At 29.6% G+C, this 71500-nt stretch overlaps 4 protein-coding genes across 11 annotated transcripts; 2 read left to right on the forward strand and 2 right to left on the reverse strand.

Annotated features, from left to right (window-relative positions):
• Positions 1-1110: 1110 nt before the first annotated feature.
• Positions 1111-30470, reverse strand: LOC145182466 (uncharacterized). 4 transcript variants are annotated; one of them, XM_090074803.1, is made up of 28 exons: positions 30356-30470; positions 29505-29795; positions 27759-27949; positions 27452-27597; positions 27223-27283; positions 26959-27026; positions 26793-26864; positions 26236-26352; positions 26035-26148; positions 25363-25412; positions 19828-20044; positions 19504-19649; positions 17603-17999; positions 16979-17230; positions 16736-16894; positions 15094-15213; positions 14620-14739; positions 13490-13606; positions 12997-13110; positions 12513-12540; positions 12226-12311; positions 11861-11980; positions 11546-11665; positions 11307-11405; positions 10998-11024; positions 5593-5619; positions 5197-5322; positions 1111-1754 (listed from the first exon to the last, which is right to left on the reverse strand). In XM_090074803.1, the coding sequence occupies exons 3-28, from the start codon at positions 27767-27769 to the stop codon at positions 1645-1647; spliced, it is 3024 nt and encodes a 1007-aa protein (XP_089930929.1). In that variant the 5' UTR covers positions 27770-27949; positions 29505-29795; positions 30356-30470; the 3' UTR covers positions 1111-1644. The 4 variants fall into 4 exon arrangements, with proteins under 4 accessions (XP_089930929.1, XP_089930922.1, XP_089930937.1 ...); XM_090074796.1 differs by having other exon boundaries at positions 30097-30470; XM_090074811.1 differs by lacking the exons at positions 1111-1754; positions 5197-5322; positions 5593-5619; ... (6 more) ...; positions 12997-13110; positions 13490-13606 and adding an exon at positions 14313-14509.
• Positions 30471-34797: 4327 nt separating this feature from the next.
• Positions 34798-41763, reverse strand: LOC145183300 (V-type proton ATPase subunit D-like). The gene is made up of 10 exons (XM_090074819.1): positions 41594-41763; positions 40164-40281; positions 39746-39825; positions 38896-38963; positions 38313-38357; positions 37829-37932; positions 35793-35859; positions 35584-35662; positions 35389-35477; positions 34798-34986 (listed from the first exon to the last, which is right to left on the reverse strand). Exons 1-10 carry the CDS (start codon positions 41632-41634, stop codon positions 34898-34900), a joined length of 780 nt encoding a protein of 259 aa, XP_089930945.1. The 5' UTR covers positions 41635-41763; the 3' UTR covers positions 34798-34897.
• A 4585-nt stretch (positions 41764-46348) lies between these two features.
• LOC145183326 (radial spoke head protein 4 homolog A-like) lies at positions 46349-56984 on the forward strand. Of its 2 annotated transcripts, XM_090097764.1 has the most exons (14): positions 46349-46574; positions 47047-47108; positions 48261-48328; positions 48524-48583; positions 48748-48934; positions 49155-49258; positions 49359-49389; positions 49616-49723; positions 50024-50121; positions 52213-52351; positions 52637-52746; positions 52963-53110; positions 56319-56436; positions 56700-56984. In XM_090097764.1, exons 1-14 carry the CDS (start codon positions 46474-46476, stop codon positions 56914-56916), a joined length of 1551 nt encoding a protein of 516 aa, XP_089953890.1. In that variant the 5' UTR covers positions 46349-46473; the 3' UTR covers positions 56917-56984. The 2 variants fall into 2 exon arrangements, with proteins under 2 accessions (XP_089953890.1, XP_089953899.1); XM_090097773.1 differs by lacking the exons at positions 50024-50121; positions 52213-52351.
• A 1992-nt stretch (positions 56985-58976) lies between these two features.
• LOC149893687 (uncharacterized) lies at positions 58977-65722 on the forward strand. 4 transcript variants are annotated; one of them, XM_090071290.1, is made up of 3 exons: positions 58977-59050; positions 64538-64615; positions 65087-65716. In XM_090071290.1, exons 2-3 carry the CDS (start codon positions 64597-64599, stop codon positions 65449-65451), a joined length of 384 nt encoding a protein of 127 aa, XP_089927416.1. In that variant the 5' UTR covers positions 58977-59050; positions 64538-64596; the 3' UTR covers positions 65452-65716. The 4 variants fall into 4 exon arrangements, with proteins under 4 accessions (XP_089927416.1, XP_089927268.1, XP_089927331.1 ...); XM_090071142.1 differs by lacking the exon at positions 58977-59050 and adding an exon at positions 59329-59482 and having other exon boundaries at positions 65087-65717; XM_090071205.1 differs by lacking the exons at positions 58977-59050; positions 64538-64615 and adding an exon at positions 59329-59482 and having other exon boundaries at positions 65081-65722.
• Positions 65723-71500: the final 5778 nt, after the last annotated feature.

The raw sequence follows: 71500 nt of genomic DNA on the forward strand, positions 1-71500 counted from the left end.
AACTATTTAGGACTTTTATACTTAAAATATTTTTACAACTACTATAAATAATTTGTATAAATATCTTTTTAAATTTTGTTTGATTTATATGCAATATTTCACACCTTTTAAACCTTTTATTTTATTATCAATTTTTATAACTGTTGTAAGTGGTTTTTTAAATGTGCTTGTTGATTCCTTACGAGATAATCAGTGAAATCTTTCACCATTTTTCAATGATACAAAAATAAACAAAAACAAAACAACACTTAAGTTGTCTATTTATATAAAAAGTTGAATCAACTGCTGTATTTACTCATCGTTAAGTCATTCGTTGGATTTTGTTTTTCCATTTGCACAAGTATTAGTAGTAGTAATAATAATAATAGTAATAATAATAATAGTAATAATAATAATAATAATAATAATAATAATAATAATAATAATAATAATAATAATAATAATAACAATAATAATAATAATAATAATAATAATAATAATAATAATAATAATAATAATAATAATAATAATAATAACAATAATAATAATAGTATTAATATATTATTAAATAATATAATTTTATATAAGATAATATTATATAGTTAATATATTATTAGTATTAAAACTTGCTCATTTCCACAAGCTGTTTTTTTTTTAACCCTGTAATGAAAATCTTCTTCATCTTATTTGATAACTCTTGGAATCTAACAGCATGTTGCAACCTAATTGTGTAATGAAGTCTAACTGCATTTAGCAATCACAATATCTCGGAGTGACGTTCAGAAAACTTTAACCTGTCCAGACCGACTTCGCTTTGATGAACTCATGTCGAGTAATGTTCTTAACACATAAAGATCCTTTGTAAACCAAGAGTTAAAGTAGTGGACGCTTGTCTAAAAATTTAGAAGCTCTGCTTGGTCAAACTATTAAAATCTGAAAAATGTATTTAAGCGCAACCAAGTATTCGTAACAGAATAAACATAGGATTTACACTCGGCAGCTAACGAATTTACACTCGGCAGCTAACGAATTTACACTCGGCAGCTAACGAATTTACACTCGGCAGCTAACGAATTTACACTCGGCAGCTAAAGAATTTACACTCGGCAGCTAACGAATTAGTCAAATAGATAAAAAAATCCAAAAGTTTTTTCCTTGTTCAAATACAGTACATACAGTACAGAACTATAAATAAAGTTAGAAAAAAGTTTCATCAAAACTTTTAATTACAATAAATTTATCTTACTAAAACCAATTCAAAAACTTTGTCAAAATCAAAATTTTGTCAAAATAATGATTACTACCAGGAACAAGTTTTAAAAAATGGTATCAATTCTTTGTAAATAATCATTTTGTCGTTCAATGCGAAAATATTTATATTACAACGTGACTCTGTTGTGTTGACAACCACGCGTAACTGGTATATCGTGGTAAACAAAGATGTTTACCGAAATATACCAGTTGCGCGTGGTTGTCAACAGTTGAATCTGATAAAATCCTAAAAAGAAAATTAATTGCGAGATGTCATCAGTTGATCCGTCAAAACATTTCTGTGCTGAAACTTTTCTTTACAAAAAACAAGTGAATACGTGCACCAACATCAATCAGGAGCATATTGCGGCATTCATGTCGCACCTATTCACATCGTTAAAACGCATGCGTGGATTAGTCAGAATTAAAGACCATTTTGTCCAAGTCTGCACTAAATAATGGATTTCTGAACATCAGATCACCGTTTTTTATTTTGACCTCTTCTGAATGACGACGGTAGGGGACTGAAATAAATTAAAAAGCATTTAATGACGGGGACTGAAATAAACTATAAAGCATTTAATTTTGAATTTACATATGGATGGTGTTATGCAACAATGGTGTTAACCAAAATTTTTCTTTAAAAATGAGTTTAGGGTGCACTTTGTTAGGTAGACCGCTACTATGCAACGTACAAAAATATTTTGTGCAAAACTTCTATTACACTGCAATCTAACGCATGTAATGTTAACCGTCATTTAGTTCGCCGCACACAGTGGTCAATTAAAGCCAAAAAAAAAAAAAAAAAAAAAAATTTAAACTTCGCTATTAAATTTTCGTTTTTAAGAATATTTTTGATTGTTGTCAGATGATTTATAACTTAACTATTTCCCAAATCTGTGAAATAGTTTTAGCTGATTATTTTGGTCCTCACAGAATTTCATTTAAAAAATTTACTAATGAAACAGTTAAATTAGGGCTCCAATCGGTGATGCTTTTATTAGCAACCATTAACAACACAAATTTTAGACCAAAAACATATTCTATTATTTAAAAAGATTTTGAAAATTGGGTAAATTTTTATGAAAAAATACAAATTTGAACTTAAACAGTATCAGATGATAATTTCTTGTTTACGTTATACAGTGTTGATCATAGAAGCAACACACCCTACAATATTTTCTTTTAATTGCATTTTATAGTGTGTTACGTGAATACCATTAAAATTAAATACGTCTACGTATTTAATTTTAATGGTATCATGATAATTTATAAGCTGGAACTTGCATTATTTTTCGGACGTAATATGTGACAAAAACTTTAATTGTCAAGTTTCGTTATACGGGTGTGCTCAATGAAAAATTAAAAATTAAAGTTTTTCAATAAAATTTTTAAGTGTGAACTGGAACAAGTTGTTGTAAACATTTTGTTTGTGACGTGCATTCAATTTTCTCATAGTAACTGAACAGGGGGGGGGGGGGCGAAAACATCAAAGGCTGCTCATCAAAATGTTACTAATAGTTTTAATGTTTTGATGTCGAATTTTAAACAGCACTATTTTTTGTTTGATATGCTATTTCTATGATCTCAACTTTTGGTTGAATTTTGTAAACTTTTCGAAAATGATAGTTATACTTCCTTTTTTTTTTCCTTAAGATTTATAGCTAATAAATGGAAATTAATTAATATTATTGTCTCTTAATTCCCCAATAAAGAAAGAAATTATACTAATTCTAATAAAGAAAACGTTTGGTGTGCTCACCACTGTGATCAGCACTGTATATAAAGACTGTATTTTCATGTAACATAATTAAATTTTTGAAGAAAATTACAAAAACCTCAATGACCAAACTCTACGTCAAATTATGATTTTACTGTTAAGCAGTTTTTGCTGCGCATGACGTGCGAATTCGTTACGATGCGAATGAGAAAGACAGTAAACCCACAAAAAAAAAAAAGAAAAAAAAAAAAAAAAAAGAAAAAAAAATCAAGCATGCAAAAAAGGGGCAAGCTTGTTTTGAATAAGGGTCTGCGTATCGTTTCATTTCCATATTGCTATCATACCGATATATCGGAAAAAAAAAGTGTCATTGGCATGATTACGACGTAATATCGTTATAAATATTTTAACTGTTATTGTAGTTAGTTTAAATCTCGGTATATACCGGAACTCTTGTCATTCCGATGATTTTTTTTTTTCCGGTATCATATCGGAATGATAACGATATAGAAATGAAACGATACGCAGACGCTTAGTTTTGAATGTCAGAGAAACCTCGGTTCATAAATTCGGGTTGAATTATAGACGATAGTTCGTCTGACTTTTTTTTCCCGTGGACTTTTGGAAGTCAGACGAGAAAACTTTGGTTTTTGCGCTAATGCAATTTTTCATCTACCAAATCTGTTCCTGCGGCTTTTCTTTGATCTTAATGAAATATCGTAAAGTTTGGGGGGGGGGGGGGGTAATTAAAGGGTGCGCCAAAATTTAGTTAATTAATTTGTCAGTGCTATTCAGAAGCAATATGACAAACGAAAAGACAAAAAGCAAAGCAAAATGTTTGAATTTAATAAATTAAACTTGAATTTTATCTGACTGAACTTGGCCACTACTAACGAGTAAGAAAAGAAAGAGATGAAATAATTATTTTTATAAATCTGCAATCAGAAAAAACATTAATTTGAAATTACAAAATACGGGTTTACAAAATATATTCGACGTATATTTAAATTTGGCCAAAAGGTTGATAATTGGTTGAAAATAGTTGATTTTTAAAAAGTTTATTACCCCCGTCCTTAAACCTGCGAAACGTAATTACATTTCGCCATTATTCATTTTTTTAAATAACCAAAGTTTTCTCGTCTGACTTCCCAAAGTTCACGGGAAAAAAAAGTCAGACGAATTATCGTCTAGTTGAATCAGTGAAAGGCTCTCAAAACATTAAAATATTTTTTGAATTGAAGGTAAAATTTCTACGCAAAAATTATTTATTATAAGTTAAAAATTGCAGATCAAACTTTAAAAATTTAAAATACATTATTTTTCTGTAAATGTTATATGCAATGGTTACGAATAACCATGAATATACATTTTTTATATTTTCGTTTATAAACTTTATATAAAAAATATTGTAAATTTTATAAAAATTCTGATGTTGTGATTTGTATTTGTGTTTATCAGTGTTCTAAATTTAAAAAAATATTCTTTTTAGCCACAATTCCTGTTTTTGAAATAAGCACACTTTCAAAAAAAAAAATTATTGTCAGCTGTTTCTTTCTTTTTTGCATATTGAAAAAAAAAATTTTTGTCATCAAGGTTTTTGTATCTAGTAGAAATGGATTTTTAAGAAAAAAAGAAAAAAAGAAAGAAAAAAAGGAAGTAAAGAAAGAAAGAAAGAAAGAAAGAAAAGAAAGAGAGAAAGAAAGGAAATAAATAAATAAAGTATCTTTGCATTTTAATCTTCTATTAAAAAAACAACGAATTTTAAACATAAACTAATGTTTTTAAAGTAGAAAATGATTTTTAACTCAAAATATCAATTTAAAAATGATTTTTTTTTTTAATTTTGACACATTTTTATAAAAAATTGACCACTGTGCGCCGTTCTGCTATTTAACAAGAACGGGGTTTAACAAACAGTTTTCTGTTGCGTTTATTTTTTCTCTTTTTTCTTTCTTTTAGTGGGAAAATGCTAGGAGTTTATATAACAGAAAATTCTTTATGAAGTCACTGTTGCTATGGTGAATGCTTTAAAATATCAAAAAATACAGTTCATTACTTCCTATAAACAACTTCAACGCGAATTACCTTGAAATAATGCAGATGTGGGTTAACCGCGTTGTTGCATAACAGCATACATATACGGTACAAATGATATGCATATCACATATACAATAGAAAATAGGATACATATACGTTTTTTACACCATCTTAAGGATTTAATTCAATTTCATAACAACGTGACTTACTTGAATAGTTTTTTATTCCTTCTGCAAGTTTTCGATTTCTTTTCCTTTTCAAGACAACAACCAACGCAAAAGTAGCAACGATAAAAAACATCGAACCAGCAGTACTTCCAATTATGACAGGACTTACTAAAGCAAAATAAGATAACAATCCATAAACAATTATAAAGAACATAAGATAAACATAAAGTTAACATAAGATAAATAAGGTAAACAACACGACATAAGATAAACATAAGATAACATAAGATAAACATAAGACAAATAAGATAAACAACACGACATAAGATAAACATAAGATAACATAAGATAAACAATCAATATAACAGTAAAGATATAGATATAACAGTAAGCTGTTACAAATATAAATGCTCTTAAACTAGAAAATAAGCGTTTTACCCGGGGTAACAGTTTCTTTTTGAGCAGCTAAAACAAAGTAAAGAATTTCATTGAGTTGTTTTTATCTGCAGAGCGTTTTTAACATAAAAGCAACAAATGGTTTGTATCAATTTTATTTGCGAGAGGTCTCCTATTTGGTATGTTAATATAGGTAGTACCTCTAGGTTATTATTGGTCTTTAACCATTTGGTCGGTAACATGGTTCTTAGATGGTTATAGGTCTACTACAACTTAGACGCACGACGATGACAGATAATTTTTTGCAAAGGTTGTATTAACCGCAAAAGTTATAGATAAAATTTAATTTATAAAGAAATAAAATGGAAAAAACATCTTTTCTTTTTTTTTTTATCGACTTTTATTTTCAAGTTTAGATGTGTCTGCAGAGCTTCTTAGAAGTAATGCAGCTGATCTTGCTATTGTAATCTGACAAACAGTTAACTCAAATTCGGTTTCCGTTGCTAATTTACCAAGCACAGCATCATTAGGTACAAATCTTTATATAGTTTACCTGAGCTAAGCTATACTACATCCTATTATAATCCTAATTTGGTAAAAATGGACAATACCATATCTGTTTATTAGAATCTCATGTTATCAGCATCAAGAAAAATGCTCAAAGGTTGCAAATAAATAAATAAAAAGACTGCAAATGGAAGTTGTCTAACATTTTTTAGTAAAGAATGTTACAAAAAAAGAAAAGAGGTTCACGCAGTGCGTTACAAACCAGGTAAAAGATGAACAATCTACTGCATAAGCCTGATTAGCTTAGATCAAATGCAACAGAGTTTAGCCGCTTTAGACACAATAAATCGAAAGACAATATGCAAATGAAATGTGATAATAGCTGATCGTTATGAAACTTTATTATTACGTTTATAAAATTCTTGTCATTAAAGTTAATTGATGTAAGTTATGAGTCAAGTCATACGCTATTTTTGTAGTTGTCGTATTTACATTTTATGACTTGACTAATAACTTAGTCAAGTCGTACGCTATTTTTGTACATAATTACGCCCTCGAGAATTTTTTGTTTCTGTATAAAAGTTGTAAAAGAATTGAATAAAAAACAGTAGAAAATAAAAGTAAACAAAGTTGTTGTATTTACAGGCTATTTCGGCAGTATGGCATCCATGGCAAAAATGATTGGAAAATTTGATGGATCTGGAGATGTTGTAGTGTGGTTGAAAAAGATCAAGCTGGTGGGAGAGCTGCAAAAGTTGGGCGATCTTTCATTGATCATTCCGTTGTTTCTTGAAGGCAGTGCGTTCGCATTATATGAGCAACTTGGGGAGAACCAAAAAACTTCCGCTAAGAACATTGAAAAAGCCCTACTAGATGCATTTGCAGTTGATGGTTTCCAAGCTTACGAGCAGTTCAGAGATCGGAGATGGAATGACGGTGAATCTGTCGATGTGTATTTGGCCAGTTTGCGTCAACTTATGAATTTGGCCGATATTGAAAGCGAAGAATTATTGCTAAGAGCGTTCATAACTGGATTGCCGGGTGAAATTTCGAAGCAGCTACGAGCACAAGTGAAAATATTTGGGATCAGTTTACAGGATGCATTGAACCATGCAAGAGTACTCATGACGGAAAAAACAAAAGAAGAGTATGTTTCAACAACTATCTCTGAGTTCCATGTTATGTCCAAAAATGTTAAGAAACCATCCGCTACTGATGTTATCTGCTACAACTGTGGCAAATCTGGACATGTTGCTCGAATCTGTTTTTCGAAGAAACAAAATGTCAGTGATGGGATAAAATGTTTCAGGTGTGGAAAATCTGGACACATTGCAAGATTTTGTTTGTTGCATCAGGGAAACTCAAATGGGGAATCGCCAGCGCCAGCTGTTTCCCTAAACAACTAACGGCGCTTCCAATATGCACTGTGCAGGTGAACACCTTTGCTGGGAAAGCACTGGTCGACACTGGATGTACCCGAACTATTATCTCAAACAACATGGCTCGGAAAGCTGGTGTTCGTATTAGAAGACATGATATAATGGTGTTGGCTGTTAATGGAGAAGTTGTGAAAACGGAGGGAGAAGCTACAGTAACATTAATCATTGAAGGAAAAAAGCTCAAAGCATTAGTAATGATTCTAAAAAGTGTTGTCAACGGTATTGATGCTATTATTGGTATGGATGTCATTAATCGCTGTGGAGGAGTGCACTTGTACAATGGAAAAATTGAATTTGGTTTTGTTTCAATTTATACAGAGAAACAAATTGTTGGTATAAATGACAAGGATTTTGATGCTTACTTTGATGGTACAAAGTGGACTGCTAAATATAAATGGAAACAAGGTCAACCACAACTAAGAAATTCTGTCGCGCAGTACAAGGTAAAACCCCAGTTGATACCTCAATTTAATAATGAGATGGACTTATGGGTGAAAAATGGCTGGTTGAAACCATGCAACAAAGAAGAAAAAAGTACAGAAGGGATTGTCCCGTTAATGGCTGTTGAGCAGGAAAATAAAGGAAAGGTACGACCTGTTCTGGACTTTCGCGAATTGAATCAGTACGTTAATTCGCATAATGCCACAAGTGATGCATGTGATGAAAAAGTTAGAAAATGGAGAACTCTTGGTGACAAATTTGCAACACTCGATCTTAGATGCGCGTATATGCAAGTACACATCGATCCGAGTTTGTGGGAGCATCAGAGGGTAATCTACAAAGAAGAAAAATACTATCTTACACGTCTTGGTTTTGGGTTAAATTCTGCTCCAAAAATAATGTCTTCAATCTTAGGCAGCGTGTTGAATCTAGATGCAGATATTAGTGAAGCAACTGACCACTACATTGACGATATAATTGTTAATTTGGAAAAAACATCAGTTGAAAAGGTCGTAAATCATTTGGCGCGTTATGGATTGGTAACCAAAGAGCCAGAGCAATGTGATACTGCACGAGTATTGGGTTTGCAACTATTTAGAAATGAAAAAAAGGAGCTTTGTTGGAAACGAGGAAACACCATTCCAAAGTCACAAGATATCAAAACTGAAAAAGTAACACGACGGAAACTTTTTTCGATATGTGGACACTTGTTAGGTCACTATCCTGTTGGAGGTTGACTCAGAATTGCCTGCAGTTTTATAAAACGACATAGTCAAGGAGATGCTTGGGATGATCTAATCGGAGATCAAGCTCAGTCATGGTTGATTGAAATATTGCGCCGATTGGAAGTTAGCGATTCTGTGAGAGGAAAATGGAATGCTGAAGGAATTCAAAATGGAACGACATTGTGGTGTGATGCAAGCAGCATGGCAATGGGGGTTGCTATAGAATACAATGGCGTAATAATTGAGGATGCAGCCTGGCTTCGAAGTATAAATGATGTCATGCATATTAATATTGCTGAATTAGATACTGTGGTGCGTGGGATAAACCTAGCTGCTAAGTGGCATATAAAGAATTTGTCAGTATTCACTGATTCAGTAACAGTTCATGGATGGTTAAAAAGTATGCTGACTGAAAGTCATAGGGTTCGATCAAATGGATTATCAGAAATGCTTATTAAAAGAAGACTTTCTCTATTGCAAGACTTAATAAAAGAATATAGTATAAACATCACATTGAAATGGGTTCCGTCCTCCAAAAACAAAGCTGACGTGTTGACAAGAGTTCCAAAAACTTGGATAAATGAACTTTCAAAAAAAAATACTAAAGAACTAGCTGGGGTAAGTATTGCTGAGGAAATTCGTAATTGTCACTCAAAGCATCATTTTGGCGTTAATCGGACAATGTTTACAGTGCAACGAAGACTTCCGCACGTATTAAGAAAAGACGTTGAAGAATGTGTTCGCAATTGTTGCCAATGTAATTCAATTGATCCAGCACCAGTAAAATGGGAAAATGGAGTGCTAGATGTACCAGACACATGGTATAGAATTGCTTGTGATGTGACTCACTATAAAGAGTTGCCATATTTAACAATGATTGACTGTGGACCAAGTCGGTTTGCAGTTTGGAGAAAGTTGCTGTGCGAAGATACCAAAAGTGTAGTAAATCAATTGGAATCCGTATTTAGGGAGCATGGCCCACCGCAAGAACTGTTGATGGATAATGGAGCGGTGTTTAAATTCAAAGAATTTTCAAACATATGTGAAAAATGGTGTGTAAAAAGGAAGTATAGATGCGCATATAGACCTTCAGGGAATGGGATAGTGGAGCGTAACCACCGCACAGTAAAACGAACAGCTGCGAGGGCACAAATATGTCCGTTACTAGCGGTATTTTGGTACAATGCAACACCAACGTTGGGAACAAATGAGAAATCTGCACCTGCTTTTCAGAAAAATATGTACGTCTGGCGTCTACCAATTCAAGAGGAGAAAAACACTGAAACTCAGGAAAGATCACAACGAGTTATGGAAACTTATGGAATTGGAGAAAAAGTTTACGTTCGCCCTGCTGATGCAAAGTGCACTTCAGTTTGGAAAATTGGTACTGTAACTGACATACTCACAAACAAAAATATTGAAATTGATGGTGTACCAAGACATGTGCGAGATGTGAGAATAGCTCCTGCCTCAAATGTTTCAAACGCTTCAAGAGGAACTATTATCAGTGAAAAGATCGACAGCGATGAAAGTGATTTTGAAGATTTAGACATTTTTGCTGCACAAGAGGAAGAAACCGAAGAAACAGTTGTTGACGATGAGGAGGAAGCTGGTGGCAGAGAAATCGTCGAAAGTTTATTACCAGCGATCAGACGATCAACCAGAGAAAGGACAAAGCCGACATATTTAAATGACTATGTTACTTAAGAACTTTAGTTCTTGGGGTGATGTGATAATAGCTGATCGTTATGAAACTTTATTATTACGTTTATAAAATTCTTGTCATTAAAGTTAATTGATGTAAGTTATGAGTCAAGTCATACGCTATTTTTGTACATAATTACGCCCTCGAGAATTTTTTGTTTCTGTATAAAAGTTGTAAAAGAATTGAATAAAAAACAGTAGAAAATAAAAGTAAACTAAGTTGTTGTATTTACATGAAATATGCAAAAAAAAAAAAAATGCAAAAGACAAATGAAATGATATCTAGTAAGTGAATGGATAAAATTGTCTTAATAAATGGACAATTTATGGTCAAATAAAGAAGTTTGAATCATTTTTTGATTGAATTACAATTTGATTACAATGAGTCTTTGGCAAAACTTCACAATTTGTCATTTTGGAAATGTTAAAATGTGAATTTTTGGAAAATGATTATACATAGTGCATAGTAAAATGCTTATAGATAATAGCACACCATAAAATTTCCATCAAATAAATTTTGTATTACACATAATCTGTATTCTCGATACCAATTTCTCAGGAAAATTGCACACCATAAAAAATAAAATATCTTCCCTGTAAAATACGAACGAAAATTCCAGGAAAAACTTACAATATGTGGGTAAAGTGCACTTTGAACCTAAGTCAAAAATGAAAAAAAAGTTATAGAAAACTATAAAAAAAAAGTGTAAAAAGAATTTCTAATTAAAAAATACATTAACATTTTCTTTTTTATCGAAGGTTGTTGCAAACCTCCTAAACTTACTCTCAGAAGCCATCTTGTTTTTTTACATATTATATATATATATATATATATATATATATATATATATATATATATATATATATATATATATATATATATATACACATATGCATATATATAAAATACAGTTATATATAAACAAGAATCCCAAAATACCTTTAAATCCTTCATCACACTGACAAATTTTTAACTTATCTTTTGTTAATATACAGACGCCATTTACACACCCACAGCCATCCATCAATGAGATGTTTCCTGATGTAAAAAAAACTTTTCTTACACATACTAATTTATGTATTAAAAAGTATCTATGTAGTCAAATTTCTTTTGGCTTTTATTTAAACAAAAAGAAATTGTACTTTTTATACTTTTTATGCTTTTTAAACTTAACTTACTTTCGTTGCAGAAAGTTCCTTGCCACTGTCCAAAGCATTCACATTTATAAGAGTTGTGATAATCAACACAACGGGTGGTATGACTTTCAACGCATTCGTTCAAAATGCAATCATCAACACCTTAAAAGCATAAATGCTTTTGTAGCAAACATCATTCTTATTATCGTTTAAAAAAAAAAAATCAGGTATAGTTGTAGAAATAAAGTTCCATATGATTCCAGAAGATACCAAAATATCCCAAAAAGATAAAAAATACAGCAATATTTAATTATTTATCAACTTCTTAACGCCTTTTCAAATAATTAAACAACTAACTTGTCTGACAAGTGGGTCCAGTCCAACCATCAATACAATCACATCGAAATCCTCCAGCAGTATTTACACATTTGCGATCATCTGTGCAGTTATGAATTGACTGTGTACATTCATCTATATCTGTATATTTAACAAAAAGACTAATAAAAAAATAAGTTAATTACAAATTATTAATTAAATTAAATTACAAACAAACTTTAACGGTAACGTCACTTTTTAATGGCTTCTTTAAACTTCACTTTAATTGGGCTTCTTTAATATTACATAGGTATAAAAAATAAGTTTTTTGCTGATTGTTCGTTACAATGATTAAATCAACCATTACTTTTTATTTTACAAATATAAACAAACATTCAATACCATACCATTGCAAAATGGTTGTGTGAAGCCTTCTGAAGGACAGCTGCATCTGAATGATTCCAACTGATCAATACATTTAAAATTATTTAGACTAAATAAAAATAGTAATATTATAAATAGTAATATTATAAATAGTAGTATTATAAATAGTAATATTATAAATAGTAATATTATAAATAGTAATATTAAATAACATTAATATTAATAATATTAAAATAGCAAAAGAAAAGAAAAGCTTTAATACAACTTTTATTTCCTTTAAATTTGTAAAAAAAAAAAAAAACTACCATACCAAGTGATATTGAAACAATCATCAATTTCTAGACGTAAAAAAATTTTTCTTAAACATTTTTTTTGCAGTGATAGAAAATATTGTAAAAAAATATCAGAAAAAAGGAATCAATTTTTGTATTAAACGAAATAAATTTTTTAAGCATAAGTTAATGTTCTACTTATGCAGCTTATGCTTAAAAATGTAAATTATGAATATAATATTTTTTAAACTGCAGTTTTAAATATGAAATATAATTTTTAATTTTAATTTCTTTTTCTTTCGTTTATACTTATTTTTAATAAAAATTTAACATTAAAATTATAATTGAACATTTTGTTATACTTTGTCATACAAATTCCATTATATTTTCATTATATCTTCATTAAATTTTCATTATATTATACTTCATACTTAAAAATTGCATTTTAAAATTTTTACAAATAGCAAAAACTTAATTAAGTTTAATTTGGTAAAAAATAATAATAATAATAATTATATTAACCAGTTCTACAGTCAACACCAGTTTTTCCAGGAGGGCAAATGCAGGTATAGTTTCCATATAGATTCAAACAAGTTGAGCCCCCATAGCATTGGTTTGTGTCACATTCATTTATATCTACATGAATGAAAACAAAAACTTTTTTAAAAACACATTTGATTTTCAAAACATCATACAACACAATCAATTAAACACCCTTGTAAACAAACTGTCTTTATCAAATATTACTTACCATTTGTAAATAATATTTGATAAATACAGTTATAAATCTATTTACAAACATTATGAGCATTTGAAAAGCATTGATGGCATCAACATTAATTGTGGTTTAAAAGGATTAACTTTCTTTGCACAATCAAGAAATGACTACTTATAATTAATAATAATAATTACAACAACAACAGCAACAACAACAACAACAACAACAACAACAATAATAATAATAGTAATAATAACAATAATAAAGTAACTCAAACATAAACAACAAAAAAAGCACCTTCTTCACATCTCTTGCCAGTGAATCCAGGAAAGCAGTCACAAATGAAGGTACCATTACCTTCTCTACACACTCCATTTTTAGAGCATGTATTGTTATTGGCACACCACGATGTTTCTGGAAAGAAAAAATATAATATTAAAAAAAACGGAAAATTTTACCAAAAATTGAAAAAAGTAACATTAAAAAAAAAAAAAAAATTATAGAGACATTAAAAAGAAAAAAAAAAATTCTTTGATGTTAGAAGTCTTTTTTTTTTGAATTCATTAAAAAGAATTTGTTTGAATTGCACTCAATTCAGCAACAAAACCCAAAAATCTTAAATTTTTTTTAAAACTAATACCATTCTATCATTTTTTTAAAAAGTAGAAATTGTAGATGTTAAAATCAAACACAAAACCATTAAAAATTTATTCAAGATTATTTTCCTATTCTACAAGTATCAAACATTTTTCTTAATTTAAAACAACAAAATCAAGTGAAAATTAGGAAAAATAAACTTTGGATCAATCTGTTTATCAATATTCATCAAGAATCTCAAAGTAAGTATCAGGAAGCATCAGGGTTAGGTTTTAGTTTACCAATTTTCATAAAATAGAAATATTCCTCTTCATTTTTCTATTAATTATAGAAAAGTAAGCTCAAGGAAATAGTTTTATCAGTTCGAATTTCTTCGATCTTCGTATTACAAAAAAACTTTATAAAAAAAAAACTTTTTGTATCACTATCTTTAGCTTTACCCAGATAATTCATTAACCCCCCCCCCCCCATCTTTCCTTTTTGACTTGCTAAAATATTTTGATAAATTAAGTTTAAAAAATTCTTTATTTTTTTCAAAGGTTCAAAATTCAGATGAGTGTAAATTTATACCACAGTAAAGGTTTTTGCAATTTAAAATAAAAATGTAAATAATGAAAAAATAATAAAAGTTTCCCCAAACTCAGATAACACTTCCTCTTGCCCTTGCCCTTTTCCTTTTCAATCTCTTTTTGTTAGCTAAAAGCACTGTTTCACTCTTATCTGATGGGAAAAGAATAAGGCAATAAATGAAATTTTTAACAAACACACAAAAAAAAATTCTTAGCACAGTTAATCCAAAAACAAATCTCTAATATACTTTTTGTTCATACCTGAACAACAGTCAATGCCTTTCATATCATTTTTGCATTTGCACGTGTAGCCATTGACAAGATCAATGCAATCAGAGGAATTTGCACAGCAGTAGACATTTTGCAGACATTCATTTATATCTAAATTGAAAAAGTCATGTAATCAATAAACAAATGAATAAATAAACAAAGGTAAGTTAATAAGGAAGATAATAATTATCTTTAACATATAAAATTATGTATACATGAAATTTATATTCTCTACATAAAATGCAGACTTAATGGCATGTAAGTGAAAATATACAATTCTTTAAAAAATTCATTGGTAAATTAAATTATTTTCATACATTTAATTACTGCAAAGATTAGAAATGATAATAATTCTCAATCAATCCTACCTTTTGTAAAGTAACCAATATAACTGGTAGAACACATAGCAAAATTAAACTCAAGATTATAATGTAAAAACAGTAAATTATGAAACTGACTACTCACCAGTCTCACAGAGAGCCCCCGAAAAGCCTGGCTTACAAACGCAATAAAATCTTGGCTTTGATGTTTGTTGAAAACATAATCCATCATTTTTGCAAGGGTTAGGAAAACATTCATCTACATCTTTTGTAAAATTAAAAGAAGAATTGTAATAATTATATTGAAATCTATTTTACAAAAAACAAAAACAATCTTTAAAAAAATTGAAGTGAGTTTTCAGACATTTATAAAACATTTGTCATATAACATATTTAATCAGATAATAAGATAATAAAATATTTGTCTATAATGGAAAAAATTAAAAAAAAGAGTATTGAGTTTCCTCATTGCTTTTAAATCTACCTTAGGTGTAACTAGATTATACATACTTAACACCTTACATTCAAATTTAAATGTAGTTATAATTTTACATTTATTAAGTAATAAATTAACAATTAATTATTAGATTTCTATCAGCTAAAATTATTCAATTCATATTTACTATATCATCACCTTATTTACATATATCATCAATTTGGCGTTTGTGTTTAGAAACTGTTAATAACGTCAGTCATAATCATAATCTATTTTAACATAACCAATTATCTTTTTTTCTATTATTTTTTTTAATAGAAGTTTCTAAATTTTGAAAAAAGGTTTTTTTTACAAAAAACCTTTTTAAAAACAATAAATAAAGCAAATCATTTTTCAAAATACATTTTAAAATACTCTTCTTTAAACTCGAATTGGAAAAAGTATTTTAAAATGATCATAATTCTTAATTGTTTTTTTATATTAATGTTTTTTTTAAATACCACATTATTTAATATTTTCTGGATAATGAATATTTGGTTTATTTATTTTACCACTGCTCCAATTTTTGTCTTCGTGTTTAAATGTTAAATTTTTTGCAATTAAGAACATCACAATGATTAATGTAATAATGAAGGAAAAAGTTATTACAAAGATAATAGTTTTGTAATTGCCTTTTATTACAAAACAAACCCCCCAAAAAGCATGTTTATTGGCAGTTTTCTAATTGTAGAGTAGCTTATAAAGTTGGTAGCATTTTGTTATAGGGTACAGTCTTCAATTTTCTTATGGCAGTGCAGCAATTTTAGTAACTTTCCTTAAATATAACTGTTTTTTATATTCACCATATATTTACTGAACTCTGTTGCAAATATTTCTTCCAGAGGAACTCATAAGGTAAATAAATTCAAATAAATGTCTGAGAATTTCTTCAACTGTAGAAATACTTGTTGAAGGGGTAGATTTCCATCATAAAACTGAAAATTCCCATTTCTAAGTTGCAAAGTGTAGAATTTTTGTAAATTCATTTTAGCAGAAAACACATTTACTGTTTTTTACTGTGTTAACAGAAAACAATTAACTGCTTTTTTAGATTAATATTTTTTTTAAACATGCTTTATATAAAATTATATACAGCATCTTATGGTCTTGAGTTCAGCCAAAAATAAAGCAAGATTTCCTTTATATCAAAAGCTGTTGTCAGCAAACTATTAGCATGAAAATGTGCTTCAACACTTTTTAAGTAATTATGGTTTAGTTTGATGGTAACATTTCAGTTTAATAAGCTTTTTTAATGATAATAGTAATGTTACAATACCACCACTATAAATACTTACACACAGATAAAAAATACCTGTTTGGCAATAACTTCCAGTGAAACCCTCTGAACAATTACATATATATGCGTTTATTAAGTCCACACACACACCATTCGGTCCGCAAAATCCCCATGATGTTATGTCATGCCCTTCGATTATGTTGACATTTTTGCGTGGGTCGCATTCATCAATATCTTAAAAAGCAAATGGTAACTTTTTGGAAAAAACAAACCTAATTTGAGATGTTTGTAAACTTTAAAAAAAAAAATCAGTTTTACTTTCGTCGCACAGTGTTCCAGTAAATCCACGATGACATTCACATCTAAAAGAAGCCACTTCATCCACACACTTTATAGATCCAACATTTGAGCAAGGGTTAGGTGAGCACTCATCAATGTTGATACTGCAATTTTTACCAGTAAAGCCAATAGGACAAATACAAATGTAGTCTTCTAACTGGCTAACACAAGTTGCACCATTTAAACAGTTATTATATGTGCAGTAATTTATTTTTGATTCACAAAACTGACCTAAATGTTAAAGATGCTTAACACAATAAACATGAGTAGAATTTCACTCTTCAGTAGAATAATATCAAATAGCTTTCAAACACATGGGAATGTTTATTATAAATAGTTGGCAATATTTAATTTAAAGAAATAACGATAATGAACAATTATAAGGTTTTTCAGTGAAGTAATCAACTCAGTGAAAAATCAGTCAGTGAAAAAGTTCATTAGTGAAAAGAAAAGTCCTGGTAATGATAATGACAATTAAGTAAGAAAATTTATAACAAATAAGTTACAAATAATCCACATTAAGCATTAGTTAAAGTGAAAAAAAAAAAAAAAGTAAAGCAACTGAAATGAAACAGATATTCTGGAAAAAAAAAGTCAACAAACCTTCGAACCCAGGGAAACAACTGCATGTGAAATTATTGACGAGATCATTACAAAGACCATTTTTACATGGAGATTTTGTGCAAGCATCAGCTGAATCTTCAGCACATGTAACAACACAGTCATTTATGTTTTCTGAGCAAACTTTGCCGGACCATCCCGGCTTACAAAGGCATGTGTAATCTTTTAAACCATCAATGCAAGTTGCATTGTTTAAGCATGGTTGTTCAGCACAATCATCAATATTTATATTACATCTAACCCCTTCAAAACCATCTTTACATATGCACTTGTAAGAATTGATTTTATCAACACAAGTTCCATTGTTGCATGTAGCCAATACACAATCATCAATATCAATTTCACAATTTTTACCACTAAAACCTGGTTTACAACTGCACTAAAAAAAACAAATGTAACTATTCATTTAAGTGAACATTTTGAAATTAAAATCATTCTAAATTAAAATTTTTTAAAAAAGGTTTTGCTAATAGCAAAAAGAGCTCCTTAGGAGCTTCAAAAAAATAACCTCGACTGAGAGGCTCTCAAAATAAACAATTTTTCCTTTAGGAGCATTTTACACGTGAAATAAAAAAAATTTTTCTAATAAAAAAAAAGTGCTATGGTGTTTTATAGCGTTTATAACTGGCATAGTTTTTAAATAAAACTAACAACAGATTCACGATTTTTAGGAATTTATTAACATTTAAGGATTCTTATAGATTATAGAAGACCTTATACATTATATAACCTTATACATTATACAACCTTATATAATATATAACCTTATACATTGTAAGACCTTATATATTATAAGACCTTATATATTATATAACCTTATATATTATAAGACCTTATATATTATATAACCTTACATATTGTAAGACCTTATATAAGACCTTACAGATTATATAACCTTACATATTATATAACCTTATATATTATAAGATCTTATATATTATATAACCTAATATATTATGAGAGCTTATATATTATATAACCTTAAGATAACCTTAGTGATTTGAAATTGCTACACAATTTTTTCTTGACACAGAGCAATTTTTCTTCCCTCAAAGCAACAAAAAATTCTCTGGTTTCAGGATATATTCACGAATAAAAAAACCAAACCAGCTATCTTATCTGACAAATGCCAATTTTGAAGGCCATGTTACTTGCTAGCAGCAGCTGAAATAGCTGTATATGTGTACTTCAAAAGAATTACTATGACTTGATTGTAGCATTTTCAGCATAAAACTATTGCAATTTTTTTAATGATGATTTGATTTATGCCAGTATAGACCAAAATAAAACATTCAAGGGCAGTCCATAGACCAATATAAAACATTTGAGGACAGTTCTTAAACCTCAATCAAAAATAAAATTTTTACCCTGTTTTTTTCAAATTACTAGCAAAACTGGTTAAGAGGATGTTAATTGTTGATCTATAACTACTATTTTTGAGAACTATTCTACTATCACTTGATGATCCATTGCAAGTGTGACAACAGAGTAGTCCTCAAAATTAGAAGTTAGGGAACAACATACCCTCATAACCATTCATCAGTATAAATAACGTAAATCAGATTATTGATGGAAAGAAATTCATACTGAATTTTTACAAAAATTTATACAAAATGGCCAAAATGGCCAAAATGGCCATAAATAGTATGATTAGTGTAACACTAACTTGTCCTTTAGAGTTTCTTGCTTGTTTTATATTAAAAATTTAAAAAATTATACAAAGGTATTAAGGTAATTAGACAAAGGTGTTAATTATTATGAACTAACTTAAAGTTAAATTAAAATCAAATCAATGTGTAAGAAATAAAATGTAAATTTTGCTCCTTAAATCATATTAACGTGTAAAACCATCAAAAAGATAGCATTACTGAAGTAATTCTTACATTGTAATTGTTCAAATAATTAGTGCAGTTGCCATTTTCTCCACATGGTTTATCAATGCAGTTGTCGTTATTACTGGAGCAAGTTCTTCCTGTAAATCCTTCAGGACAGTTGCATTCAAATGAATTAATTTTATCAGTACAGTTTCCTATATTAAAAGAAACCTGTAAGTTAAAAAAATTTCTACAAATGTCAAAAAAACATGACTGAAATTTCATATTACTTTAAGTAATTAAGAGGATGAAAAAAATCTTATAATATATAGATAAAATTTTTGTTTTAAAATATTTTACAACTATAACAAAAAGATTTTGTCTTCAATTTACCTCCATTTAAGCAGGGATTTGATTTACAGTCATCAATATTTATCTCACAATTGCGACCTTCAAAACCACTCCGACACAAACAGCTATAGTTTGCAATGCCATCTATGCAAGTAGAATTACTTCTGCAATCGTTAACTAAGCAATCATCAATATTGTTTGTGCAAAACCGACCTTCCCACCCACGCAAACATTGACAATCATAAAAATTGACTTTATCCTTATGAAAAAAAAGCAAACTAAAAGTTCCTGAAAACTATGAAAAAACCAAAATACATTGCAAAATCTATTTTAAAATACTTATAAGATGTATATTAGGGCATCCAAAAAAAAAATGTGTACACATTCTCTTTATTTAGTTTTGTATACTAAGTTCATGCTAAAAAAATTTTCTGACCACAATTTTAGCAATATATAAAATCCTAATGTTTTCATTTTTGATAAAATTTGAGGTTTTTTACATTTCTTCGACCCACAATTTGATGACTTTTGCTGCTCTTTTCCCCTAGAAGATTTAAAAAGCTAATGTATTTAGGTTAGATGGCAATTATTTGATTGGGATGGTCTGGTACAGACTGTTCAGTGAACCTTGATATAAGGAGGGACACAATCCTAATCACTGATTGAACAATCTTTGTATTTACTGTCTATTATCTTAATTTAACTGCTTGTTGTAATTCAAAACTTTTTTAATTTAACTTTTTTAATATGATTTTTGTCATGCAAAATCACATAGTATCTTTCATAGTTCATTCTGAAAAGAACAAAAACAAATGAAGAATGAGAAGAGAAAACTGTATCAACTTATCCAAGGAGGAGAACAATGTTTCTCTTGAAGAGCCCATTCAATGAGCTATTTCTCCTGAAGTACCCAACCAATGAGCTTCCAAACCAGATGCCAACCATTGGAAATATTCAAAGATACATTCAGCTTCTAAAATCTTTTAGAAGCCTGCCCTTAGAAGCATAAAAAAAGGGATCTGATCTGCAGAGATTCTGTGAGAATCTTGTACAGAGATGCGTTGCCTTTGTTGTAATAGTTGTTTGGAAGAAAACAGGGTTTCAAGACTTTATCATTAGTGAATCCAGTATCAGGGATAAGATACTGAAGCTTGATAACACAAATCTGCATCATCTCAAATTATTGAAGTAGAATTCCAGAGCTGGCAACTTCTCTAAGATACAGAATGAGTTTTCTGAGAGTAACACACTCCATTGATATTTCTGTAGCAAAATTTGAACAGAAAGCATGTCAGGATCATTTTTGTTCTTAGAATGCCAAAGAAGAGGATATTCAGATCTATCTAGATCAGAAAAGAAAGGGAAACATATATATTATGGAAGAGCTGGACCAAGCATTCCAGAAGTCTGTGAAGAATAAGGTTCAAGAAGACAAAGGAGGTAAAAGAGGTGGAATGAAAAAAAAAAAAATTCAGTAAAATCCAATGAACATGAAGTTTCTTTTCATTCATCTGAACCTGATTCTGGATCTGAATTTAGTTTAGATTCTACAGATGATGAAGATTTTGCTTATAGATTCAGTCATTCTAATAAATCTAAGATAATGATAAGCATAAATGCTGAAGATCTGGTGGACTTTACTGCTTCAGCTTTTGCCCAATAAAGAGTAGGTATACACACAAAAACTTCATTAGTAGCTGTAATCTGCAGTAAAGCTGGTGTGAGGACATCCAATACTGGAGTATACTCTAGAGCTATTGCTACCCTTAGCTCCAATCTCAATATTGCACATATGCTAGAGGTACACATCTCCCACTCTATGGATGCTTTATCTGGAGAGAAGTCAATTGGCACATGGAAAGAGCTATATACCAACCTCCAAAACGTCTGGTGTTCAGTCAAGAAGAAGAGATACATCTGGTTAAGTTTGATTGGAATCAGCTTCAGGCTAGATCATCCCCTGCATCAAATTTCCAAAGAGGTTCTGAAGTTTGGAAAAGGGGCCCTTATTACAAAGACATTTGCCAGGGGTGACTACAGAAAACTGTGTGAACTTTTTGTTTTCTACTTAGGAGGAAAAGTTTCTGGATTTTGTTTCCAAATATTTTTTAAATTTATGGGAACTGACGGGACGACCACATGACTAAAGATAATCAACCTGGAAAATGCCATGAAACTAGGTACAATATAACTTGTTAACAAATAATAAAATTTGCATAAGTTGACACAATAAAGTTAAAAAGCAAATAACAAATAATAGATGCAATTTAAATAAATTTTGATGGTGATAAAATCATATTCTTCAGGTTAATGGCTGATGCTCTATACCTTTTTACCCTGAGAATAATGAACAAGATTACCAAGATTAAGAATTAGGAGCAAAAAAGATAATCAAGACAGCAGTCTTCTTCACATTTGTCTGCTATATGCCCAGGTTTCTTAAGTTATACTTAGCTGTAAACTCACCCTCAAATGATTGTGCTGCTTTCTAAAACGCTTTTCGCATCATGAATAAATATCCCAAGCTTGGGTCTGCAACCAAGCTTGCATCTGAAAGCTTGGTTGCCATTATGTAAAGTCATAACTGGTACTTGACTGAACAGTTGGTACTGCCATAACTGGCTGATAAAGATGTAAAACAGAAAGTGAAGAAAAACCTTGAGTATTGAAGGCAGTTCTTAGACCTCAATCAAAAACGAAATTTTTACAGCTTTTTTCAGATTACTAGCAAAACTGGTTAAGAGGATAATAAATGTTAATCTAGAGTTCCTGACAAGTTAAGGTTTGGGAAACCTATATTATAAGTAATTATCTGAGTCCACAGAACTTTGGGAGATGGTAGGCCCAAAGAGTTGGCTCCTGTTGAAAATGGCAGTACTTGATGGTGAAGTAGAGCAGTAGAGGAAGAAGAAAGCCCTAAATAAAACATAATGCGGGTGACCAGGGACAACAGGAAGAAACGTAAAAAGGATCTTTGCAGTTTAAAAATACATAATTTATTATCCCTGAAATATATCTTTTTTCACATATCTTTATAACTTTACTAAACAGATGTGTAAAATTTTCGTTTTTAACAAAAAATGAAATTTCACATAGAGCTGATATTGAGGTCACAAATTGTTTTTTTATTATATGCATTTGCAATCACAGGACACTAGAGAAGGGGAAAAAAAATGTGTGCACATTTAAATATGAAAATTTAATGTTGGGTCACCCTAGTGTATATCTTATACTTACACTGTAGGATAGCATTACAGTAAGTAAATGTCAGTTTATCAGCTTATCATTTATATTACCAGCTTATCATTTATATTACCAGGACAGTGAATATTCAAAGTAAATCCCCAATAAGATGACATTTCCACTGTTGGAAATTAATACAAAGAGAGAGTTGGGTCAGCTAGGTTGGCAGTATTGTGATCCATAATAACCGAGTAAGATTCTTACGTAAAGAAAGTTTTTTAACTTTTTAAAAATGTTTTTTTTTCTTTCAGAAAATCGATTTACAGCTTACAGTCTGCTCTATTAATGGAACAAAAAACTGAGGCAAACATTTGGATAATCAGATGTTCATTAAAATTTTTTAAAAATAGAAAAAATTGTCAAAATGTTAGAATTGTCAACTTAATTATGTCAATTTAAATAATTATGTTAATTTATATAATGTCAATTTAATAATCAATTGTTATTAGACTATTAGTGACTCAGTGATTGTAGGATTTTCTTACTTAATTTATAGAAGCATTCAGGAAATGTATTTTTGTACATGCTTAATACTTAAGAAGTAAAAGCTGTTCAAGCCAATTAGAATTTAAAAAGTTTTTTTTTCATCCTATTTTATTTTATTTACTTTTTGAAATTTAAAAATAGAAGCAAGAGGGAAAGTAGATTTTTATTCATTTGAAAATTTTTATGCACTTAAATAAACCTGAAATTCAAAAATCCCATCAAGTCAGCCATGAAACTTGGTGCATCTTCACAGTTTACAAACTGTCAGTTCATGATGTTTGTCAAAAAGCCATTGAAGGTTGAAATACTAATTCAATAAACAAGTAATCAACAAACCAGAACTAATATTTAAAAAATGGAAAGGTCTGCAGAAGCATAAAAATTGAACAATAGTCAGGGATAAGTTGATCTGTAGTGAGACTTAGATCTTTTTAATATAGTTAAGTACTCTCTGACATTGTAATATTGTGCTGTGCTGAACATTGCTGATTGACCAAAGTAAATGACCCAAAAAAATTCAAGAAAAGCAATATGTGTTCAATACCAAGTCAACTTTTGCTTATCGCCCACCAAATTTTATTTTTATTGCCTCTTTTCATCAAATTTAGAATTAAACACCATGCTCATAATTGACACTTTATTGATACATCTAAATCTAGGATAAAAACAGTTCTTTTTCACAATGGCAATTTACATCCATCTGTTCTTTTTCACAATGGCAATTTACATCCCCATTGGTTGTTTGGTCACAACAAAAGAAACAAATCAAAACTTAAGTTCTTTATTGTATCCTGCATGTTGATTACAAATGGGCAATCAAAGCTATTGACATTTTGATGGGACTAATGTTTTATTTGCCTGTGAGATCAAAATCATGCTGAGCACTACATGTAGAAAGACTGACGACTATGTCAAGTCATTATTTCAAGCACAAGCAACATAGTCAACTTTTCTTTAGTTGATAGGTAAAATATGCTATTGCCACCTCTACACATAAAACTAGGTTTGATTAAGCAGCTGCTAAAGGCTATTGAGAAGAAAGTGTGCCAACAAATACTTGATACAGAAATTTCCTGCATTGAGCTTAGCAACAATCAAAGAGGGAATTCTCATGGGATCCAACATTCAATAAGCTGCTTGGAGGTCATTCTCTTTAAGTTGCACAGATTTTCTTGGCAACCATCATTCTCCAAACCATCATGGATATTATTCGAGAAGTACTACTGTCATAAGAAGCTTTTGAATGCAACATTTAAAGTCCCATTAAAGTCCATTTTCTGATGTCACACAAGAAATTTTTCCCTGCTAATTTGGGTCAAATTTGGGTCAGTTATGAGCACAGTAAAAGATTTCACCAAGATATTTCTGTTATGGAAAAATGAGACAAAGGCAAATGGTCACCCAGAATGCTAAGCAACATTTGTTGGATGCTGCAGCATGATGTTCCTGATTTGGATTATAAGTAAGCTTCTCAAGCCAAACACTTTTAGTGTAGCATGGCGACAAAGAAAGGACCTTCATTATGCTACGCTCTGATCAACTTGAACTTTGCAGATTTTTATAATATAAACTATTATATGTTGTGTTAGATGCTATATAAACTAAACTATCCAATAGGATACATCTCCATTGTTGCATTTATTTTATGGTTGTAAAGCATTTGTAGCTGTTTTTCTGAAAAATTTTAGGTCACTGAAAAAAGACAAAAATTTTAGATACAAGAAAAAATCATTTTTACTATACATAAGGGCCACCCATATGTATAGTATGTCGAAAGTAAAATATTTGTACTAAAAAATTTTATTCTAAATTTATCAAATGTATATGAATAGTGTATAAAAATCTTACTATGCAGAGTCCACCATTTTGGCAGAGATTACCAACACAATCATCAATGTCTACAAATTTTGAGAACAATTAGGATTACAATCACATAATTACTATTTGTCTAAATACCAGAAAAATCTTTGATTTTAAGAAGGAAAATAATAAAAAATTACTACAAAGTAATAAAAAATTACTACAAAGTAATAAAAAATTACTACAAAAGATATTATTTGTTAAATAATAAAAATTATTCAGTGCCAGATAAATATTTTAGTATCCCGAGGCACAGGATACTAAAATATTTATCTGGCACTAGATTTCATCTCCCAATCTCTTTTTCTTCATGTTAAAATTTAATGTGATAAAAAAAGTTGAATGTTTGCTGTGAGAAATCTTTAAATGCTAAAACTAGGTTGTCGCTAAATAGTTACTTCAATGCCATTGTTTAGTTGTTAATTGATATTAGTAAAACTTATTACTTTTAAAACCTCTTTAAAACTCTTTTCTCATAAAATCTTCTTTTAAAATCTCTTTAAAACTCTTTTCTCATAAAATTCTTTTTAAATCTCTTTAAATCTCTTTTCTCATAAAATCTTCTTTTAAAATCTCTTTAAAACTCTTTTCTCTTCTAAACTCTTGCTTTGCCTTTCTCTCTTCTTTTTTGAGCTTTTTATAAAAGAAACTGAAACTTACTTGTAGAGCAGTTTTTATCATTGTACCCTGAAGGGCATAAGCATTTATAATCAGTTTTTAAATTGATACACACAGCGCCATGTTGACATGGGTTATTGCTACATGCATTTATTTCTAGGAAAAAAGAATTTACATCTCAAAAGATGCCTCTTAAAAAAGAGCTTGTATAAGTTCACTAACAGCAACAAAATCTAAACAAACCTAAAGCACAATCTTTTCCATAGTACCCATTAACACAATCACAAGAGAAATTATTTGGACCTGCATTTAAACATCTCCCTCCATTTTTACAAGGAGAGTTTCTGCATGTGTTCAAGTCTAAAATGTAAAGATTCAGAAAGCATAAACATTTTTTACCTTCAAATTTATCACATGTACTGTTACATTTTAAAGTGCTATTTCAAACATAGCAGTTGTAAAAAAATTTTCATTTTCTAAAAAAGGAAATTTTTTTCTCAGTTAAAACGAAAACGGGCACCACTTTTAACAATTTAGGTGAATCAAAACAATCAACTCATTAAATAAAAACAACCAACATATACTTGTTTAAAAATACAATAAAAATGAAGTGCAACACAAAAAAAAAAGATAATATTGAAGTAATAATAAATTTGCTACTTGCAGCCTGCAAATAAAACTAAGATATAGGTAAGCATAGATAAGGTAGTTAAAGGGTTTCAAAAGTAATAGTTTTTTCCATTATAATTATTTTGAAAGCCCAAACAAACAAACTTTTTAGCCGAAGAAAGTTTCAACACCTTCATTACAAAGTCCGCCAATCCAATCTGAATGACATACACAGTCATTACCCAAAATGCAATAACCATTTACTAAAATGCACAAAAAAACAATCAACTCAGAGAATTAAAAAAATGAAAACTTGCTAAAGAAACAAACATTAAAAAAAGTACGATAAACTCATACCGCAACCAGATTTCCTTAAGCATTTGTTACATGTTCCGGGTTGGCTATCATGCCATCCTTCAAAACAGCTAAAACAAAATATACAATTTATTTTTACTTAAAAAGGAATATTTAAGGTACTTCATGTTAAAAATAAATAAAATTACAAAAAAAAAAAAAAACTAGTTTAGGTATTGTTGTTTAACTTTAATTTTTTTACCTTAAAAAAGAAATGAAAAATTTTAAACATTTTTTATAGGGTTATACACAAAAGTAAAGCCTCACTTGCATTCTCCAGGTAATGTGCAATTACCATGATTCAAGTCACAACTCTGACCACATATTGCTATAGAAATAACTACTGACATTAGACAAAAATAACTTAACTGACATTAGAGAAAAGTTATTTTGCATTGAAATTATTCTTTTTAAAAGTTAGTCAAAAATAATTTTTTAACTTATCTTTACTAAAGATATGTTAAGATAAAAAAATAGCAGTAAAAGATGTGATCACCTTCATTACAAGAAGAACCACTCCACCCCATATTACATTTTTTAGCTCCTGTATTAGTATCACAAGTGTAGTGCCCTTTCTCATTGTTTTGGGGTAAACAGTAAGTATTACAGTCTTTTCCATACCAATCTTTCACACAAAAAGCCCTTGAAATGAAATAATTTATGAAATAAAAAGTTGATTTTAGCTTCTACCTTTCCTCACAACAGAATATATTTCATTGTAATGACTTACAAAAGCATAAAATTAAAAAAAAAAAACAAAAAAACCCAGCATTTAAAAAAAAAATTCATGAATTTAAAAATACCTTACAATCATTCCCAGATTAGTACGTCTTCCATTAACTAACTTATGTACAGGCAGCACAGTATCTTCCTTGGAATTTGCTGAAACATCTATATTAGTAAAGTACTTATCTATTAAATCATCTGCTCGTCCCACTCCCAAAAAGTTGTTGCTGTCATCATCCCAAACTTCTCCTTTAAAACCAAAACCTTTCTAAAAAAAAAAATCACACAAATATTATTCCATATTAATTCACCCTTGATTAAAAAATGGGACTTGTTACACTTTGGTTGCTTTAAGAAAATATGCTCTTAAAATCAATTGGTGCCCTTTTTTAATTTTTTCTTTGTAGGAATCAATTTTTTGATTAATGGTTTTGGAGTTTTTGTATTTTACATAAACAAGTGATAAACTTGAAGTTTTTTTTACAAAGAATGCTAAAAAAAAAAGATTGTCATTGACCTTCATCTCTTGGGTGTTTCATCCAAGGGCATTACAATAAGCTAAATAAACTGTCTATGATATTTTAAGTCATTTTAAATAAGCCTCAGTCTTTGTCTACCACTTCCTGGTTTCCTCTCTATGTTTGGTCACATGGGGAGGAAATAAGAAAGTGGTAGACAAAGACTGTGAAAGCTGTGAGGCTTATTAGAGCAGTCAAAGACCATATTCAGTGCAATCCAGTCCAATCTATGAGGAAGATGGCTAAGAAACTCTCTGTGAGTGAGCATACAATCAGAAACTTTGTTAAATATTACCTAAAGGCCAAGTTTAGAGCTAGTTCTAAAAGGTATCTTCTTACTGAAGAAGTTAAGGCCAAACAAGTTGAGAAAAGTAAGAAACTTTTGTCCTTCCTTAAAAAAGGTCAACCAATATTTCTCTGATGAAAAAATTTTTACAGTCTAAACAGTGTTTCACTGCATTAGCACCTCAAAGCCAGAAGATGCTCCAGAGTCAGGTTTAAGTTCAGTTTGAAACATCCTGATTCTGTGATGATGTTTGGAGTTATGGGCTCCAATTTTTTTTGATTCAGGGGTTAAAATCAATGCAGATGTGTACCCTAAAATCTTAGAAAACTATGCCCAAGGAGTATGTCCTGAAGACATGTAATAGGCTCAGATTCAGAATTAAGGCTCGGATCAAGGCTAATGGTTTACATATTGAGTAATTTATTAAAAAAAAGTGACATGAAATAAATTATTTTGCCAAAAGTGTTTTCTTGTTTACTTGTTTTTAAAACTTGAATGCAATAGGTGGTGGTTAAAAAATTAGATTAGGTCAAATAAAAATTTAGTGCTAATTTTAAGGGTACACACTTAAACTGTGACTTTTTTTTTAGTTAAAACTATTTTCAACATTTCCATGTTAAGCTGTTTGTATTTTTTTTAAGCATCTCTATAACATATTTTTTAAATGGCAAAAAAAAAAAAAAAAAGACAAAGATATAAAAAAAAAACATTTATTGGCTTAAATAGATAATAGAAGTCTGAAGGGATTTGTAGCAGCAAAATTTTTAAAAATTAATTTCTCTACAAAACAATTTTAAAAAAGCACATGTAGTAATGAACTAGCAAATGGGAGGAAAATGAAAAAATTATAACAAAAAACTCTAATTTGACAAAATGTGAGATCTATGATAGAAAATACGAACATATTTATGAAACCAAATTAAATGTATTTATATAAAAAAAAATTTTAGAGCCTATAAAAATTGCACAACAAAATGAAAATTTTATCCACATAACAAAATAACATTCCAATAACTTACAAATGCTCCATCAAAAAAAAATTGAACTGGATTTAGAACATCTTTGCCTATTGAGTGACCAAAACTTGGAAAATTAAATCTATCATCACCCAAAACATAAGTTGTTACAGAATAAATGCATGGCTTGGTATCATCAATTGGTAGTGTAGTAAAACAAAATTTAAACCAGTTATCACACTGCAAAAAACACCACAAATTTCCCAAATTGTCGCAACATTCACCAGCATAATCTTTTGACTGAGGGTTATGAAATGTTGTAAATTGAACAGAAACATATGTTTTTCCCTCCACCTTTAAAAATAACATATCATATGAAAGCATTTGGTACATGTTAAGATATTTTTTAATGCAAGAGAGATAAAAGCAAAAAATGCAAGAGAGATAAAAGCAAAAAATGCAAGAGAGATAAAAGCAAAAAATGCAAGAGAGATAAAAGCAAGTAATGCAAGAGAGATAAAAGCAAGTAATGCAAGAGAGATAAAAGCAAAAAATGCAAGAGAGGTTAAAGCAAAATATGCAAGAGAGGTTAAAGCAAAAAATGCAAGAAAGGTTAAAGCAAAAAATGCAAGAGAGATAGAAGCAAAAGCCTTACTCTGAACCAAATAATGGTTAGTAACAACATTGAAACTATAGATTTTGTTTCTATAGAAACTATAAAATCTGTTCCCATTTATCTAATGTTTAATATTTCACTAAAGATACAAAAAAATTCTCAAATGCACAGTTTATAATGTAGAAATTAAGTTTGCTATCACAATTTTATGTAAACCTATTCTAAGGAAACTAAAAAAACGCATGCTTACTAAATGTAGTAAAAAAAAGTTGTAAGAAATTCGTTATTCAATGTTTACTTAACTTCCATTGATTCAATCAGTAAAACCAATCTTCTTCTGTTTTTGTTTCCATCATTATGCAAATATCACATTGCAAAACATGAACTGTTGTGAGAGATATATTTATACATCTATGACATTAAGCAAACAATAGTTAAAATATTGTATAACAACATTGACTATTACATACTATAGTCAACATTAATATACAAAATTTAATATAAACTTTTGTATAGTAATAATAATAATAATAATAATAATAATAACAACAACAATAATAATAATAATAGTAATAATAATAATAATAATAATAATAATAATAATAATAATAATAATAATAATAATAATAATAATAATAATAATAATAATAATATATATGCATACATACATACATACATACATACATACATACATACATACATACATACATACATACATACATACATACATACATACATACATACATATATATATATATATATATATATATATATATATATATATATATATATATATATATATATAAATATATATATAAATATATAAATGAATACATATCTTTGGCAAACCTTATAATCATTTATTCCCTTAAATTACTTATGCAGACTATATTGCATACAACGATGGTTTTAGTTCCTAACTTTTCTTGTTATTTTCATTGTAATTTTTTTTACTCTAATCCTTCTTACAATTATTATATCTTACAATAATTATCTTTCTTACAATTATTGTTATTATTATATTTGCTACAACAACGCTATTATTATTATTACTATTATAATTTTATGCGCATATTTTCTTATATTGGTGTATTTTGGGTATGGGCAAAATAAAAACAAAGTTAAGTATTTCACTTGTCTCAATATTTCTTATCAATGTTCTTTTAGAAAAGAAAACACGTGGCTTTGTTTTGATTTTACGTTTTCGTAAAGGCCTATCTTCATGAAGACGTTAACGGCTATTAGATTTATTCACTTACAATCGACAAGTCTTGTTGAAAATGCGATGAAAAGCAAATCCTAATGCTAGCCTCGATATCCTAACCCTAACAGAGTTTTTTTTATTTATTACTGAGATGATGTTAAGCTAATTCAAATGGATAAAACTATGAATTATTCGTGTTCTCTAAGAAAATGAAAAAATTTATTGGCGCACTTACGAAAATCGAAATTTTATCTAAAAACAATCTACAATTATTTGAACTAAAACAGTTCATAAATATTTATGAAACTCATAAGACACCGTTTGTTTAACAGTTGATAAAACAACGTTTTGTGTCAACAACCTTTAAAATTTAAGATAAACATATTGTCCTGGTTTAGCAAACAAAATGGCGCGCCATCGCTGTCAATTGGAAACGTCATCAAATTTTTTACTTTGATTTTTTGCTCAAATTCTCAGTCAACTTCATGAAAAGATTTTCCGGCAAAAAAGTTGCTTTTATGCCTAAAATACGTTTTTTTGTTTGCTTTTCGTATGCTTTGATATCAAGACAACGTAATGTAAATATTTCCAAAGTAATTTTCTGACGTCATTTTTTTTTCTTTCAAGATCATACCACGTAAAAGCAATCGTGACATTTTTACATGAAGCAACTACTGGAAGAATGAGAAGATATTTTTGTTTCTTTATATTTAATTAACTAGAAAGATATGTACCGCTTTCATGTATTTGAACGTGCCTTAGTAATTGAGAGGCGTCCTTCATTCCCTGACCTTAAGGATCAAACTTCCCCAGTTTTTATCGTAGAAGTCCTTCCATAAACATCTTTGTAAACTTTGAAAAACAAAGTACAATTTTGCCTCTGGATGGAAAACTCCGTAAAGTTTATCATTGACAAGTTTATCATTGATGAAATTAATCATCAACTACTTAAAAGTTCAATTTTTTAATGGCAGGCTTTACGCAACTTGCAACAATAATAGTACTCAACATTTTCATGAATGACTTAAGATTAAAAAGACTGAGATTTCTACTCATGCTGTCAAAGTTTTTGGATAGCTGCTGTCAACCCAGCTTTCGTTTTCTAATTAATAAACTTCTGAGGCCAATGAAAAAGACAAAATTCTTTTTTTTGTCTAGCAGCATGATCTGCAATCAGTAGGCAGCATCCTTCATAATTGAGATCCTTTTCATGAGTTTTTTTATTGTATATGCTATCCAGCTTATTACTTGATCTAATTTTGAACAGCAGGCTATCAACATCAACTAAATGCAACATTGACTTGAAGAAATTGCAACAATATTGTGAGAGCGGGGATTTTTTTATGAGTTGCACGATGATAGTGCATAGAGCAGTGATTTGAGAGCGCGGTTGCTTATTTAAAGCAGAAATGTTGTCTTTGGGGTATGTATACGTTAAGTGACTTATGTGTTAAGCTGCCCTCTGTGTTGTGTGTGTGTGTGCGCGCGCGCGTGTGTATGTGTGTGTGTATTCTTTTACTATAAATAAATACAGATAACAATATGCAATCAAAGTCACTCAAAAACTTTCTATTAACACCTTTTGACTCTTGGCCAAAGCGTCTATCTGTATTAGAACTTCTCAATAAATTTTCAATATAAAATCTCCTCTTTCTCTTTGAAAATATCCCTTTATTTCTTTTTCTTTATTTCTTCTTAAAAAACTCTTTTCTTTTTTTACCCAAAAGATCTCCTTTTTAGAATCTTCCAAAAATTCTCTTATCGATTCTCCTGTAAAAATCGTGTTTCTTAAAAAATTCGCAATTTTAAATCTTTCATCTGCTGTAATACAATGTAACAACTCATTTTCCACTTTCTCTCAGGTTTCAGATTTTTTTTTCCCCCTCACCCTCTCCTCCCGCCCTGAAAAACTGATTTTTTTTACTTACATACTTCTTTTCCTAATATCATGTGGAAACCGTACCCAACTTGATTATTAGTTGAAACTTTCCGATTTTTAGTTGAAACTTTCTAATTTTCTACTTCAGGCTTTTTTTCAACTAATGAAATCTTTCAGTAAATAATAGAAAAATAGGAAGAAATAGCTTCCTAGGCAACGCATTCCTTGAAAAAATTCTGTAAAGGAAAAAACTTCTAAAAGTGGAAACTAGTTTTTAAAAATCTCTGTATTTCCTGGGGAGAAGAGGATAATTGGTCTTCTCAATGTGCAGTTGTCCATACCTGCAACTAATTTTACCTGTAATATCTTTTGTATGTTAAGTACTCATTACAGACAAACCTATAAATTGTCAGTAATTTACAGGGTGCGGCACCGCAACTGAGACTCTCTTAAACGTGAACACATTTATTTCAATTTTGAAAAAACGGAAATAGAAAAACTAGTAAAATTTTGGAAATAATCTTTTTTGATGCTTAAGCAACTTTAAACTTCAATATTGTGACCATCATTCTGGACCATCTTCTCAAGCCGTGTACGGAAGGGCACGCAGGTGTTCTAGAATTCTTAAGTCATCAGAGTGCACTCCTTTTATCAGATGCCTTTAGGTTGACCACGTTGCTTTAAGGCTTAGCACAAGCCCTACTCTCAATAGAGCTCCAGATCCCATAGTCCAAGAGTGTCAGGTTGGGTGAGTTTGGGGGGTCATATTGAAGTTGACTAGAAATTCTTGAAGTTCTCTTTGCGCCAGGCTTACGTCTTCTTGGCCCTAACCCTGATCCTAACCTTGTGTGAAGGGGCTGAGTCCTGTTGCCATACATAGCCAACATTTTTGAAATAGGTATCAATCCATGGCTTCACAACAGTTTTCAGAACATTCAGGCACTCATTCTGGCCAATTTTAAGACTCTTAGGGAACCAGTAAGGAGGCATTCGCTTAGCATCAGAACCCACAACCCCAAACATCACTTCTGATGCTGGATGCTTCGCGATATGAATGTGATGCACCTTTGAAGAGCTGAACGCAATAAACCTATCATTTCGGGCATTTCTAGATTGGTCAATTGTCCAAAGTTTTTTCATCTGATAAAGTTCGAACTGTGGATTTGTACTTCTTCATCCAGGAGAATATCTTCTTTCCACGAGCAAGTCTTGACTGTTTATAGGCTTCTGAAAGGAGCTGAACCTTACTATGAACATAACTGTGAAGCCCAAAAGATGATTGTACTATGTATCAAAATCATAGAAAATCTTTTTTGCATCCTGTGAAGTGTTTTGGTTTTCTCTTAGTAGATGGTGTTATTGTTCAATTTCTGACTGAATGAAATAAAAAAAAAAATTCACCCGTTTAACTCAAAATATAAGAAACTTCTGTAAACTTTTCACAAAGCAAGTAGTTTTACTTGAAGATTGCTGTTTTTTTGAGAGCAAAGCGTTTGGAAAACAACACTTTAAAGACAAAAATCTTAAAGTTTTATGAAAGTTTAACCGAGAAGCAGAAGCGAGATAATTTAAGTCCATTCTAATTTAAGTCACCACTTAAATTATATGCAAGAAAAAAACTGAAATGCATCATGGCACTGAATTTAACAACGAAAGATTGATCGTGAAAATAATTTTATTGCCATAAGATTTAAAATTAAATTGCAAATTCATAAAAAAAAAATACAACATAAGAAAAGTAATTAGCCATAAATATTTTATTTAAAAAGGATATCCTCGTCATCACCGTCCATGTTCAACAAATTAGGTTCAGAAATGGGAGCCCCACTGTCCGTCGTATCTACAACTAAAACAAAAAACTTACAAAAAATATTTCGAAAGACTTTTGTTAAACTTTTTAAATTTCATGGAGATTATTATGTCAGTATTCATAAGACATTCCATGATTTGTCATTGGAATATATTGTCAGTACGAACACAAAATGATATAAAAAACTTTATGGATACTTTTTGGTTTAAAATCAAGCATGAGAACGTTTTTACAAAAATGGAAACATGTCGCACAGCAAGATTGAAATCTAGAAGCTGCTATATTTATTTCCTTGTGCGACAAAAATATGACGAAGTAAAACATGAGCACAAATCGAAAATTCAGTTGCGATGACGATACGAAAAGAACAAAAATCATTTTGGTGAACGATGAGAACAAAGTAGACTTAAACAAAGTAGACTTCAGCGAAGTAAAAACCTGATTTCTCGTTGTCCGTTTGGTATTGCAACAATTCCTTAGCTTTGATGCTCTTGTTGGCTTTTTTCTTTTCTTGAATCTTTTTTAACCTTTGAGAAAAAAAAAAAAAGAAAGGAGATAAACAAAAGAAAGGAGATAAACAAAAGAATATCGAATTAAAAATGTGATATTTTTATACTTAAAAGAATCTCATACCTATAAAACTCTTCTCTTTCCATTTCATCTAACTCACTTGTTATATAAGCAATCGTTCGTTCAATTTTTGGAATGATAACTAAAAGATTAAACAAAAAAAAAAAAAAAAAAAACCCTTTTTTTTCCATACCAAAATCATTGTACACATCACTCACAACCTATAAACACTTTAAGCATATCAATAAATTACAAAACATCGTGGCGCTCACCATGTTCAATGGCATTAACTCTTCTGTTTGTTGTCTTTATTGATTCATCCAAAGTGACAAAAGAAGTCTAAAAAATTTTATTTTAAATAATAGTGGGCAGCATCAAACATATACACACATATATTACATGTATACATACATACATACATACATACATACATACATACATACATACATACATACATACATATATATATGCATACATACATTACATACATTCATCCAGCAAAATTACCTGCACTGGAAGTTTTATGCTTCTTTTATGGAATTGTTACTTTTTTTTTGTTTTTACAACATTTTTGTGTTATTTATTTTATGCTACAGCTATATAAATGTATAGTATGTATGCATACTTATTTTATGTATTCGAATTTTGATAGCATGGTGAAGCCATCCATTATCAACAAATCATTATTCTACATTCAGAATTATTTAGGAGTACCACGAAGGTTGGTAATTGACACAATTGGAAGATTCAAACAGCTAGGAACAAAGACTGATTTGGAAGGGCTTAAAAGAGTGCAGTATTCATAAAGGTAGCTGTGAAGAGGCTTCAAAAACAAATCAGCACCACAAAGCGAAGTTTTGAACAAATATTGTGTGAAATAATGTTAGAAACATCAATGAGGAGGATTGTAAAAAGAGTTAAATATGAACACTTTTAAGAAAAATAAGTGCCAGGGTTTGACCAATGCTTCAAAACAAACGTGATGAATTGATGACAACAATTCCTGGGATGACAACACAACAACATGTTCACAGGGAATATATATATATATATATATATATATATATATATATATATATATATATATATATATATATATATATATATATATATATATATATATATATATATATATATATATATGTTTTGTTCACAGACAAAAAATTGTTTACTGTTAAACAAAAAATGTTTAACAAAAAGACAGAGTCCATGCCAATACCAACCATAAAAATCTTATGAGCTGTTTTATGGTCAATAAGACCATAAAACAGCTCATGAGACCATAAATCAGCGTCATAGATGGTTTGGGCCAAAATGACAGCCAACAGAAAGAATCCACTCAAATTTGTGCCTGCAGGTGTGAAAATCAATAGAAATGAATATTGAAACTTCCTGAAAACTTCTTGGGGCCAAAATCTCATTTTGAAGGTTGTCAAAGGATTTTTCAGCAAGATAGTACTCTAGCTCAAAATTGTTCAAAAGTGTTGCACCCAGAACTTCCTGGACTCTATCACTTTTACTAAATGACCTGCTGGCTAAATGATTGTTATGAAGTGTTCATGAGGCAAAAGCCTGTGAAAAATCACACAAAAATATTGATTTGTTTAAGAAAGCATTGATCAAAACAATGAGCTCATGGGATGACCTTGATGTGTCCAACTTGCACACCACTGCAGACTCAATCACTATGTATCTTAATTAGGGTTGAGCTTTTACCTAATTTTAAATTTACCTGGTAAAACAAAAAAAATCAAAATTTACTAGTAAATATAAAATTGGTAAAAATAAAAGAAATTCTTCAACAAAAGCCCATAAAATCCATTAATAAGTAAATAAGGAACAATAAGTTTTGTTTTCAGATTTACTTTTTGATAAAGAATCAGCTTTGAGAAAACAAAGTATATCAAGTAAGTCATCACTCAATCTCAATGGATTGGATTGGAAAAAGATCTGTACAAGCTGCTTACAAGATTGCTCTGCCTCTCTTCGAGAATATTTTCCAAAATTTACTGACATCATTTGGCTGGTAAATTGGTGAAACAACTTTACCAATTTACCAATAATTTTTCAGTAGAACCTCAATCCTAATTTTGATGCATATCATAAAGCAAAATGGAGATATCTTTGAAGTCTGACTTTTTTTTCTACTGTTATATATTTTCCAAACTATTTTTGAGTGCAGTAATTTTGACGCACCCTGAATATGTTAATAGAATAGAATGCTCATGTAGAAAAAATATGCAGAATAAACAAACGGTGGAATTGATCAAACAAATTTTTACAGAAAAAAAAAGTAAATTTGTATTACCTGTAAAGAAGCCAACTCAACCAACAACTTGACAGCCTTATTGAAAGTAGCAGCACAAGTATTTACTTGTTGACCACCACGAGAAAGACCCGTCAACTCATATGCTAAAAGTATTAAAAATGTTTATAAAATATCTTATATAATGACCAACAAAACAATAACTGACAAAAAAGATTTCAAAAAGAAACATTTTTTTTTGCTATAAAAATACTATATAATATTATCCAACACCCAAAATGCAACATTTTATTTAAAAATAAAAAGATCCATACTTGCTTACAAATAGTGTCTAAAATGATGAAAAAAATAAATAAAAATAGCAACAAAATGCCATATTCAACATATTTGTAAAAGTCCTGTGATCAAATATCTAAAGATACCTTAAAACTTTACCTTTGATACATTTGAAGCTTCCCTACTAATAAAAATAACAATGATGCATTTTTTCTATTACCATTAATTAAGAAAGATATCAAATGCTTACTGTTAGCTCCATCAGAGTAGGCCTCAAACACAGGTAAACGAACACCTAAAGGAAGAGATTAACTATAGGGTTTTGTTTCAAAATAGTTTTAGCTAAAAGGGTTCCTCCAGTCTAATGTATGTCCTAGAGAAATATAATAGGAGAAAAATATTCAAAGCAGATGGAACATAGTATTGCAACCAATAATAAAAAATTTTCCTTTTGTGTTAAACAAAATGAGCTGCTTTTCACCCTTTAAGATAAAAATTCGAACTGAGGTTAGACTCACTAATAATGTAGATTTGAGCCATTCATTCAATGCACAAATAGATTAACCCCATAAAACAAGGAGTTGAGAAATGCAATGAAATATTTGCACTGAATGGCGCATTAAAAGCTTTCATTTTAAGGTTCAGAAAGTTTTTTTTACCTAGGATTGTTTCAATACCATTGCTAACAGCTCTTACATGACAATTTTTTTACCTAGCTTCTTTCAGGCCTTTATTTTTTTATTTTCTACATTATAAAGTATGAAATTATCTTTCTCATTTCAATTATCTAACACAAAACCACACTACTCAATTAAGATTACATATATACTAACCGGCTACATTATCACTTTTGCTCTTCACTTTAACCCAAGCTTTATCAACATTTTCTAAGACTACCACACTAAACAAAGAGATAATCATAAGATTTAAGAAAAATCATAACATAAAGATAATCACAATATTTCATTATTTGTAATATTCAATACAATTTTTTAACATAACTTAAAAAATATTGCGACATTGTTCTTATTAAACAAATTTTTGTTTTTTATTTAGCCACTTTAATGAAATTTTTTTTACCTATTTAAGAAGATATTGAAATTCTGAAAAATAACAGTGGACTGTAATTCTTGAACTACATCTTTTTTATCATTCAAATGTATTTTGGGACCAGATAAATGTAACAGATTTTTTCAAGAAGGCAGGGAAATGTAAACAGTATTGAACCAGTAAAAATCATTATCACCAAAAAACTACATGGACAATCTGTATCCCTAAGTCCAGCCTTAAGGATACAGACAGAAATATGTGTCAAAGCACAATAGTTTTTACAAGTTTAATTTTTTTTTTGGTGAAAAATTAAAAGTAAGCTTTTTGCTAAAATACATTGGGTAAAAAAGGTGAGAAATGGCATTAATAAATTAAATGGCATAAAACAATTCAAGTAAATCAAAAACTTAAAATTATTCATGAAAATTAACTTTTGCTAAAAAATAAATTTCATTAATACTATTTACTTTTCATGAATATGAAAAAAAACTTGCAGTTGTTGCATTTTAAAGTTGTTTTGTGAAAATTGAGGCTGCAATTTTACTAAAAAAGCTTATTTTTCAACAAACATCAATAATTTCAAAATTCAACAAGCTAAAAGTGTTAAAAATGTGTTGTTTTGAAAAAAGATACCTGAAATCCCCAGCAGTAAAGTAGGCTTCTGCTAATGAAAATGAAGCAGCTTTCATAACATCACCCATCATTACCTTAGTCTGCATAAAGAACAGGGTAGGTACAATTGTTTAAAACTATTTGCAATTAAATACACTGGTGTCTCATATACTGGGTGCTTCAATTTATAAATTGAAAGTCAAATTAACATTTATCATCTAAAACTTTTAAGTACAATTATCATTAAAATCTGAAATGTACTTTAAAACTTGTGTTATTACACCAATAACGACAGTGCAGTTTATAAAACATTTTAAAGATGAATAAAATGCTGCATTTGATTTATAATCCCATAAGAATTTCATAGTTTTAAGTAAAATTACTGAGTAGAAAGTATTTAAAGTTTTTAATAGTCATGAATGTATTTAAAAGAAGTAACCTCAATAATAGTCTTTAGGATTTTTCGAAACCGAAGAGTTAAAGCATCAGATTTCTTTTTAAGCAAACTGTGGCCTTTCTGTGCACCTTTTAGCTGATTCTTCATTACAGTCATTGCCCTAAATGAATACAAGTCATGTATTATAAATATAACTCATGCATTATAAATATAACTCATCTATTATTTATACAGATGAGATATGCAAAATTAATTTTTTAATTTTTCCTTATAATATAGCTAAAATACAATAGTTTTAAAAAAACTTTTTGTATTATAGCTATATTATAGACGAGCAACATTAAATAACATTTAAATTTGTATTTCTTTGTGTTTAATTATATTTATCTCTCAGCTTCCCTCATGGTTGCCTTGGACATTTTTAGCTGAGTTGGTGTTGAGTAAACAATACCTTGATTTAAAAGTTCTTGGCAAACTCAACCTAATTTTGAACAAAGAAGGTCTACATGACTAGCAGCATTGCAATATCTGTTTTTGAATGGTATCCACTTTTTTCAATTTTTACTAAAAAATTTAAAAAAGCAAATTCCGTTCAAATTTATGTTAAAGAAAAGACCACTAAACATTAATTGAGATTCTAGTGTGATGGACAAACTATCAATTCTAAGTTTATAGTTTATTAAAATCATTTAATCTGAATTATTTGATGACAATAACAATAAATAAAAAGGTCTTTTGCTGATCAAAGAACTGCAACTAGCATTTAACCTTGATAAATTGAGACTAAGTCTACATTTCATGCTATAGAGTGTCCTTGAGAAAATCTTTCGTCTTCACTGCTCAGCAAAATTCCACCTACATTGGCAATAGAACAACTGGAAAAGTATCATTATCACTTTGATCAGTCATTAAAAAATGTGTCAGATCATTCTTAGCTAAATTTGCTTCCAATCATGTATCTAGATTTTCTGGAATTCTTGACTTTTCATTAAAATTTTAATCTACAAATAACAATAGTTTGTTTTGGTTGGATATTTCAAGGAATACCAACACTTGATATCTTCATTTATTTATTTTTCATTTTTGGTAAGCTGGATATTTCAAGGAATACCTTATCAACACTTGATATCTTCATTTATTTATTTTTTTATTTTTATCATTATTTTTCTTTTTTGTGCAACAAAAAAGGGGGAGGTTCAAAAGTTTTTCTTGTGTTATCTTTTGCTATTGAATTATGATTTAGCACTAGTTAACAGCTCAATTACATGTAAAAGCAACTGACTATAATATTTATAGTAAACATCTTACATCAAAACATTTTTTTTTTTATAAATATCTTACTCAATGTTTACTAAATGAACGCATAGCTGCTGAAACCTTTAGTTACTAAGTTTTGTTTAAGAAAAAGAGTTAAACAAATACCAGTTACACCGTTAATCGATATATTTAAACTTATTTATTAAGTTACTCACATACGAGATGGAAAGACGTTGATTTTGTCTTTACCAGACATTTTTATTCACACGATCAGGTCTTGCTAGTCACTTGGTAATGTTTTGTTTTCGATGCACTTCTTACTTTACCGAAGTTTACTAATCTCATAAGTAAAGGTTGCATTTTATACTTGCTGGATTGACGTCATCTGAAACAACGCCGAGGCTCACCTTTTTGACGAAAAATGTAAACTTATTTCCGTCAGATTTATTTATTGTCGAATTTTTAGATTTTTTAAACCTATTAAAAGACAAATAAAAAAATAAATAAATGGATACACAGTAAAAAAATAAATACAGCCTATGAGGATTTAGACGTGTTTTCAAATATCACTATTAAAGATATTGGTATTTAGAACGGTAATTGAATAATTAGAATAATTAACCACAATTATTCTTAAATATAAAAAGTAGTCTAAAGGCCTCAAAGATCTTTAAAGGGATCGCGGCAAGAGCCTTACAATCACCACAAATCACCATAACTTTATATTTGGATACTGTGCTGATTTATGGAACTGTATTTACAGTTATCTAAATATATTGTTTATCTCTTAAAAGTGTTTTCTACAAATACAATTTGATACTGATATAAACCTCGGTTAAAAGTTAATTATTTTAACTATTTGACGCATATTTTATCTCTTTTAAAAGTCTGTTTTATGAGCGTTGCTTATAAATTTTTGTAAATTTCTACTTTTGTTATTTGACTTGTTTATTTCTTATGTTTTTCTTTTGTCTTTTTTTTATCTTATATAGGTCATTAGGCTTTATTAGTGAATTACTATTTGCAATGATCTGTGTTTTTTGTAGCATCTTTATCACGAAATATATTGATATTGATTGATTTACATTCTAAATTTTAAAGTACACACCATAACAAACGTTTTATCTCTTGACTTTTCCTCTTCATCTTTTTCCGTGTATTTTTTAAAACTAACTTTCAACTTTTTAACATAAAGTTTAATTTAAGTAGAAATTTTCACCCTTAAATTCGGAAAACATATTTATCACTATCCCTTACTACCTCAAGTTATCATGCTACTCTAGACAGCTTTTTAGTGAAAGTCACTCAGTGTTAGGTAATTTTTTTTAATAAGTATTCATCAGTTTGAGAAAATTCGTCATTTCTTAAAATAAGAGGAATATTTTTTGCTTTTAAATATAATATTATAAAAAATAAACAACTTCGAAAGAAATAAAAATCAGTAAAAGAGACTTGTTAGTGTTATAAATGCTAAATTAATAATTTTGGAAAATTGAATAAAATTGTTTTCACTTTTTTAAATTTATCTTTCTTTTACTTTCTTCCAAATGTGAAACTAAAAAATTTAGTTTTAAAAATCATCCTTGAAACTTCTTCTGAGAAAATTCTCTATTGAATCTTCTTTTTTGGCCTCCTTTACAACCTCTCGTAAATTGGTAGCGTGGATTCGATCTTCTTGAAGGTGTAAAAGTGAATTTCAAGAATAGGTAATCTGATTTACATATTTAGATGATTAATAGCAGAAAAAGATCTTTCACTGGTGGCATATGTTACGTGGTGGGTCCAGCCGTATCCTGTCCGTACGACAAAAAGAAAAAAGTGGTCGAGACAATGTCGTTAGCGAAGGATGGAATTTTAGCGTCAAATAGACGAACCTAGAAAGATTTCTGAATTCTTTTTTCCAAACCAGTTAGTTCCCCCCCCCCTTCCCCCGTACATACACCTTCGTAATTTAAAGCTTTTTTTTGACGTTGCTGCAATTTTTTAACTGTCCATTTGGCAATGGGTGATATACAATTCGTTTTCAATTTTCATTGGTCTATTTTCGTTTCCAGTCTCCCGCAACGAGTTTAAAGCTTGTCTAGACATCGAGCAAAAAGAAAAATTCAAAAATTCTAACCTTTTAAGACTTCCAGCAGTGACATTATATACATTGCTTTGATTCAGCAAAAAAAAAATTCCGAAAGTTTGATATATTTATAAGTCTATTTAAAAAGCATAATCTTTACACTTTTAACATTTAACCGTTTTCATTTTTTTATTTAGCTAACAAATAAATATGACCAAGGGAATTAAGGAACAAAGTAGAACGCTCGAATTTATCAATTTCTTTGAGTGACGGAACAAAGCAAAATTGAAAGGCCATGATTTTTGTTATCATTGGAAACAAGAAATGGAATATTTTGCATTAACCAAATAAATCTCATTGGAACCATCTTTAAGAATTTGTCTCTGGTAAACTGGAAATCAATCAGTTTGTTATACAAAGGTTCGTTAAACGCGACGACGCGCATGATCAACACGTTCATCATCGTGACATTTGTAACAATAACAATGGATACTTTTTTTTTTTTTTGTCCTTTTGATAATTATCTTTTTAATGGTCATTTTTAAAATAATGTGTGGAGGGATAATTAAGTTACAGATAACGATCGAAATAGACGTACACAAGACGGACTCATCAACCTGCCATATAAATAAATGATAAAGCGACAAGAAGGAAAAGTTAAAAACTAGGACCAGAGAAAAGACGTATACACGATGGTTCATCAACCTGGAATATAAATAAATGATGAACAGGTATCGCAACCAAAAATAAACAAAAACTATAAAAGCTCAAAAAAATAGATCTTTAGGGAGATAGAAGGACGGACGGAGAGGAACACGGAGTTTTAAAGAGCAGTTAAAGAAAGTTTTAATAAAGTTTTTAAGGAGAATTTTAGGGAGAAAGAATTTTTGTGTTTGAAGAACTTTTGCATAAACAAAAAAATTTTATAAGTGATCGAAGAAAAAAAAAGAGAAATTTCTGATAAACAGATGAAGTAAAGAATTAAACAAGAGTCAGAAGAAAACTGGTTAAAGAAGAATAAACAGAAGTTTTGGCCGTTTCAAATAAAGAAGAAGAAGAAGACGAAGAAGAAGAAGAAAAAGACGAAGAAGAAGAAGAAGAAGAAGAAGACGAAGAAGAAGAAGAAGAAGACGAAGAAGAAGAAGAAGAAGACGAAGAAGAAGAAGAAGAAGAAGAAGAAGAAGATGAAGAAGAAGAAGAAGAAGACGAAGAAGAAGAAGAAAAAGACGAAGAAGAAGAAGAAGAAGAAGAAGAAGACGAAGAAGAAGAAGAAGAAGAAGACGAAGAAGAAGAAGAAGAAGACGAAGAAGAAGAAGAAGAAGACGAAGAAGAAGAAGACGAAGAAGAAAAAGAAGAGATTCGTTTAAAGAAGAAGAATTATGAAAAAGACCAATTGATAAAAACAGTATTAAACACTTCAAGAAGATTAAGAAAGTTTTGTTTGTAATTTTATTTACGTAATGAATAAAAGAGTACCAACCATTACACAAAAATGAAAAAAGTAAATAGCTTTTAAAATCACAACAGGGACTCAAGACCTAGATTAATGGGACCTGTTGACAAAAAGCTTGCTACTCAAGAATCATGCCACAGTCAACAATAAATAAAACATCACTTCTTTCTACATCACTTTCTTTAACAAAAGGAGATGATCATCAAAAGATGAAATCCAGGATTCAGGAACATGATGAATGAAACGAATGAATGAAAACAGCAATTTATATACTTGAGCAAGTATAATAATTTTTCTTTTACAATAGCGCGTCCCAATAAGTGCACTCCACCAAAACAGCGCAAGCATGTTTATCTCCTAAGGTTGCAACAGTGTTTTGTTAAACAAAGAAACTAAAGTCATGGTGTAAATTCGTTTAAAAAAACAGGTACTTCAAAATTTAGTATTAAACCTTCCAAAAGTACTATGCATCGACACTCTTTGGTCACCAGACTGATAAAAGGAAAAAAACGAACCTTGCAAATCAGTTGTTCATCAGATGTCACAGAATAGGTACTTAACAGGTAGATCGATTTCCTTTTGTTCTCATCACTTCTTGATGGTACCACAAAGACCTAGGAGTTTTAAAGTTTGAATCAGGATCTAATTATGCACTAGGTGAGGTTCATGATACTGGAACGTGCTTTATTGCCACCATTGCTTCTAAAAACGGACATCACGATGATGCTAGATTAAAAATTGAATTTAGACAAAGTCTTTCATGGACAGCGTGCAGAATTCACATGTTTGAAATACTGTCAGCAAAAGAGTTCAATGTTTGTTTCTTCTGAACCAGAAATATTAATCTTCAAGCAATTCCGAGAAAAGTGGCATGAAATGAGTCAAGTACTTGTATTACGACCAGCCCCTTTAATTATGGTTTTAAATGTTGTTAAAGAACAACTTGGGAATAATCATTCGCACGATTAACGAGAGTTTTCTCTCTTATTTAAATAAATTTTTATCTTTAATTAAATAAATTTTTATCTTTAATTAAATAAATGTCAAGCTGCCATCAGGATGTCTGGTACCCTTCGCAGAGCACTTTGGATGGCTAAAGCTATCTACACACTGACGATAGATAGTCTACAATGGGAGCGAAAACAAGTATTATACTATAACACGTGAACTGCAAGGTAATATAAGGTTTAATCGTTTTGTTGTCTTGATCTATATCTCATCGTTGTTTACTAGCAGAAGCACTGCTGATTACATACTGATCCGGAGACTTATGATAACGAGACTATACGAACAGTAGGATTGAAGATTGGGCTGCGACATTCATATTAGGTATTATTATCTTATTAAGACAAAAATATTAGGTTTCGTATTTAGAGTAGTCCTGTTTGAAGTTGTGATGCGCGCTTCGCAAAAATCTTTATTTATTGCGATAAGTTTCCATGGATTTTCGTGTATTTGTTTATTTTTCCTGACCTTAAGGAAATGTGCAGTTAAAGTGAAAACTCTAAAAAGTCTAAATGTAACCCAAAGAGGTTAGAACTAACTCACTTTAAGGGATCTATTATTTAGCTTAAATGATGGATACACTTAATGCAGTAAATGTGGACTTAGAAAGTGAATTTAAAGCTGCAAAGTCTTATCTTCTTAAGTCAAGTCAAATATCCAAAGTTTCATTGTAAGATTGTAAAGTTTTAGATTTAGTTAAATATTTAACGAAACAATAGGCTATTTACTTGGTGTCCATTTATTATGAAATAGTGTTATGCATATATTTAGTTTTTCTTCTGTAAAACAATAAAATTGTGAAATAATGAAGGAATTTTAGACCCTACAAGTTTACAAAATTTTGTGTGTGTGTGTGTGTGTGTGTGTGTGTTATATGATGTGGGTGCGTGTGTTTTACATATGCATACATACATACATACATATATATATACATATATATATATATATATATATATATATATATATATATATATATATATATATATATATATATATATATATATATATATATATATATATATATATATATATACATGTATGTAAAACACATTTTATCCATGCAAAAAATTATGTGCATTAAATAATTTTCAGGTATGATTGTTATTTAACTTTCAGATAAAATAATGATTTTTTTTTTTCAGGTATGATCATTTAGTTGATCTTATTGCTGATATTCTTGAAAGAAAGCCGAAAGTCATATCAAGTAATGTCTGTTTTTTTAAAGTGAACAGTTTTTTTAAAAATGCAATAGATATAGATTGTGTTTTAAAAATTGGAAAAACAAATTTTCAAAGTAAACACCATTTCATGAAACATTCTCAATATCACTACTAAAAGGGTTTTTTTAGTGAATGGACCACCTTTCTTCCAACCTCTTTGATTTCCTGAAGAGTAGCTTTTTAACATTTTTTTCTCAGAGTAAAGGGAATTTTTTCCATGCATTGATTTTCAAAAATAAATGTGGGTTTGTTTCTGTTTTAATGATGAAATTAAAAATATATTTATTTGCTTTCTTTTATGATTATCTTTTAAATTATTTCTTAAACCTTAAGATTGTATCTAAACTTTAAAAAACTGATTTAAAAGGTATTAAAGGAAAATAGTTTATACTAACATCATCTTACTTCAATACCATTTTTAGTCTTCAACAGTTTTTACTTAGTTCAATGCTCTTTCTAGAAGTCCCTCCTTAATGAAAGAAATATTTAACTGAAATTTTGGTCACAGTTATGAATCAACCAGTGGTAAGTGAAATTTATTATTAATAATTGTATTCTAGGGCAATTCCTAGTTGTGACCAATATTTCAGTTTACAGTCTTTTTCAAACTTTGAGCTTATTTCGAATGAAAAAATCATTCAAATATTTTTTTCAAATTCTGACAGTTTCAACTGTTATTTTCTAACATGTTCACTCTGAAAAAGTATTTTAAAAAAGTTTAAAATACTTTTTCTTCCTTGTATGGTTATTTTCTCTTTGATAATAATTTAAAAATATTTTTATAAATACTATGAAAAATGTGACTTCTTAATATCAATATTCAAATGTTATTTCAAATCAGTGTAAAAATTTAAATTTAAATGTAATTTTTATGATCAAGTGCTATTTTAATTCAACTTTTAGCCTTTCAGAACTATTTGTTTATATACAAGATAGTTAGCAGAGTACCTGTGGTGTTTAGCAGAGTACCTGTGGTGTTTCCAAAATACCTAGGAAAACTGTTTACTAAAGTACTTGGAAAAAGTTTTGTAAATATGGTATTAATGCTGGTGCACTTTGTAAAACAGAATGTGCATTGAGGTTTTAATTTTGCTATAACTTTGAACACTTCTAATACACGCACATAAAACTTATAGATTTCTTGGAAGAATGCAGCTGGAATCTAAAAAAGAAAAGGTTTCATTTGAACAATGACTGCATACAAGTAAGAAAATTCGCCATAAGCTTTCAACCTGTTTTATTGTTATGGAGGTTCTTGCCTTATATACATGAATTTTAAATCATTTTTTTGATTTTTTAATTTTAATCAAGAATATTTTAATATTTTTGTGCATTCTTAGTATTAAAAATGTTGAAAAAACTTATTAGTAATTACTGCTTTTAAAAATTAAATATTTAGGATAAACAGAAGGTCTCATCAAAAGTGGCTTTTGCTAATATGCAGAAAGATTTGTTCAATGTAAGTTTGAAAAACTATTTTTTTTATGTTTTTAGTTATTTCAATTTTCTCTTTAAATTTATTTATTTTAGATGCATGTATATTTCTGGTTGTATATTTCTCTGGTTGAATGTATATTTCTCTGGTTGAATGTAAGTAAAATATCTTATTTGTTTTTTTTTCAGTTTCAAGAAAGAAGAGTCAAGAGAAATGAATCTGAAGAAGAGCGTTGTATCCTAACTGATATCATGGAGAGTGCTTATTATTTTGAGCAAGCTGGTATCGGTTTAGGTAGAGAAGAGACATTTCTCATCTTTTTGGCATTAAAACATCTCACAAATACATATCAACTGAAATCTTGCAGATTTTGGGGTGAGTTTTAATGTGATTTTGATAAGTGAATAATCTTAATAAAAGAATGAACATTAAATTTGATTATTTTGACAAAAACTTAACTTTTTTTGTCAATCAAATATTTTTTTTTAGTGTTGCTGATTGTTTTTTTTTACTAAAAAGTTTAACAATTTTTAACTCAGTTCTATTTTATCAATGTCATTGTTTTTTTCTTAAACAATATGCAATTTTATTTTAGGTAAGATATTAGGCATCAATAAAAATTATATTGTTGCAGAAGTAGTATTTTGTGACAGAGAAGACAATATGAAACCCAACAAGGAAGAACCAGAAACTAAAGAGGTTTACAAAAAGTTGTAATTCTATAATGCTAGACATTGTTAAATATACAGGGTGCATCACATAATTTGAAATATTAAAAAAAAATTTTTTTTTGGTTTAGCTTGAAAGTCCTTTGATTGATTCAAACAAAAGTAAGCAAAAAGTAAAAAACTTTTAAAAAAATGAATTAAATACTACAAATATACAATTATCAAAGAAGTTCAATTAAGTTTGTTTCTTTTAAACAGTCTGTGTGATATTTATTCCTTTTGGTTGATTCTCCAGAAAACTCTGGATTGGTCTGTAAAACAAATTATATCACAAATGAATAAATTGCTAAGTTGTTTAGGAAGCTGATACTTATATATCACTTTCCAGGTAATTCAGATAACGCTCACCCATTACCAACCAAACCGCTTACTGACATTCCAGAAGAAGAATATGGCCAAGGTTGCAATTCAAAAGTTTACTTTGTATGCAATGATGGTAATGAATATTTTCGTGAATAATTATTCTTATGGTTTAATAACAATATGCAACAACTATATGCACATAGTGTTTTTGATGATATCATCATCCTCATCATCATCCTCATCATCATCATCCTCATCATCCTCATCATCCTCATCATCATCCTCATCATCATCATCATCATCATCATCATCATCATCATCATCATCATCATCATCATCATCATCATCATCATCATCATCATCATCATCATCATCAATAATTCAATTATATTGTCAGTAAATTCTAGCCTTTATATTTTGAATTTTATGGTAGCTGGTCTAGAATGGCACCGTCTTCCCCCGGTCACACCTAAACAAATAGTTGTAGCTAGGCAAGTGAGGAAGTTATTTACTGGTAATTTAGATGCTGAGGTAAAAGAAATGTTTTTGTACTCTATTTTTTGAAATAAGTAAATTTAAATAGTCCAAGCAAAGCAAATAATTTGAGTTTAAAATATATTTGTTTTTATTACTTTTTATTTAATTTTTTTATATGTATTGGAAAATTTCTTGTTGAGTCTTTTTTTATTGAGGATCTTTGTTAAATTTATTACAAAGTTGTTACCATGACGTCTAATAAAGTTATTTTGGAAAAATTTCATTAAACAAATCCTAAGATGAAATGAAAAGAAAGTTTCAGCCTACAATTTAAAAAAAATTTTATTTTAAATTATCTAGATGATAAATCACAGATAATCAGTTTTTAAGTGTCAAAATATGAGGAATTTTATAAAACATTATGATTGTTTTTTACAATCATTTAAATTTGAAGGGTGGTAAAAAAGTTAAGAGACAAAATTTAAAATTAAATATTTCAAAAACTAAGAAAAGAACAAACGTTTTTTTGCATTTTTTTTAAAAATATTTATCTATTTACAAGTTTTCATTTTTTTAAATAATGAAAAATAAACCTGATCTTTCTTAAACTTGGCTTGACTCCCTTCATTATAGACTGTAATACTCCAAGTCAATATCTTTCAATTTTGTTTTAATTCTTTGACCAACTGATTGGTTGTTTTTGCTTCCCAGCCATTCTTGTAAACTTTTTGTGCTAAACAACCCCAATACTTTTCGATTGGCCTTGCTTATGCAACATTTGTTAGTTTAATATCCTTGGCAAAATAATTCAAGAATTCATCCATCCATGTAATAGTTGCATTTAGTAATGGACACTTGCTAAATTAGGCCTAAATATGTACTAAAGTTTATGATAATGCTTATGAAGAAGAAATGGGAGAAGTCTTTTGATTAAGCATTCTTCAATATATAGTTCAGATTTGATGGAACATGACTTTTAAAGAATAAGTGGAGTTGAATACAGTTCAGATTATATAATATATAGTTCAGATTTGATGGAACATTACATTAAAGATTAAGTGGAGTTGATATAGCTGCATTTAAAATTGCTACCCATACAAGAACTTTTGAAGGGATTTTTTCTTTTTGTGCATATTTGATGTTTTCTGGACACTTATTGATGTTATCAATGTAAAATCCAGCGTTTCTGGGCATTTCCATCCCATTAAATAAGAAATATTTTTCATCGTTGATCACTTTGTCTCCTTTTTTTCCATAAAGATGGTTTACCAACTTTCAACTCAATTTTTTGGCTCTTTAAGCTTGATCATCACTGTATTGTGGAGTTTTGGTGTTTTTATAGTGAGAAATTTGCCTATTCGACCATTGCTACAAAATATCTTGATGGCTTTTTCCAAATTTCTGGCCCAATTTTTGTTGACTCACTCCATATATATTGTTTACCAGTTGCTTGGATTGAGCTCGCTCAGCTGGTTTCCATGAAGATGGTCATCCTGTTTTTTCTTGATCAGTTTGCAACTTATCTAAGACCTTATACAAAGTTGAACATGGATTTCCTTCCTTTTAAAAGTGATTGATGATTTCTAATTTTTTCATTTTTAGGTTTTTTTCAACGATCTTTTTAACTCTTTCTCAAAGATTTTCTCTCCTGGAAAACGTTTTACCTCACTTTTAAAAAATGTTTTTTAGTTAAATTTTAGACACAGTAGATTACAAATGATGTAAAACTAAACAATCTTCATATCGATTTATATGAGAAAAATTAACTTAACTCTTGTCTCTTAACTTTTTTGCCACCTGTTTTTAAGAACCAATTATATAACTATGTACAAAAATGCAGCTGTTCTACTTAATTAATTACAGTATAAGAAACCATTTATCATTCTTCTGAAATTGGTAACCATGAACTTGGCTTTACATAATTTAGCATAATTTAGCTTTACTTGACATTTATAAGATTTTTTTTAACAATCATTAATTTCATGAACTATGTAAAGGCTCCTCTGATTTAACTAAAGGACCTATCTGCTAAAATCTTATTAAAACAAGAATTGTCTTTTTAATTTTAAATTTCTGGGTTAATAGAAGAAAAGCATCTATTTTTATATTATAAGTTGTGAGATAAGAGAGGTTAGTTAAATATAGGTTGTTTGCTACCCACCTTTTCCTGGAAATGAAGCAAACCTTTTACGTGCAACAATTGCCAGGATTTCTGCAAGTACTCATATCAGCCCACAGGGGTATTACATGTTTGAGGAAAATGATGATGATGATGAAAATCGCGGTAAATATATTCATAATTTTATTATTTTTAAGCTGCCTCTAGACACTTATTTACCGTAATTACATATATATATATATATATGTATATATATATATATATATATATATATATATATATATATATATATATATATATATATATATAGTAAAACTTTTACTTAATAAACTTACCTTGAAATGGATGAGTAAATGGGTGAAGTATGTTAGAAATAAAAAATTTAAACTTTTGTCACTTTTTTGAACTTATAAATCAGTTGGTGCTAGTAAGATCAAAATGTACTTTTAGATGGAAGTACGTTCATACAGAATATGGAATTTGAGGGGATTCCTGTCAGTGATTTATGTGATCAATCAAATGCATTTTGGGTGCATCATTGTCCTTTTATCTTGCCACAGGTTTCGTTTTTAGTTGTTTTGTAACATTCTACTTTTTTTTCTTTCTCAATTGTCTTGCTTTCGTTGTTTTTTGGGGTTATTTTTCTAATTTAATACTAGTACTGCAATAGTTTGAATTTTCCTTTTCTTTCTTTCTTTTTTTTTTTAATATTAAAAAAAGACACATTTTTTCGTGTGTTTCAAATAAAGATGTAAACAAATTAACTTTTGTTTTAGGGTCGTACAGTCTGGTATAATCTTAATTCAAATGTTCCATTAAATAAATCAAATGATGAAGATGATGATGACGAAGAATCGTCAGCAGTTGATGAAGTTCCTATTGAAGAAGGACCAGGCCTTCTAACATCACTTTCTGAAGATAAAGGTTAAGTGAATTATTCAAAGATTTAGGTCATTTCTAGTAGAAACAACTTTGATTTTTAAACCCACCATAAGTAACCGGATTTTTCTTCATTTGTAATTGCTTCTCATACAAATGCTCACAACGAATATAAAACTTTAGCAGTAAAAAACGTGAATAGACGCCAGTGCCAGGTTTACAAAATTTCCAAAACTGCCTTAAAACTCGTATGTGTTATAAGGCAGTTTTGAAATTTTGATATTGGTATGTGATGATAATTACCAAGCAAGGTGTGAAGTCCAGGCTGAAGTGGTAAGTTCGATAGGAAATCATTGTCTGTGATAGGCTTGCTTAAATTATTAACAAATAAAATACCAACAGCTTCGAAATGATCATCAACTTACATACTCCACTAAGAAATAGTATTGTCATCCTCAGAAATCAAGAAGCAAAAATAGATCGATCTTAAAGTCAAACAAAAACTTCTCTTTAATAAAAAATCCCATACTCTCTGGGAACAATTCTCACTCAGTGAGATAAAAAAAAATGAGTTAGATGGTGATGGGACAAGACATGGAACAAGGTAGCCAAGCAGGAATTCGGCTGAACGCTCGTGATATTAAAGCGAGGCCGAAATATGCTTTCGGCATCAAGTTTTCCTTATATTTTCGTCATTAAACGAATTAAATTACACAGGTCAACAAAAAAAAAAAAAATTTGCTGGTGTCCAAAATATTTTAATGAATTTGGGGTATTTTTGGGGTGCTGATTCTGAATATGCTATCAGTTTTGCCAGATTGGCTCAAGTTTTTGATATTTTTGGTATCTTATAGCACTTGTTGGTAAATGCGACGCATCATCTCATTAATTTCTTGGGATTAGTACTTGAACTGAGCAGTTCTCAATATAGTTTTTTGTTAATTAGTGTTCTAAAAGTTTGTTCATAGCTTGATTTTTTGCACTAACTTTATGTTGTTGTCTGTTTTCCAGTGAAAAGCATGAACTCATCAAGAAGAAGTTGTCTTAACGATCCAGACTCATTCTGTTACATTTGTGGTGAATATACACTGCAAAAACATAGAAGAAACATAACAGACTTCATAAAAAAAGTGTATTTGGCCTTTTTTGGGGTTATGCTTGGGGACCAAGACAAGTCTTGGGCACCACACATAGTGTGCAAAGCATGTATCGAATTATTACGAAAATGGAGCAAAGGACAAAGAAAAAGCTTCAAATTTGGTGTTCAATGGTGTGGCGAGAGCAAAAAAATCATCATGATGACTGTTATTTCTGTGCAGTGCAAGTGCAAGGATTCAATAAGCATAAGAAACAAAAATGGGAGTATCCTAACATGGAATCTGCAAGAAGGCCTGTCCCTCATGGTGAAGATGTGCCTGTACCTGTGTTTACCATGTTACCTGACCTTCCCCCACCTGATGATGATTAAATGCAGGGTATGGAGCTAAGCATTAGTTCTGGAAGTGAACCAGAATATGAAGGAAGTTTCAGAACACCTACGCAATTTACCCAAGGAGAGCTCAACGATCTAATAAGAGACCTCAACCTCTCAAAAAGTGCATCTGAACTTTTAGCTTCAAGGCCAAGTGAAAAAAATTGTCTGACGCCTGGAACTAAAACTACATCTTACAGGACCAGAGAAGAAGCACTTCTTCAATTTTTCTGTGAAGATGACCTACTTGTATATTGTAAGGATATTCCTGGCCTGATGCTGCAAATGGGTTTACAAGTATATCGTCCTGAAGACTGGAACCTTTTCATAGATAGTTCTAAAAGGAGTTTGAAATGTGTTTTGTTGAACAATGGCAATCAGTGTGCATCTCTTCCAGTAGCTCACTCAACTAAATTTGCAGAACAATACAAAAATGTCAAAATGGTCTTGGAGAAACTGTGCTACCATGAACATTCGTGGCTGATATGTGTTGATTTAAAAATGTTCAATTTTTTACTTGGACAGCAAAGTGGATACAAAAAGTATCCTTGCTTCATCTGCATGTGGGATAGTAGAGCAAAACATCAGCACTGGGAGAAACTGAATTGGCCTCCAAGGGACACCTTGACAGTAGGAGCATCAAACATAGTGAACGAACCTTTGGTGGACAGGGAAAAAATCATTCTACCACCACTTCACATAAAGTTAGGATTAATGAAGCAGTTCGTAAAGGCATTAGACAAAGATGGTAATTGCTTCATGTACATCTGCAGATCTTTCCCTGGTCTTAGTAGCGAAAAATTGAAGGCAGGAATCTTTGATGGTCTTCAAATTCGGAAACTCATTAAAGATTCAAATTTTCCTAAGGAAATGAATGACATTGAAGCTGCTGCATGGTGTAGTTTTGTGTTGGTAGTGAAGAACTTCTTGGGAAATAAAAAGACAGACAATTATGAAGAACTGGTACAAAACATGCTATTGAGATTTAGAAATCTGGGTGTACACATGAGCATTAAATTGCATTATCTTCACAGTCACTTGGACAGATTTCCAGAAAACCTTGGAGATTTTAGCGAAGAACAAGGGGAGAGATTTCATCAGGATATTATGGTGATGGAGGAAAGGTACCAAGGCAGATGGGACATATGATGGCTGATTACTGCTGGAATCTACAGCGTGACTGCCCGAATGGCTCACATAGAAGAAAATCATATAAAAAGCGCTTTTCCAGCAATTAAATGTCTCCTATCTTTCATGGCTTGTTCATTTTTGAAGATTTCTTTCTAAAACTAGTTAAAATAAACTAAAATCAACATTTACTTTGTTAAATTTATTGTATTCATGACAATATCAATAAAGTTAATGCGCGTGTAGCAAATTACGTCTTTTTTTTTACACATTTCACGAAAAATCTCAAAAACTTGAGCCAATCTGGCAAAACTGATGACATATTCAGAATCAGCGCCCCAAAGTTACCCTAAATTCGTTGAAATATCTTTGGCCCCAAAAATGCTGTTGACCTGTGTTATATAAATTGAGGTTATGCTGATCTTTTATGTTGAACATTTGGCGTTAAATTTGCTTTTGTAATTTTATAGTTTCACTGCTAGTGTGATTTGTACATTCAGCATTAAGCCGTTGAATTTATTTTTAAAATATACTGATGCTATTTTACTCCATAAACAAAAAGTATATGACAATTACGGTGCAATAATATTTGGAATGAAGTTGCATTAATAGGTCGAAGAGACTGTGAATAACAGCTTTTTTGTTAACTTGTAGGAGTTGGCATGATGGCTCCCTGGACCGCTACACAATCAAACAATTCAATCAAACAGTTCGCTGTTGCTGTGATGCACTCAAACACGTGGCCTGGTGCTCATTCCTTTGCTATTGATAAGTAAGAAATGTTTATAAGTAAACAGTTTTACGTTGTATTTATCTTTTCAAACCTCAGATCATAAGTCAAGTGCCTATTTGACTTTAACAAATAATCGAGTTTCCTTTATAACCATTAAAGCAAGATTTAATAGGTCTAAAATCAAGAAATTGACTTGATTTTAGGCCTTTCGTACATTTAAAGGGATGCAGTAAGAAATATATTTGTGTGTGTGTTTATCTGCAGTTTCTTATCTTTTTATGTTCTTCACTTTTTAAATCCAGAATTTATGGTAATATATACATCGGTTACGGGTTGAAGTACTGCGAAGGTAATTACAACCCTGCTACTCCTCCGATTGTACAAGATGAATATAGTGTTTCGAACGTCACAGAATGCAATGATCCGACTGTTGAACAAGAAAGATCAGTTCGAGTTTCCACGCAAGAAGCGGCTTCCGAGGAGGAAGACGAGTCAGAAGATTCTGATGCTGATGATTAGTTTGAGTTTATTTAGCAACTTAAAATAAAAAGCCTTCTTTTGAACTAAGAAAAGTTGCTGGCACATTTCGTACGAGGATTTGTTTAAGTGTCAATATCTTTTTATTTGGTGATGGGTGACGTATTTACAGACATAAAGTTTCACAAAAGTGAAAAGGTTATGCTTATGTAAATACGTATCTATTTATTTCTCATAGAGGTTTACTTTGGAATCTCATTCCTCTAATGGAGAGCAATATTCCCGAGCGATTCCAAATGTTTAATTCCAATAAAACGCGTTGTAACAATGTTCAAAAGTAAACCTCTGTAAAATTTATAGAGATACCAGAGCAAATTTTTTAAAATTTAAAAAAATAAATTTTAAATAATCTGGTGTTGTATCCGGCATATTATGATGATAGAATTATAGAAATATTATTTGTTCCTCATTTTAGTGATCATGAAAACCTTTAAAAAAAACACTTAAGTATTCAATTTATTTCTCTCATTTCAGGAGCAGTTCAAATATATTCTTCATGATAACCAATATCTTTAAATATAGTTAAATATAAAATATAGGTTAGAGGTAATGACAATTCACAGCGTGAGCAATCGCACGCTCAAGAGCACGCAAGTTGTTTTCTGTTTTAAAAAACGTGTGCATTTTTTTTTATGCGTGCACATCATCACGCCTTTGGTTGACGAAATTATCCTGGTGACAACAACTTTGTGTATAGACGATCCAGGTAAAATCCATCTTTCAATAGCAGCTCGAAGTGTTTCAACTGTTCTATCAGGTACTTCAACAAAGAACCATCATTCCGGAGTTATAGTCAATTATGGCGAATACCCTGTGACCTTGACGCGATTGTCCACGATTGTATTTCCTGTGATAAAACTTTGATTCGTCTATTTCTGCCACAATTCTTTGTCCTGTAACGTCTGCACCTCCTATTTACATGGATTTTTCCTCGAGCCACTGTTTACAAAGTTCTTTACAAAAATTAGACCAATTAACTATAGCGTGTTTGAAGTCTACTTCTGCCTCGTCTTGTGCGATGTCTTTGTGTAAAATCAATAGCAAATCTGTTCATTATCAGTGCAATTTTGATACATTAAAGTATGACTTTCCGGCGTAAAAGCTATCAGCTCTTATTTTCTTTTTACATCGTAGACAATACCAATGATCTGGAATATTAAAACGAGATGGTTGCGTTCTTATCATTTCACAGTTTAAAAAGAAACAGTTTTTCACTTTACAAATATCAAATTTAAAACTTTTCCTTAAAAAAATAGGAAAATTTTCTGAAGTCCTAAATATGCTAAGTCTTTCATTCAAAAAAATTCCGAAAACAAAAGAACTTTCTCATTACCTTTTAATACAAATAAATGTGTTTTTTACTTTTTTAGTTTACGCTCATAAATTACGACTCGACCAAAATAAATTTTAAACTTTTCTAAACAATGTTAATGCGATTAGAAACCTCAAATATTTTTATTTTAGTAATAATATCACGACGCTATTTTAAGTATACTACCTCCGACAAAAGCATTCTTTTCAAGCGTCGATAAACTTCTCCGGTCACAAATATGTTTTCAAAAAAAACAAAAACATAAACGAATGGGGTAAATCTGTTATGTTTTTAACAGGAATGTGCGGTTTCGGCCGAATTTTTTTTAAACTTTTATCATAATGAACAGAAATTTTACTTTGGAGATATTTTAAGTTTAGTTTTAGAACTTTATAATTTAGTGATCATGATTTTCTCACTGCGAACTCAAATTTGCAATTTTTTCATAACATATTTTTTCTCCCAATAAGAACTCAGTTTTGCAAAACTTTTGCGTTCAATTTATACTCATTCGTCATTCACAAAAAAATCCCTCAAATACGGTTTTAAAAAACCGCTCAAAATATATTTACAGTCTTTCATTTAAAAGTCATTTACAAAAGGAAACTTCGTAACGTCATTTACAATAATACAAGTACTTCCGCGCAGTACAGTTACGTAATAATATTGGTGTTTAATTTTGTAGTCAGTTTTTATTAAAATTTTTCAAGTTTCGGCCTGTTTCGGTTTGGATTTTAGGTTCACTCAAATCTTGGTTACGGTATTACTGAACTGAAATTTTGGTTTCGCTAAATCATGTTTAAAGTAAGACAACCTTTAATTTATTAATTTTGACATATCTTTGCAGAAACATCAAGATAAACTATTACTTAATATAGTTTGCTATAAAAAGTATCAACAAAAATAGGCTGAATATGTAAAAAATAATATTTCTAAATAGATATAAAGAATTAAAACATTGGTATTTTCGACCTGTTCTTTATGGAATCATAACTTCACTTTAACGTCATTATTTTTGGCTTTTAAAAAAAACCATTAAAAACCATTAAAAAGTAACAAAGAATTTCCTTTAAAATAATTTATATTGGTCATTAAAATGACGTTATCGTTATATTTTAAGGGGATAAAATTATGAAAAACAACGCAAATACTTAAGTTCGCCTTTTTCTTTTGGGAAATAAAAGTGTCTTACATATTTTAAAGGCTACTGATAAATGGAGGAAAAAATCAATCAAAGTAAGTATTTCTTTTATTTTAATAAAAATATAATACTTCAGGGTAAGTTTATGCTATTTTCACATCAGCATTAAAAATAAATTCCTTTTGAATCTGAAGCTGAGTTTGTAATAGGAGAATACTGGTCTGAGAAATAATCTGAGATTGGTAAATCCCACACGTTTTTTTTAAATAGCATTTTGATAATTTGTATAAATTTTATAAATCTTTTCTTTAAATAATTCAAGATATTAATCATTAAAATGACGTCACTCGCTATATTTTAATTGGATGCATATATATATATATATATATATATATATATATATTAATAATAAACATCAAATAATACGAATTCTCTAAATACAAATATTAATTTATTATGAGAAATTTTCACTGGATTATGGTTACCAGCATCATCAGCTCGTAAAATTATTTTAAGTTACAAAAACGGTTAAAATTAACTGACGTCAGCAGTTGAATGGCTTCTTTCTTTATCATTCTTACGTAAAAACGTAAAAAATGGTGTCCAAAATTTAGTTTTAACAAATTGCCCATTATCAAGATTAATTCCGCCATTTAGAGGGGAGCATTGGTGTCTCTGTATTTCAAGAGCCTCACGGACCTTCCTATCAAATGTTTTTGTTTCTACTTTAAGGGTTTTAGTTCTCTCCCAATTAATTTCTTCTTGACATGATTCACTATGTTTGGCTATTGCAGATTGATGATGCTTGCCCTCGTTTAAGCTTTTTTAATGTTGTTGGGTTCGAGTTCTAATTTGTAATTTCGTTTCGCCAACGTATTTCTTTAAACAGTTACATTCAATTAAGTTAGTTCCAGGTTGGCTATTGCGTGGTAATTTAGATTTGTTTTTACACGTTAACAGTGATCTTAAATTAGGATTCGATTTAAAAACTACTCTACATCCAACTTTTCTAAATATTTTCCTTAATTTTGGGGACAGTGATGGTATCCACGGTAATGAAACTGTATGAACGGTGTCACACTCGAATTGATATTTGTTTTTATTTATGGACCGTTTTTTTCTAATTTGGTTAGCAATACTTACCAGTTGTTTTTTGTCGTAACCATTTTCGTTGAACATTTGAATTAGAAAAGTTATCTCGTTTTGTAAATGTAAATCACTGCATATGGAGTAAGCTCTGTGGAGGTAACCTTTAAATATTGCGCTTAAAATTTTGGGGTCGTGATTTGAGTGAGGTTTAATTTGAATATTCGTAATGGCTTCTTTTCTGTAAACTTTAAACTCGTAATTACCATTGGTGTTATTAATTACCGTTACATCGAGGAAGTTTAAAGTTTTATTTTTACTTTCTATTTCGATTGTGTATTGTATTGCAGGGTGTTGTTTATTTAAAATAAGTTGGAATTGCTCTGCTTCCTGAATTTTTGAAAATCTAGCATGACTATCATCAACATGTCTTAGATAGGATTTTAAATCAAGAGGAGGGTTTAATGTTTTTGCAATATTAAAAGCATTTTCTTCGTGATATTGTAGAAAAGACTCTGCCAGTATGACCATGAACGAAAGACCAATAGGACCGGAATTCTCCAGCTCATGAATTTTTTCGTTCCACAAGAAATAACATCGATGTAAACAAAGCTCTATCAGCTTTTTAGTTTCCGATATAGTTTAGTAGAAAATTTGTAGGAATCATCTTTATTTAATTGATCTAAAAGAATCAAAGTAGCTTCTTTAAGTGGAATTGATGGATAGAGGTTTACTACATCAAATGAAACTTGAACCTCATTATTTTCTAAATTCCATGAGTTTTTTTTGTTAATAAAGTCAGAGGAGTTTTTTAAACGTGTTACGTTTTTGTTTAAGACAGGTTGTATTGTCTTTACTAAGTAGTTAGATATTCCATAGTTAGGCGTGCCGATTGTTGATACTACTATTCTCATAGGATAGGATTTTTCAGGTTTGTGAGCTTTAATTAGACCATACATGCGAGGTGGGATGGGGTCACTTGGATATATATTATCGTATTCAGTTTTTGAAAATCATTGCTTTTTATTAAGTTGTGAGAGATAGGTTCTGATCTTAGTCGCATAACTATAAGTAGGATCCTCACTCAGAACTTTTGTTGGACCAATCTGTTCGCGAATTTTTTCTAAAGCTTTTCCGTGTTCTATTCTAACAAAAGCATTACCTTTATCAAACGGATATATATCGACAAGTTTGCTTTCTTTAAGTTCTTTAAGAGCTTTTCTTTGTTCTCTTGTTAAATTTTATATTCTTGTTAACTTTCTTGTTAAATAGCCAACCTGGAACTAACTTAATTGAATGTAACTGTTTAAAGAAATACGTTGGCGAAACGAAATTACAAATTAGAACTCGAACCCAACAACATTAAAAAAGCTTAAACGAGGGCAAGCATCATCAATCTGCAATAGCCAAACATAGTGAATCATGTCAAGAAGAAATTAATTGGGAGAGAACTAAAACCCTTAAAGTAGAAACAAAAACATTTGATAGGAAGGTCCGTGAGGCTCTTGAAATACAGAGACACCAATGCTCCCCTCTAAATGGCGGAATTAATCTTGATAATGGGCAATTTGTTAAAACTAAATTTTGGACACCATTTTTTACGTTTTTACGTAAGAATGATAAAGAAAGAAGCCATTCAACTGCTGACGTCAGTTAATTTTAACCGTTTTTGTAACTTAAAATAATTTTACGAGCTGATGATGCTGGTAACCATAATCCAGTGAAAATTTCTCATAATAAATTAATATTTGTATTTAGAGAATTCGTATTATTTGATGTTTATTATTAATATATATATATATATATATATATATATATATATATATATATATATATATATATATATATATATATATATATATATATATGTATATAAATATACTGCTGTGTTATTATTAAGTTACTACACATCAACATACTAAAGTAGCAAACTTTATATTAGATAAAACAAAACTTTGCTGCTATCCCTATGGTAACTAAACATTCAAACTGTTAGTACTGAAATTGTATTAACAATAAACAAAAACATTGTATCAAATTATATAAAACATTGTATATTTTTTCAGTTTTATCAAATATTGAAGTAGTTAGTGATCGAAATACATTCCAAGCTGATACAATTTAGCCAATGCCTAGCCACATTTCAGAAGTTGAAAATATGAAAAATTAAGTTCCAAAATGGATCACAATGAAAAAGCAGCTCAATTCAAAAAATATTTGTTTATCTCTTAACTGATTCAGTAACTTGTCACAATAAAAAGATAAAGCTTTTCATGCATGGACATAATATAATATCATTTGAAAATAATAATAATAATAATAATAATAATAATAATAATAATAATATATATATATATATATATATATATATATATATATATATATATATATATATATATATATATATATATATATATATATATATATATATACATACATATACATATATATTATCATTTTTAAATAATATTAACGGATGTTTTTCTGTAAAACCTAAACTGTTAAATTTTTTTTTTTCTCAAAGTATGAAGCGATTGTCGTACTACTTTTTAACTAATAATAGGATATTTTCTCGAGAACTTTGGTCCATAGGTGGTTAGCAAAGTAACATCAAGTCTAGATATTTTTCGCTTTTAAGGAGTTAGTATACAGTTGTATTCTTTTCGCCTTCCTTTTCTAGAATCTAGTTTTCCACTTTTGAAGAAAATATTCTATTTTTTTAAAACGAATATTTACCCGGAAGCAGAAAAAATGTTCTACCGCTCTGTTCGGTGATATATTCTTTTAAAATATCAGCTAACCGATCAAAAACTGAAAAAAAAAAAAAAAAAGAAAAAAAAAAGAGGGACGGAGAAATATAAGATATATTTAGAAAATTATTACAACTCACGATAAAAATTATTACAACTCACGATAAAAATTATTACAACTCACGATAAAAATTATTACAACTCACGATAAAAATTATTACAACTCACGATAAAAATTATTACAACTCACGATAAAAATTATTACAACTCACGATAAAAATTATTACAACTCACGATAAAAATTATTACAACTCACGATAAAAAGATGGAATTCTTAAAACCGTAATACCTATGCATCAAAAACTTTTTTTTAAAAACTTCAGACAATTTATATTAATCGTAACATTTGTATAGGGTGGAGCACTTTAAAAATCTAAAATACCACTGTTATCAAATAATTATTTTCACACTCATTGAAGTAAAATTCATTTATACCGCCATGTAAGGTTTACATCCTGCACCCAACGTTTTTGCAAGAGAATCAACCAAGTGACCACTGATTCCGAAATCACATAGTTTGATCTCCCCATTATAATTTACAAGTATATTTGATGGTTTTACATCTACATAACAAAATCATCTCTTATTAGAACTTTTAAAAATTCATCATCCAAAACTTTTCACTTCTGCATATCAAATACTAGATTTACCTCGATGTATAACATTTAGATTTACCTCGATGTATAATATTTAGCTTCTTGTGGAGATACTCCAGTGCTGAGACTACCTAAATTAAAAGCTGTAAATTTACAAGCAAGATACAAACATAAATGAAATTTTTAAAATGTTCATTTTATGTTAACTACAATACAAAAGTTAAAATTAACTAAAAAATTTAAATTTCGAAAAAAGTTAAGAAGTAAAGAAACTTTTTATCGAAAAGAACGAAACGGTAAAACAAAACCCAATAAATTCACTCCATAGATTTTAGTATAACCCATGAGGGATTTTTGAGGGCCTCCGAAAAACCTATGCAACAGATAAAGATTGAAGACAACTTTTTGAGAAATTATCACTTCTTAAAATTAAGTTTTTGTGAATAAAGGATAATAAACGGAAACATATTATCGTGTTGATAATAAACGGAAATATATTATCGTGTTGATAAAATACAAACGGATATTTTAGGCATCAATCACCCACCAACATTGCTTACAAAAAATAGTATAGCAATCTGCCTGATGTATATGGGAAAATAAAATGAAGCTTTAGAAATTTATTATCAAGTTGATAAGATACGAACGGATATTTTAGGTATCAATCATCCATCAACGTTGACTACAAAAGATGATATAACAAGCTGTTTGAGTGAAATGGGAAAACATAATGAAGGTTTAGAAATTTATTATCAAGTTGATAAAATTCAAACGGATCATTTCGGTATTATTCATTCATAAACATTAAAATCAAAAATAGAATCATAAACAACATGTTAACTTATAACAAATACACACTTTTTATGACGTGTATAAAAAATTCAAATTAAAATAATTTTTATATATAGCTCTGCTAATTTTATATATAGCTTTGCTAATGTCAGAACATACTTCTTCAAATACCTCCTGTTGTGAGTTTGGTTTATAACTATGTAAGTTTGGCTGAACTTACATCTTCATTATGAAACTCTGTCTCACATTATCCATTCATGATTTTAAAGTGCTGATAATGTGTCTTATATTTAGCTCGTCTTCTTTACATAAAGTTTTTTCATTCGCTTTGTGTGAATACTTTTTAACATTAATGAGGAATAAAACGATATACAGCAAAAGGTATTAATATGTTTTTCTTTAATTATAGTCATAGTTGATACCAACCTTGAAAAAGATGATCAAGACGAAAGGGATCAGATATTACAACTTGCGACTCAAAATGGTGTACACCCTGCCATTGAGGCGTTAGATTTTCTCAACATAGATTTCGCTAAGGAGTTGATAAAAATGCAAAACTTATCAAAGTTTCCTGAGTTAAAAGAAGTACTAGAGAGAGACAATAAAGAATTTTGCAAATACCTTGCAAGAAATATATGCCGCAAAAACTCAAACTTGGTAGAGCTTTTTAATTTAAAAGAAGGATGTGACGATACTCACGGAATATTTAACTGCGCATGTGAGTATCTTAACCTGTTGGGACAAAATTGTGATGGATACTTAGATTACAACGACTATTGAATAAAATAATGGGATAAGATATCTTATGATGTGTAATCTTTTGCAACTCAATTTCTTCGAATATTATCGATTCGACCTGTTACCGATCCCATTAGATGTTGTATTGCAGTATAGTCGATCTTATACAAACAATACCATAGAATAAATGGAACTAATACATCTAATTTTAAACTGAACGCATTCTCAATTTTTTTTGCCATCACCATTTATGATTAAATTATATATAAAAGTATTTTTTATTAAAGGGATTCAAAATGTACTTTTATTAAATTTCCCCAAGCCATTATGAAGATACTATATGTCAAAGTTGCTTTGTAGTCGCTTCAGATAATCACTAAAATGCTGAGTCAGCATTTTTTTAACTGACGATATCTCTGGAACCCATGTGTATTTTTAACTAAATTTTTGCAGTTATTATTTTTTTAATATGGACTGCAAGTGAGGTAAAAATGAAGAAATTCTGAGACGTAAGGGTGTCATGGTCTGGATGATTTCAAATGGAATGACCCTTGATTTTAGGCATTTCGTACATTTAAATGGGATGCAGTAAGAAATATATATTTTTGTGTGTGTTTATCTGTAGTTTCTTATCTTTTTATGTTCTTCACTTTTTAAATCCAGAGTTTATGGTAATATATACATCGGTTACGGGTTGAAGTACTGCGAAGGTTATTACAACCCTGCTACTCCTCCGATTGTACAAGATGAATATAGTGTTTCGAACGTCACAGAATGCAATGATCCGACTGTTGAACAAGAAAGATCAGTTCGAGTTTCCACGCAAGAAGCGGCTTCCGAGGAAGACGAGTCAGAAGATTCTGATGCTGATGATTAGTTTGAGTTTATTTAGCAACTTAAAATAAAAAGCTTTCTTTTAAACTAAGAAATATTGCTGGCATCTTTCGGTACGAGGATTTGTTTAAGTGTCAATATCTTTTTATTTGGTGATGGTTGACGTATTTACAGACATAAAGTTTCACAAAAGTGAAAAAGTTATGCTTATGTAAATACCTATCTATTGTTTTTCATAGAGGTTTATTTTGGAATCTCATTCCTCTAATGGAGAGCTATAGTCCCGAGCAATCCCAAATGTTTAAATCCAATAAAACGCGTTGTAACAATGTTCAAAAGTAAATCTCTGTAAAATTTGTACAGATACCAGAGCAAATTTTTTAAAATTTAAAAAAATAAATTTTAAATAACCTGTTGTTGTATCCGGCATATTATAATGATAGAATTATAGAAATATTATTTGTTCCTCATTTTAGTGATCATGAAAATGTTCTTAAAAAAAACTTAAGTAATTTATTTCTATCATTTCAGGAGCAGTTCAAATATTTTCTTCATGATAACCAATGGCACTCACATTAGCAATTGCTAATACAAATTAATGATGAAATAAAATATCAAGAAATAGAGAAAAAATAAATCCACCAGAAACAAACAGTAAATAAAAACAACACGACAGTAAAACCAAATTACACACAATCATATTTTCAAAGTCGTGTTATGTTCAATTATTTCTGACCTAAAGTAAAATTGGGCATTGGAGTGGAGGAAAACGAATCATTACATTTTGAATAAGTTTCACTCAGAGATGTATTTTGATTATGATTTAAAAGTGGGCTTCAACCCGTCGAAAAAAGTTTTCTTAAAAGCTAGATATCAACCAGGACAGAATCAAAAAAAATTTAAAATTTAAGCTATGTAATATAAGATAAAAACGTACGTAATTCGACGTTTTTAAGAACAAGTAATAAATTGAATTTAAAATGGTTAAATTTCAAAAATAAACCTTTTTTTTAGTTAAACTTTCCATATTAAAAAAGGAGATAGAAATAAATTTATGCAATAGTTTTACTTAAAAAGTTGATGGAAAATCTTTTTATTACGAATTCGCACACCGTGTTCTTCTTGACGAGTGTTAAAAAAATAAGGTGGGAAGAAAAAAAAGCTCAGTGTGTGTGAATCTGAAAAGAGGTTTCTTTTAAACGATATACCTCTGCTGTAGGAAACGAACTTCTCAAAATGATGGGTTTGACGACAGATATTTATTAAGAGCTAAAGAAAAATTACATTTCCGAACGACTTGCACTTTGAGTATTTCGTAAATTAAACAAGGTGTATGCAATCTATTGTAGTAATCTTGATTGCAACAATCTTGATTGCAACAATCTTGATTGCAACAATCTTGATATTAGATGTGAAAAAACTCAAAAATGTTTTACAAGGGATTTACAATAATGGTTCTAATCATCTATTTTAAGTTAATCATTATAGTTAAAATTATTAAAGTTTAAGTTAAGCATAATAATCATCATAAATAGTTTAAAAAATAGTAGGTATTCACAAAATGGCAGAAATGGGCTCATTGTTTTAGGTTTTGATCTCCGTTCTAAATAATCATCAAAGTTCTTGTCAGATTAACTAACTTTCTAAGTAAACCTGAGTTTAAAAACAATATTCTCTCGCAATATGTGCAGGGAAATTTACTGTTAATGTTAAATTCTGAAGCATCCACTTTAAAACCTGAGTTATTTTTCGGAAAGAGGGGTTAGCACAGTTGTTTTTTTTTTTAAATTAAGATTCTTATTTCACTTTTAACAATTATTAAACGCTTTCCCAGTTGCTTATGATAAACTCTTAAGATTATGATAATCTTAAAAAAGAATGATTATGATTATCTTATGAGGAGATTATTTTATGAGGAGTTTATCTTATGAGGAATTCTTAAGAGCGAGAAACAATGCTAAACGAAATAGTGCTAGAAAGAAGAAAACTTCTATTAAAGAATTTCCACCGGGCAGGAAATTTAATTGATCCAAGTTATTGTGGTAATCGCATCTTGAAAAAGGTATTTTATCTTCAATTGCAGCTGATAGAAATGAAATAGACTTAACTTGGTTAACATTACTACTTTTAGACAACGCGTCTTGTATTCTACACGTCTGCTTCTTTTATAATTTTGTATCAAATATTTTAAACTGCAGGCCATAACATAGGAAGTAAGTTGTAGCTTGCTCAACTGACATTATTCCTGGTGCTAGTACATCCTTCTCCTCTTCGTCTTTTTGAGTTATAACATTTAACACTTATTTTTAAATTTTTCCAATTTTAAGTCGCACGGATTCGACCCCCTAAAAAAATTCTTAAATATGCTACAGATTCATATCTTATGCTTAAATCAATTTTCATGAACATGCGAAATGTAAAGCGTTTACAAACGTTTGGTTGAACGGAAAAAAGAGACACTGTTTTGGTTTTTAAATAATAAAAATAATAAAATAATAAAATATAATAAAAAGTTAAAAATACGATAATAAAAATAAAAATAATAAAAAGTTTCCCAAGTAGGTAGTAAATCAAGTTTCCCGAATGAGTTGTCCTAAAACCATCCTTCAAAAGATGTAAGTATCTTCACGATCAATTACTATTTTTGGGGAGTATTTAAATACAGCATAAAAATAATTTGAATTGAACGAAGTATGAACAGAAGCTGGGTTTTTATTTTTTTTGCAAGTGATAAACTTTAATATTGGTATTAGTATGGCATACGTGAGAAGAAAAAATGAATGCCAAAAATAACAGCATTTTTTTATAGCTTATTTAACATAAATTCGAGCATTACTATTTTTTATATATACGAATAGTAATGTTCGAACTTTATTTAATATAAAGGCTATATTATATAAATCATATTAGAAAGGCTCTATTATATATATATATATATATATATATATATATATATATATATATATATATATATATATATATATATATATATATATATATATATATATCTATATATCTATATATATATATATATATATATATATATATATATATATATATATATATATATATATATATGTAATTAGCAATTAACATAACAATTAACTAATAGAGCCTTTTTTATATAATGTATATAACATGGCCTTTATATTAAACAAAGCTCGAAAATTACTGTTCGTATATATAAAAAATAGTAATGTTCGAATTCTTGTTAAATATTCTGTAAAGTAGTTTTTCTAAAAAGTTATTTCATCCGGCACTCGTTTAATTTGGATTCATATCCCAACTAAATAATGATCCAAAATACATCTTCACATCCTACTTGGACTACCTTGCATCAAATGAAAAAAAAGGTAATTGACTGGAACTATTCTTTTAATGTCAACCCAACTGAGTTGCTCTGAGATGAGGTTGATCTAAAAATAAAAGCAATTCAAAAACTGATTGATAGGATACTGGTTTGTAGAATTTGTTAAGAAATTATAGAATCAGGTAGAAGTAATAAAAACACCCTTAAAAATCGCTTTTTTTTTGGGCCAACATTTATGAAAAGAAGGTTTGAAATGGACATAATTATATACTCTTATACCATCTTTAGAGATAAACAACAAAATGCTTTAGATATAATGAAAACTGCCCTATGTCCTATTGTCAAAGTAATGTTCATGGCAAAAAAAATATGCTTTGATAGATAAATTGGTACATGGCCGTTTGTTTGCCGAGAACCAGCTTAATGAAGTTCCAAAAATTTACCTAAAGCAACTATTTCTAATTCCTATTTCCTATTTACATACTATCTTTAAACATAAACAACCAATAGTTTCCAACACGGTTACAAGGTGTCGACCATTTGTGTATCATGGAAATTAGTAAAATACTTTATCACCTTTTGTCCAACAGAAACCTTAGTTGAGCGTAAGCCAGAACACTGACAAATTCATGTGTTCAACATGTTGAGGTGACGCTTAAAGGTTCTTTAAATCGGACACCCTTCACAATATTACTTCGACACGCCCCACATGAAAATGCTCATCGTGCCATGTTGGCCACTGAACTGAAAATATGTGAAAACCATTTGGTTTGTAAGCGTATTAATCTTATACAACTTGAGGACAAGCAACAGACTATCTATGATAAAATGTTGAACGGGAAAAAGTCTTGTATGATTTTCGCTGTGACGATCCCACAGATCATTTTCGTTCTTTTTTACATTCTTCAAAACAAATTAAAATGATTAATTCACTTGATATGGCTTTTTTATGCTTTGAAGTTGCATGACTTTGTGTTTTGCTTTTGGAGTTTCTTGTGCTGATTTTGGTTTCATAAGAGTTCAATAAAATTAAACAAACATGAGTTGCGTTGATCAGCCAGCTGTTCGCAATTTGTAAGGATTGCATATAGAAAAATAGTTGAGAAATATAAAGCAAAAATTAGAGTTAAGGTTTAAATCAAATTTGGAAAAGAACCAAAATAGCACAAGTTCTATGTTATCCTATTCAATATGAGGTCAGCTTACAAAAAGGCAGCGCCTTTGTCCATTTGGTCGTATAAATGTGGTGTATTAAATTTATGTAAAATTTGATAAACTTCTAAGTGGAGCAAATTAAATAGCTCCTTGAATACAGACGTTTACTTAAAAAGTTTAATGTTGCAAGGCATTTGAAGAGGAAAACAATTAAGAAGTTGTTGCTTGTTTGAAAAAATATAAAAACGTGTTGATAACTGCGTTATCATAAAATGTGAATGGAATTCGGAACACATCTTTTAAGGGAGAAGAATTTAAAAAGCACCGATGGTTTTTTTTTTTTTATGACTTCTTGAAAAAAATGTCGTTCTATTAGAATATTTTAATTCAAAAATTTGATTTCGAAATTTCGGTGCAACGTTCGATTCATTCCTTTGGTTTCGCTAACCTTTTTCTAAACAACAAACAATTAACTTAAACGATCATGTTATTCGCCGAGCGACTTTTTATGATTAAATCGTAATGGAGAATGAGTTTAATGATATTAAAGGTTCTTTCAAATTTCATAAGTTTTCAACTTGTGATATAGTTTCAATTTTACCAAACAAACCATTGTCTGTTAGTTGAAAAACTCCCATAAGATGTATTTACAACGCCTGGAGAGAAATTGATTTACGATCGGAAAAAATTGGCTAGATATATTTCGGTTAACAATTCAGCGATTAACAAAGCAAAAGAAAAACTTACAACAATGGCGAAAGGGTCCATCAGAAAAATGTGAGATAGAAAAAC

Source organism: Hydra viridissima, unplaced genomic scaffold (assembly GCF_058129835.1).
Source record: "Hydra viridissima isolate aposymbiotic clone 2 unplaced genomic scaffold, HvirCarnegie_v1 scaffold_1, whole genome shotgun sequence".
NCBI classification, from domain to species: domain Eukaryota; kingdom Metazoa; phylum Cnidaria; class Hydrozoa; order Anthoathecata; family Hydridae; genus Hydra; species Hydra viridissima.

Bases quoted from the DNA above. Each gene is read 5' to 3' on its own strand.
- LOC145182466 (XM_090074796.1), bottom strand. From the start codon at position 30,174: ATGGGAACAGATTTTATAGTTTCTATAGAAACAAAATCTATAGTTTCA. The intron at 27,027-27,222 runs GTGAGGCTTTAC...ATTTTGTTTTAG, and splicing joins ACATTACCTGGAGAATGCAA to CTGTTTTGAAGGATGGCATG. The intron at 19,650-19,827 runs GTAAATTGAAGA...CTTTTAATATAG, and splicing joins AAATCCCTGCTTAAATGGAG to GAAACTGTACTGATAAAATT.
- LOC145183300 (XM_090074819.1), bottom strand. From the start codon at position 41,634: ATGTCTGGTAAAGACAAAATCAACGTCTTTCCATCTCGTAT. The intron at 39,826-40,163 runs GTTACTTCTTTT...TTCTTTATGCAG, and splicing joins TCCTAAAGACTATTATTGAG to ACTAAGGTAATGATGGGTGA. The intron at 35,663-35,792 runs GTGAGCGCCACG...TTAATCTTTTAG, and splicing joins AGTTAATGCCATTGAACATG to TTATCATTCCAAAAATTGAA.
- LOC145183326 (XM_090097764.1), top strand. From the start codon at position 46,474: ATGATGGATACACTTAATGCAGTAAATGTGGACTTAGAAAGTGAATTT. The intron at 48,935-49,154 runs GTGAGTTTTAAT...ATTTTATTTTAG, and splicing joins GAAATCTTGCAGATTTTGGG to GTAAGATATTAGGCATCAAT. The intron at 49,259-49,358 runs GTTTACAAAAAG...TTTTTGGTTTAG, and splicing joins AAGAACCAGAAACTAAAGAG to CTTGAAAGTCCTTTGATTGA.
- LOC149893687 (XM_090071142.1), top strand. From the start codon at position 59,461: ATGGAGGAAAAAATCAATCAAA. The intron at 59,483-64,537 runs GTAAGTATTTCT...CGGATATTTTAG, and splicing joins GGAGGAAAAAATCAATCAAA to GTATCAATCATCCATCAACG. The intron at 64,616-65,086 runs GTTTAGAAATTT...TTATAGTCATAG, and splicing joins AATGGGAAAACATAATGAAG to TTGATACCAACCTTGAAAAA.